The sequence below is a fragment of the Lactuca sativa genome, chromosome 8 (assembly GCF_002870075.4).
Source record: "Lactuca sativa cultivar Salinas chromosome 8, Lsat_Salinas_v11, whole genome shotgun sequence".
Classification (NCBI taxonomy): domain Eukaryota; kingdom Viridiplantae; phylum Streptophyta; class Magnoliopsida; order Asterales; family Asteraceae; genus Lactuca; species Lactuca sativa.
Genome location: NC_056630.2, coordinates 273,970,471 through 274,042,559, shown reverse-complemented (window position 1 = coordinate 274,042,559; position 72,089 = coordinate 273,970,471). Strand labels below are relative to the sequence as shown.

Genomic DNA, 72,089 nt, shown 5'->3' with positions numbered 1-72,089 from the left:
CTTCAGTAGTACGGGCCCAATACTACCTTCCACACCGTAAAAACTAAAACAATTTTTTGCATTTTCAAACACATTTTTACAAACTCATTCATTCATAAAATGTCATAGTATCATGTCTTTGTTTCACAAAATATCTCCCAAGATCAAAATACATAAAATCCCATGTGTGTGTACGAATCAAGTCGGCGCCTTCCCGCAGTCATCACTGGTACCTGAAACACATAACACATAACACTGTAAGCATAAGCTTAGTGAGTTCCCCAAAATACCACTCTAACACATAATAGCCACTCGAGGCTGTAACTCTATCGACCCTCTGGTCAATGTGTCTCAGTGGGGCCCTCCAGCCCCAACTCTCTGTGGGCCTTCTAGCCCTAACTTTAGGGACCCGAAAGTCCCAACTCTGTAACTCTGAATCATGCATATCACAAATCACAACAAATCACAACACATAAATAACATGCAAATACACTGGCATATAACTCAATAGTACTCTTTCACATAACTCTATTACCACACTAGGTAAAGTATAGTGAGAAGACTCACCTCAGGCGTCTTGGTAAATCTCTGACTTGATGGAAAATATTGCCTAGCCTCCGCCTATTCACATAAATAAATACTCTTATAAATATAACTCTCGAGAATAGACTCAACCTACCATTAGCACCCTCAGAAGGGTAAAAGACTATTTTACCCCCCCCCCCCTCTTGTCACAAGGACTCCATTGATGACCAAACCCTAAAAGTCAACAGAAGTCAACGGTCACACTCTGACCCTACTCGCCGAGTGCACCCTGGTGACTCAACGAGTTCATACATGTCCTCTAACTCTTGGTCCCGCTTGACACGCCGAGTCCCTCCCTATGCTCGACGAGTCATACCAGCCATGAATCGCGGGGCCACCCCGACTCAACTCGCCGAGTCTCAAGAACAACTCGGCGAGTACCGCCCTGAACTCCAGTCCTCTATCCCCCTCCTGACTTACTGAGTCATCCTCCAACTCGGCAAGTCTACTCACAGAGCAATTTATGTGAAACCCTAACCCTACTCGCCGAGTCTCAAGAACAACTCGGCGAGTTCATGCCATGCACAAACTCTATTGACCTCCTGAGGCCATATCTGTTTCCCCAAACCATAGATCTGGCCTTCCCAAGCATGAATGTCACGTCAAGTTCGAAACTTGATGCTTGTATAACCACAACAAGGCATCAAAAGGAGATTTAGTCCCAAAAATGGCAACCTAAGTCCAACAACCCCAAACTGGTCCATAAAGCTCCAAGGGTTAAGGTCTCTGGACCTCTTTGAGTCCAGATCCAAGGCACAAACTCAAAGAGGGACCATTTGCTCCACATAATCACTCTCCAAAGGGGTTAGAAAACCCTAACTCTAATGATCAACACCAAAACTGATGGAGGTTCGAACTATTACCTCAAAATAAAGTCTCTGAACTCTGGAACTGCTTGAATCGCACCTCCTCTTTGCTCTTGTCACCTTCTTCTTGCTAAACCAAAGGAACAAGGATCAAAAAGTGACTTCTTCTCCCTCACAACGATTTGGCTCACTTAGGGTTCTCTTAAGGGACTGGTAGCCGCAATGGGAGGCTATAAGTGCCCTTAAATAGGCTCTAAACCTGGGGTATTAGGGTTTCATTAAACAACATGGACTCGCCGAGTCCACTAATTGACTCGCCGAGTCCACTACTCGCCGAGTCCGGACGTGAACCCAGATGAACATCCACGACCCTACTCGACGAGTCTTGGCTCCAACTCGCCGAGTTCCTCCACAAACTCCAAAACAATTAAATAGAATAATATACCTGGGAAATCAGGACGTTACAATTCTCCCCCACTAGAATCAGACTTCGCCCTCGATGTCTCACTCTGGAAACAACTCCAGATGTTGCTCACGCATCTCGCGCTCTGGCTCCATAGTAAGCTCTGACCCTTTCCGGTGTTGCCACTGGACCTGCACCAGAGGCACCTCTTTGTTCCTCAGAACCTTGAACTTTCGATCCCGAATAGCCACCAGTTTCTCAACGTAGTTCAGGCCTACATCCACCTGAATATCCTCTAATGGCACTACTGCCGACTCATCGGCTATACACTTTCACAACTGTGACACATGGAAAGTGTCATGAATCTGACCTAGCTCTGCGGGTAGCTCCAACCGGTAGGCTACCCTGCCTACCCTCGCGATCACCCGAAAAGGACCGATATATCGGGGCCCCAACTTGCCCCTCTTCCTGAATCGGATCAATCCTTTCCAAGGAGAGACCTTCAGGAGTACAAAGTCGCTGACCTGGAACTCGAGCTCAGACCGGCGCCTGTCCGCATAACTCTTCTGACGACTTAGAGCGGTCAATAACCTCTGCCTGACCTGCTGTATCTGCTCAGTCGTCTGAAGCACGATCTCGGTACTACCCATAACACGTTGCCCGACCTCTCCCCAGCAAATGGGGGTCCGACACCTTCTCCCATACAACAGCTCAAAGGGTGGCATACCAATGCTCGAATCATGGCTGTTGTTGTAGGAAAACTCTGCCAAGGGCAAATACGTGTCCCAACTCCCACCGAAATCCAACACACATGCCCGCAGCATATCCTCAAGCATCTGAATCGTCCGCTCGCTCTGTCCGTCAGTCGGGGGGTGGTATGCGGTACTAAAGTGCAGCCTAGTACCCAATTCCTCATGAAATTTCTTCTAGAGTCTGGAAGTGAAACGCACATCTCGGTCTGAGACAATCGAGATCGGCACTCCATGCCGTGATACCATTTCCCTCACGTACATCTCTGCCAACTTCTCTGCGGAAGAGCTCTCACTAATAGCAAGGAAGTGGGCGCTCTTTGTCAACCTGTCCACAATCACCCAAATTGCATCGACTCCCCTAGCAGTCCTTGGCAATTTGGTGATAAAATCCATGGTAATTTGTTCCCACTTCCACTCGGGAACCTCCAACGGCTGCAACTTACCATGCGGTCTCTGGTGCTCGGCCTTAACCCTACGACAGGTTAAGCACCTCTCAACAAACCACGCGACATCCCTCTTCATACATGGCCACCAATACTCCCTCTTCAGATCTAAATACATCTTAGTGGCCCCAGGATGGATCGAGAACCTCGACCGATGAGCCTCTTCCATCAAAATGGTACGCGTCCCGCCCACAAACGGTACCTAGATATGACCCTGAAATGTCATAAGCCCCCGACTATCAGTAACGAACTCCAATACCAACCCGGAAACTCACTCTCTCTTCTGGTTTTCTGATCTCACGGCCTCAGCCTGGGCCCCGCGAATGGTGTCCAACACCGGAGCCATCACGGTCAATCTCAAACAAACATCTCGCATCGGGGCGCTCTCCGCCCTTCGGCTCAGTGCATCGGCTACAACATTAGCCTTACCTGGGTGGTATAGGTTATCGCAGTCGTAATCTTTTACCACATCCAACCATCTCCTCTGGCGCATATTCATGTTGGGCTGATCCATCAAGTACTTCCATCTCTTGTGGTCTGTGTATATGGTACACTGAACCCCATATAGGTAGTGATGCCAGATATTGAGGGCGAACACCACTGCCCCCAACTCTAGATCGTGGGTGGGATACCTTGTCTCATGAGGCTTCAGCTGCCTCGATGCGTATGCTATCACATGCCCTCTCTGCATCAGCACCGCTCCCAATCCCAAGATCGACGCATCACAATACACCACAAAGTCCTCCATTCCCTCTGGGAGGGCTAACACCGGGGCTTCGCATAGCCTCTGGCGAAGTGTCTCGAAGGAGGCCTACTGCTCGGGGCCCCATGAAAAAGCGACACCCTTCCGGGTCAACCTGGTGAGTGGCACGGCGATCTTGGAGAAATCCCTGATAAATCTCCGGTAATAGCCTGCCAGCCCTAAGAAACTTCTGATCTCGGTGGGTGACCTCGACACCTCCCAACTCATCACTGCCTCAACTTTGGCCGGGTCGACCAATATCCCTTTCTGGTTAACGAGGTGCCCTAGGAACTGGACCTCTCGCAACCAGAAATCACACTTGGAGAATTTGGCATAAAGCCTCTCCGATCTCAGAACTCTGAGGATCTCCCTCAAATGCTCCTCATGCTACTCTCTAGATCTCGAATACACCAAAATGTCATCGATGAATACGATCACCGAGCGATCCAACATCGGTCTGCACACTCTGTTCATGAGATCCATGAACACTGTCAGGGCATTGGTGAGTCCGAAGGGCATCACCACAAACTCGTAATGCCCATAATGAGTCCTGAACACTGTCTTCTGGATGTCCTCATCTCGCACCCTTACCTGATGATACCCAGACCTCAAATCGATCTTGGAGAACCAAGATGCTCCTTGCAACTGATCGAACAAATCGTCGATCCTCGGCAACGGGTAACGGTTCTTAACCGTCAGCTTGTTCAACTCCCGGTAATCAATGCACATCCGGTGTGAACCATCATTCTTCTTGACAAAAAGGATTGGAGCTCCCATCGGTGAGCTGCTTGGCCGAATAAACCCCTTTCCCAGCAGCTCCTGAAGCTGCAAAAATAACTCCTGCATCTCTGGAGGTGCAAGGCGATAGGGCACCTTGACGATAGGTGCGGCCCCCGGAACCAAATCGATACTGAACTCCACTTGCCTCACGGGAGGCACGCCCGGCAACTCCTATGGAAATACGTCCGGGAACTCACGCACTATCAGAACCTCATCAACTGACCTCGGTCTCTCTGAATCAACCCGCGTATCCATCACATACGCTACAAAACCCCTACAGCCCCACTGTAGACACTGCCTTGCCCTAACGGCCGAACAAAATGCTAACCCAGAACGTGTACCCTCGCTGTACACCGCAAGAACTCCCCCACTAGGGTCTTGTATGGTCACCAGCTGTCGCTCGCAGTCGATAACCGCTCCGAATCTGCTCAACCAGTACATGCCCACGATGACACAGACATCTCCCATCGCAAAAGGAACTAAATAAATTGGGAACCCAACACCGAAAATCTTGAGTACACACCCTCGGATCACCTCTGTGGCATATACCGCCCTCTCGTCAGCTATGGAAACTCTCAGAGGTCGACTCAATGCCTCACGACTAACACTGATGTGCTGACTAAAAGCCAAAGATACAAAAGACCGACTCGCACCCAAGTCAAATAACACCAAGGTAGGTGTAGAATTCACAAGAAAAGTACCTACGCACAACATAATATAAGCACAATATCTCAATATCAAAATAAATACATGAAAGAATACACACCAGCCACGACATCGGGCGCTGCGCGGACCTCCTCCGCGGTCAACTAAAAGGCTCTCCCTCACGCCTTTGGTGCCTCGGCCTTTACTGGTCGGCTCTTAGTAGCTCTGATGGCAGCAGGGGCAGATCCCTGAGATGCTCCCTGTGCTGATCCCCACAGCTGCGGACACTCTGCCTTCAAGTGTCTGGTCTCGTTGTAGTGACAACATACTGGAAACCCCTTGGGGCAATCCTTGGCCATATGCCCTTCCTTGCCACATTTGTAACAACACCATGCTCTGCACACCCCATCGTGGCTCTTGCCGCACTAGCCACAAGTGCGGCCTCTCTGGTTCCCTGATCTCGAATCAGTGGGCTTGGCCCGCTTGGCTACCGGTTGAGACTGTACCTATCGCCGATCCCTCCCCTAAGACTCAACCTCCTCCCTAGCCTGGGTCTCCAGCTCTATCTCCCTCTTTCGGGCATTTGCCTGAAGCTCGGCAAATATCCGGTACGTCGAGTTCGCCACGAACTCTCGTATATCCCTCCTCAAAATGCTCAGATATCGGCTCATACGTGCCTGCTCGGAGGACACGTGCTCTAGGCAGAACATTGCCCGCTCATGAAACATCCTCATAATCACCGTAACAAACTCAGTACCCTGCTTGAGGGTCAGAAACTCCTAGGCCAAACGCTCCCTCTCCACCTGGGGAACGTACTCATCTCGGAACATAGGAGTGAACCTCTCCCAGGTCACTGCAGCAAGCTCAGCAGGCATATAGTGAGCCGTCACAAACTTCCACCAATCCTTCGCTCCCAAGCGAAGCTGGTTCAGCGCGAACCGAACTCTCAAATGCTCTAGAGATGAGCAAGTAAAGAAACACCCCTCTATGTATGAAATCCACCACATCGCCGCAATCGGATCCTGGTTCCCGTCAAACTCCGGTGGTTTTGTGTTGCTGAACTCTCGGAACAGCAACGCATCACCACCCTGCGGCCTAGTCGCAGCTATAGCTGCAGTGGCTGCAGCAACAACAGCCTCAGAAAGAGCAACGTACTTCTCATCAAATGTATCTATGAGTGTGGTCTTGATAGACACGAACATCTCTGGTATCTCTGCCCTGATGGCCGCAGCCACCTCCTCCTAGATGATCCTATGGATCTCCTCATCACTCGTACCGCTGGTCCCTGGTGTGTGGCCCGTCCTAACCATGATCTCCCTCTCTCTGAAATACAACACAAGAATAAATATCAGGGACTCGCTCGAGTATGCTCACACTCGAACACTCCACCTTACTTGTCTCTTGGTACTCCAAGGATTCTTACTTGGAATGTGCACTGACCCGGTGTCTTCAGTAGTACGGGCCCAATACTACCTTCCACACCGTAAAAATTAAAACAATTTTTTGCATTTTCAAACACATTTTTACAAACTCATTCATTCATAAAATGTCATAGTATCATGTCTTTGTTTCACAAAATATCTCCTAAGATCAAAATACATAAAATCCCATGTGTGTGTACGAATCAAGCCGACGCCTTCCCGCAGTCATCACTGGTACCTGAAACACATAACACATAACACTGTAAGCATAAGCTTAGTGAGTTCCCCAAAATACCACTCTAACACATAATAGCCACTCGAGGCTGTAACTCTATCGACCCTCTGGTCAATGTGTCTCAGTGGGGCCCTCCAGCCCCAACTCTCTGTGGGCCTTCTAGCCCTAACTTTAGGGACTCGAAAGTCCCAACTCTGTAACTCTGAATCATGCATATCACAAATCACAACAAATCACAACACATAAATAACATGCAAATACATTGGCATATAACTCAATAGTACTCTTTCACATAACTCTATTACCACACTAGGTAAAGTATAGTGAGAAGACTCACCTCAGGCGTCTTGGTAAATCTCTGACTTGATGGAAAATATTGCCTAGCCTCCGCCTATTCACATAAATAAATACTCTTATAAATATAACTCTCGAGAATAGACTCAACCTGCCATTAGCACCCTCAGAAGGGTAAAAGACTATTTTACCCCCCCCCCCCCTCTTGTCACAAGGACTCCATTGATGACCAAACCCTAAAAGTCAACAGAAGTCAACGGTCACACTCTGACCCTACTCGCCGAGTGCACCCTGGTGACTCAACGAGTTCATACATGTCCTCTAACTCTTGGTCCCGCTTGACACGCCGAGTCCCTCCCTATGCTCGACGAGTCATACCAGCCATGAATCGCGGGGCCACCCCGACTCAACTCGCCGAGTCTCAAGAACAACTCGGCGAGTACCGCCCTGAACTCCAGTCCTCTATCCCCCTCCTGACTTACTGAGTCATCCTCCAACTCGGCAAGTCTACTCACAGAGCAATTTATGTGAAACCCTAACCCTACTCGCCGAGTCTCAAGAACAACTCGGCGAGTTCATGCCATGCACAAACTCTATTGAACTCCTGAGGCCATATCTGTTTCCCCAAACCATAGATCTGGCCTTCCCAAGCATGAATGTCACGTCAAGTTCGAAACTTGATGCTTGTATAACCACAACAAGGCATCAAAAGGAGATTTAGTCCCAAAAATGGCAACCTAAGTCCAACAACCCCAAACTGGTCCATAAAGCTCCAAGGGTTAAGGTCTCTGGACCTCTTTGAGTCCAGATCCAAGGCACAAACTCAAAGAGGGACCATTTGCTCCACATAATCACTCTCCAAAGGGGTTAGAAAACCCTAACTCTAATGATCAACACCAAAACTGATGGAGGTTCGAACTATTACCTCAAAATAAAGTCTCTGAACTCTGGAACTGCTTGAGTCGCACCTCCTCTTTGCTCTTGTCACCTTCTTCTTGCTAAACCAAAGGAACAAGGATCAAAAAGTGACTTCTTCTCCCTCACAACGATTTGGCTCACTTAGGGTTCTCTTAAGGGACTGGTAGCCGCAATGGGAGGCTATAAGTGCCCTTAAATAGGCTCTAAACCTGGGGGATTAGGGTTTCATTAAACAACATGGACTCGCCGAGTCCACTAATGGACTCGCCGAGTCCGGACGTGAACCCAGATGAACATCCGCGACCATATTCGGCGAGTCTTGGCTCTAACTCACCGAGTTCCTCCACAAACTCCAAAACAATTAAATATAATAATATACCTGGGAAATCACGATGTTACATTTTTGGAAAGGACCATATTGACATATTCTGAAAGGAAGCAACTCTTGTTCAGAAGTGATAGTCAAAATGGGAGTGTGGAAATGTTTCCATAGGTGGAAGTTATCCATTAAATATGTGTAAGATTAGAAAACTTAATACAAGAAGGATGTTCAAAGGATTGTACTTTGAATTTGAGAAATGGTTTCCATGGAATTGATCTCCATTGGACACTACTAGAAAACAGCCCTCTAATGACGCGCAAACAATGACACTCGCTGATAGACGACGCTCATTTGTGCAGGCCCTAAAAAATAATGTCAGTTTTGCAAAATTTGAAGGATAGAGGGCACGTATTTGTGCGCGCCCTAAAATTAGCGTCCAACAAAAAAAAATTAAAAACACGGAGGGCACCTATCCTAAATAGCGTGTCGTGTTACCCTGTCGCTTTATAATTTTAGTATATGAACGCGCGTTTTGGTTTTTTAATAGCAGGGGGAAATGAAATCGAAAAAATTAAAAACCCCGCCTGTTGCGTCTCCTCCTTCCACAGGAACGCTTATCTCGATCAGACTCACAACCATCTCTCTCTCTCTCTCTCTCTCTCTCTCTCTCTCTCTCTCTCTCCCCTTCATGGTACAGACCACCACTATCTTGTATATGGATTGTAATACACCGGGCCAATAAGAAAAGGAAAGGGTGATTTCTTGGCTGACAAGCCTTCGCAAAGTGATTCCTATCGATCTTCATCCTCTCCATAATGTTTCTCCCCATTATTTCTTCTATTGAATCAAATATCGCCAAATAATAATGTAACGTGTCCAGAAATCACCCGAGAAAAAACGGCCCTTTGTGGTTCGCGTCTTGCTCCGCCACCGTTAGCAGCGTTGGCCCTAACTTCTTGATCTCCTGAAGTATCGTTTTCAGGTAACCTCTTCTCTCCTTCACATACGTATTCAAATGGAGTATGTTGTTTACAAACAACGATTGACCTTCTTTTATTCCTAGTCTTTCTCTCGTTAGCATCACCGGAGTGGCTAGCCCTAGAATCAGTCGGAACTGTACTTCAATTCCGACGGAGTGGCCCGGTTTATTATATTCCATATACATTTCCTTTCCTTCGATTCTAACCCTAGTTCGTTCTCCTTCCCTTTTCCTTCACAAACACACATGGATTATGAGTTCTTTATCTGTTCCTATGGGGTTCACGAAGCGTGGTTTATACATCTAGGGTTTCTGAATTTCGAGTATTATGCACACAAATGTTAGAAGAAATATGGTCAACCAGCTCAAATATGGTCCGATTCCAGTTCTCAAAGACCTCATAGATGTATATATTGCAAGATCAAATTACAGATGAAACCCTAATAGCATTGTGCGACAACAGAAGAAGATGATGATGCTGGAGAAAAAACGTTCTTGCTTGTTCTCTTTCTCATGCTTTGCATTCTTTTTCTTCAGGGATTTTAATCCATTCTTTAAAACTATGTGGTCTGCAATTTATTTGGGGCTTAATTTCTTTAAAACCATGTCTTTTCAAATTTGTATCCACGTTAATGATACTCACTAGGTGGAGTTATAAAAAAATATCCTTTTTTACTAAATTTTCCTATGGTTCTATAAAGTCTTATAGAGTAGATAGGTGTTTGATGTTAAATTATTGTCCATCCCATCTATCATGTATTTAACAATTTCATTATGTTTTGGTTCCTTTCCATGTATTGTTATCTTCAACCAATTTTCTTGCAAGAGAACTAGCAAAAACACGATCTGTTTTAGAAGTTGCACTGAGCTTCATAACTTTGGGTTCCGGTGTGCTGACTGGCTTCTCAAATACATCTTCTTTGGGTGGGGTAGGTGCAGGGGGCTTCTGGGGCTGCATCATCTGATGTTTGGGGTTTTTAATCTTTAAATTTATGTTCATATATCTGTATCAAATAATTAAAATATGACTTTGTTTCATGTTGGGTCAAATCTTATGCTTACTTTATTTGTCCTGTAACAGATTGAAAATGTCTTATTGGTCAGAGATTCAGTAATGCCTCTGTATAGAGTGACATCAAGTTATGGCCTTCTACTTATTGGGAATGGATCCACCAAGTATAATATGACTTCATTCTCTTCCCTTTACTTGATACGATGAATTAATTTTCTCAACAGTTTGGTAAATATTTGTTTTTTTTTTGTACAGGATTCAGCTTGTGTATGTTGCTGATGTGGCATCTGCAGTTGTTGTTGTTGTAGCCTTGAAAGATGATGCTAACAGCATAGGAAAAGTATATGAACTTGGTGGGCCAGATGTGTATACATTACATCAATTGGTGATTGATTCTCATGATTTCTTTTGTCCTGTTCAAAACTCAAACTAAGATTGAGTCATCATAATTTGATCTTTATTATTTTTATAGGCTGGGCTTATGTACAAAGTGATTCGAGAATGGCCTCATCATGCTAATTTGATCTATGACTAAACTGACCTTCCTTAGTTGGTGGCTGATTTTGGCTCTCTTGAGGATCTATGACTAAACTGTTGCAACAAGTAAGTAATATTTCTCTCACTTTTACTTATATATATATATATATATATATATATATAGATATATATATATATATATATATATATATATATATATATATATTCTATTGAAGATCTTCATACTCAGGTACCTTACACAATTTTTTTGTTATTATTTTTATTTTATGATTTTCACATTAAGAATTTTAGTTTTACTAAGTGTATTAAGATATTGTAGGATGCAGCAGCGTGGCTTGAATACTTTGAGTCCAAAGCCCTTGAATAGCAAGAAGCTGCACGCAATAGTACCCGAAAGCCTGATGCAAAATTAATTATGCTTGAAAACTGTTCTTATGCTTGCTGATCAAATGGTATGCCTTTCTTTCCTAATTGACCTATTTTCACACAAATAGATTGAAAATATCCTTGCATTTTTATGTATTTGATTACTGATTTATCATATCATAATGACAGACTTAAACATCTATCTCCCTTTTCTTTGATTTGATTTATTCTTTCATGATTTCTGCCATTCGATTATTGATTTATTTGCCATATGAATTGGTGCTTTTTATAGAAGTAACAAACAATCCATCACCTTTTCATTTTCTTTTCTTTTCTTTTTGTCCATGAAAACCAGGTGATGTTTGTTGCTACATTATGTTATACAAGTGGTTTCTCTTTCTTATTCACTTATGTTTTTTTTTTGTTTTTAGTTCTTTTCAAGGCTACGAAAGTTGAACCTTTTCTTACTTTAAGTGGAAATTATTCCTTTTCATATACCAAAGATCATGGAAACCTGATTGCAAATGTTTGTGGTGGAAGTCTTGGAATTAAGTTATATCAATCGGATGTATAAGTAAATGCCAATTGTTTCATCATTATTTTGTTGTATTACTCCCCATGCTTATTTCCATTATAACCAATCTTGAACTTGAATATCAGGTTGAATAATGAACAAAGAGGAGCTATTGTTGACTATTTTCGTGTCTACATGGTTGGATTTAAACATCTAGTTATTCATATGTAATTTTTTAAGGGTTAGATTCAATTCTTCATAATCTATCTTGTTTGTTAGTGTTCAGGGTAACAACAATAGTAAATCAATGGTTTCTCTTGTGGGTTCTCAACTTCATCTTTTTTCTTGTGTAAGTATGAAAAACTTTTATTAATATTAAATATTAAGTTAAATTTCTCTGATCCTTGTACTAATATCTGCAGGACATCATTTTCTGATGTTTTGAGAAGAAATTACTTTGTAGCCAGCAGTTACTTTCAGATGCAAGATATGAGAAAATACTTAAAATGATTCCTGATGAATGTATGCAATATTAAAATTGCAATCTGGATTAAATAATGAAATTAAGAATTAAAATTTATTTATCTTGCAGCATCAACCTCAGGGCTTAGAGGAAAATAGGTGCTCTTCTAGTGGAAAAGATGTTAATGTTGTGAGATGGGAACAATTAAAACAACTTCTCCAGTCTGGTAAACAAAAGGTATAAATTACACCTTTTATTAATTTTAATTTTAATCTAATAAGTAATATGTAGTAATTATATTAAAATGTTGTTTTTCTCTTACATGTTAGGCAACTGGGATGCATAGGTGTGTTGAGGAGATTGTCTTTTCTTTCAATTATCATAGGCTTGATATGGAGGTCAATTACTATGAATTTTTTTTATTTACAATATCACTACTTTACGATGTTTTTTTTTCTTTTATTATTATTATACTCATTGAAAGTCATTATCTCACGTTTCCAAACACATTAATCATTTATTGAAGGCTCCATTTTGCATACACCCCAAAGGGGGTCAGTTTCTCTGAATACTTGTTTTTTTAATTAAAAATTTTCATGTTTACAAAACGAAATGTTGTCGCATTTCCATGTTTATTGTGAAGAAGGACTATGGTGAGAAGGTGCTTATTCAGGTTAGTTGATAAGTTGATTAATGAGTAGTCATATTTAAATTTCTCACTAATTAATGTCTTTGATCTTCTTTCAAAATACAGTGCCACCCAAACTGTTTTCAATGATGATGTAGTTTTAACCTTATCAAGGAGAATTTATAGGGATTACAACCGTATTCTACTCTCGAGACCAATTTGGGTAATATACTCTATTTTTTACATGTATGAACAAAAATTTATCATTCTTACATGTTTGTGTTGCTTAGAACAAAGCCGAAGAGAAGATTTGGAATCACTTAGATATGTACTCATGTACTTCTTAAGAGGAAGGTGGAACACCCTTTGTCAGTTTCATCTTATTTGCGATTAATAGCAATGTACTTCCCCTTCAATTCTAATTTGGTTCACATATAAACTACTACTCGGTCGCTGCAGCTGTTGTTCCTGCTCTATTACTTCCTCCTGCAACAACAGCCATGGATGAGCATCTTGTTGCAAGGCTTCCTGCTTTAGAGCCTTATGCAAGGCTCTTCCATAAGTACTATGCTATTGCTAGTCCAAGTGCTACTCAAAGACTTCTTCTTGGATTATTAGAAGCACCACCTTCGTGGAGATTAGACTTTGAACATCTCCCATTTGAGGGTATATTTTTTTATATTTCTTGTATCTAATTACTTTGTAAATTTTTGTTACAACTATTGATTTGTTTTATCTATCCATGGAACGATTATTTGGATGACATTAAATTTTATACAATGGATTGTATTTTTTGTATATGATATTTTATATTTTATTATGAGACATTAAATACAAATTTAATTTGAAAATTAGTAAATCTATAAATAATATATTTTTTTAAATTTAAAATTATGATACGCAAAAATGTGTGTCATCTTCATTTATGACATGGCCTTTCTTGACAGGGGCTTTGTTGATACGCATTGCGTGTCATTAGCACGCGTGTCGTAAGGGTACGACACGCGAATGCATGTCGTCTTCCTTTATGACAGGGCCTTCCTTGATACGCAATGCGTGTCGAAAACGAGCGTCGTAATTACGCGTCGTAAAAGAGCGTCGTAAATGCGCGTCGTCTATAGACGACGCGCAAAAGCGCGTCGTCTCTCTTTATGACAGGGCCTTCGTTGACGCGCATTTGCGCGTCATCTGAGCCTTTTACGACGCGCAATGAGCGTCGTAAAAGGCTGTTTTTCTAGTAGTGGGAATACTCTTTAATGTCTGTTGACAAGTCTTTGTGACTTTGTGCATAGTCATTACAAGAGGATAAATGCATATAATTTAGAATCTAACAGATTTCAGTAAATGACAAAGAATCTTGTATTCTTACATTTGCGGTAAGGATTTGGGATTGTGAAATGAGAATCATTGGAATTATGTTCAATTGGTCTATTTTACAAAGTAAGGATCATAGACAAACATAGTGTGCATACTTGGAGTATGGCATAACTATTGTTTGGACAAACATAGTGTGCATGCTTGGAGCATGACATGACTATTGTTTTTTGATTCAAGTATAAAGTTGATTATTTGAAACATTATACAATGAATAATGAGTAATCAATATGGTGTTTAAATAAAAGGTGTTTTATTTAGACTCAAAGCTGCTTGGGGCCATATAGGATTAGTATTATTCTTGTGTTTCACTTTGCATTTTTTGACTTCCTGAACAATTAGGGTATTCAAACTCTCCACAGTTAATCATACTTTAGAAGTAGGTATGAGGCAAGACTGTCATGAATGGGTCTGTAGTTTGTCTAGGGGGCCTAGACATAGCTGCAATATTCATGAGTGCTCCTGGAATAAGATTTGAGCATTGGATTAAACCCACACTCATTTGAATCACTTCATGGATTTTATCATGAGTGATAATGAGACGATAATATCTTATATTCTTTAAACGGAGACGTGTGAGTTGTAGTTGCGCGTCGGTCGCACATTGACATATGTAAACGCAACCACTAACTTGGTTGTTCTAAAACATATCGTTTTGTGTAATTTGATGAGTAAGTAAAAGAGAACATTCGGGTCAAAGTTTATCCATTCCTTTTACCCTTGGAGGGATAAAAGCGATATCCGTGGGCCCCTCGATGATTTGGTGATGACAAAATAAGTGCTCGGCCGGCCCTGGACTGATTTGATTTGTTGAATTAGTTGGTCCTCATAAATCGAAAATCGGGAAACAGCAGATGGACAAAGAGAATGATTAAAATCCATGTATCGGTCCATATGATATCTAGAATGGTGGAATATATGATCCCTTATCTAATGGACATGTCATTGACTAGGTCAGAGTTTGACAGCAGCATTTAAGAGCTATGATTGCTAGTCGGGATCTTGGAGTCGTATTTGCAATAATAGTTTTAGACTTATCCAAGTGGGAGACTGTTGGATTAGATTTCCAAGCCCGTAACTATTATTGGTATGTACTCGACCCGAGAGTAGCATGGTCCATTTGGGTTGCATATCATCAGGACAATTTGTCAGGATGGACTTTTGAGAGAAGAGGTTATTTATGATTTATTAATATACTATAAGTTAAAATATATTAATATGAAATCATATGTTTTAATTAGTATTGATCAAAAATTAATTTGGAATTAGTTTAGTGACCAAAAGAGACTAATTAAATCTATGGGGACTAATTATGGTAATTAGTTATATTTATATGTGTTGGGCTTATGATCAATGTTGGACCAAGTTTATGTACGGACATATAAAGAGTTGGGCCACATGAACCATGGATCATAATACTCATGGGTATGGATTTGGGTTATACCCATGACTCTTGGAATCCTACATATAAATAGGTCACTCCATAGCCAAAATCGTACTTCTAGTTCTAGGAACTCATGGAGTTGATTTTGTTGTGGAAGGAATTCTCTCTCAAATTCTACCTTTGTCCATAATGTGTTGTGATTCCATTTGAGGTGCAACACTTGGGGCACTAAGTTCTTAAAGGCCAAAGTCTTTCTAGCAACACCAAATACATCAAGACTTCAAGCCACATAAAAGGTATGTTACTCTAACTAGTATCTTGTATTTTTATGTCAAATTGCATGCTAGTCTTAGGTTTGATGCCTTGGAAACCATTTGCATGTATAATTAGTGAAAACATAGATCCATGGTATTTAGGGTTGTATATGCACCATAGGATGTTGTAGTATACTAAAACCCATCAGTATTTTCATCGGCTACCCGCACAAGTCCTTTGGATATCTCTTCTATAGATCGAGTGATAATGTTGTCTTCGTTCCGAGGAAAGGAGTCTTTTAAGAGAGAGAACTCATATGCCAAGAGGACAGTGGGAGGAAAATTGACCTTGGAGAGCTTCAAGAGTTAAGCGATGAAGGAACCTAAAACACTAGCACTCAAACCAAGGAGGAAACTCCGGTTGAACCAATTGACAAGTTCGTAGCTCCGAGGCGTTCTAGTAGAGTTAGTGTTCCACCTATGTTAAATGGTTTTCATATAACAGCTGAAGGTGATACATTTATCAGTGATAGCACACTGATAAATTTGGATGAACCTAACAACTACAAGGAATTCATGGTAGGCCCCGAGTCTACTAAGTGGAAAGCGGCTATGGACAACGAGATACAGTCCATGTACCGGGCTGTAAGACAGTCGGGTGCAAATAGATCTTCAAGAAGAAGACAAACATGGATGGGAATGTACACACATATAAGGCGTAACTGGTTACGAAGGGCTTTACTCAAACTCCAGGAGTTGACTATGATGAGACCTTCTAAACAGTAGCAAGGATTAAATCTATAAGGGTTATGCTAGCCATAGCTGCATTTGATGACTATGAAATATAGCAAATGGATGTCAAAACTGCTTTCCTTAATGGAAAGTTGGCTGAGGATGTTTACATGAGGCAGCCACAGGGTTTTGTCAGTGTAGAGTACCCTAATAGAGTGTGTAAGCTTGAGAAATCAATATATGGATTGAAACAAGCATCTCGCAGTTTGGTGAGAAATTCAAAGAGTTTGGATTTTCGAGAAGCGAGGATAAGTCCTATGTATATGTCAAAGCTAGTGTGAGTATAGTTAGATTTCTGGTGTTGTATGTGGATGACATACTACTCATAGGAAATAACATCCCAACTTTGCAGGATGTAAAGTCCTGGCTTGGGAAGTGTTTCGCTATGAAGGACCTCAGAGAAGCTGCCTATATCCTGGTGATATGGATATTGAGAAACAGAAGTAAAAGACTAATATGACTTAGTCAAAGTACCTACTTAGACAAGGTGCTGAAACATTTCAGCATAGAGAACTCCAAGAAAGGTGACTTACCTATCCAAGGCAATACCAAACTGAGTAAGACTCAGAGTCCGAGTACAGAGGCTGAGATAGCATAAATAAGCCATATACCATATGCTTATGCATTTGGTTCGATCATGAAAGTTATGACTTGTACACGCCCTAATGTGGATTTTGCTTTGAGCATGGTTAGCAGATATCAAGGGAACCCTGGTAAAGCTCATTGAACTGCGGTTAAGAACATTCTTAAGTACCTGCGGAGGACTAAGGATTGGGTCCTTACACTCGGTGGGAGCGATGACTTGAGAGTAACAGGGTACAACGATGCGAGCTTTCAGACCGACAGAGATAATTTCCGCTCTCAGTCTGGCTGGGTGTTTACCCTGAATGGAGGAGCAGTGACATGGAAAAGTTCCAAAAAGGATACTGTAATTGATTCAACGTGTGAATCAGAGTACATATCAGCAAGCGAAGCAGCAAAGGAGGCGATATGGTTAAAAAACTTCATCGGAGACCTTGGAGTTATTCCATCCATAAAGGAGCCTGTAGAAATTTTCTGCGATAATCAAGGGGCGGTTGCCTTAACCAAGGAACCAAGAGATCATCGAAGATCCAGACATATCAACAGAAAGTACCACTTCATAAGACATCAAGTAGAAGAAGGGCACCTCATAGTGAAGAGGATATCGTTAGAAGACAACCCAGCAGATCCCCTCACAAAAGGACTGACTAGGGTTAAGCACTTGCAGCATGCGAGGGGCATTGGGCTAAAAGACAATATTAGTTTTAGTGATTAGATAAATCAAAACTTGTAATAGCTATATTATAATTGACATTTGATGATGAATAAAAGGAGTTTTATTGATAAGTAAAGTTACTGTCTTGTGTCATTTAATTACCATTGTTTCACTTTGAATGTTTTGACTTCCAGAATAAATAAGATTTATTCTAACTTTCCACAGTCATTCATACTTTGGAAGTAGGTATGAAAGAAGAATATCATGAGTTGGCTTGTAGGATTGTCTAAGGAGTTAGGCATTGCAACAGGTTTGCTACATAATTCATGAGTACTTTTGAAATAAGATTTGAGTATTGGATCAAACCGCACTCACTTATATCCCTTCATGGAATTTATCACAAGTGATCGTGAGATTATAATATCATATATATGTCTTCAAACCTAGATATATGAGTTGTTGACTATGATTTAGTCATGCATTGATGGTGTAACGCCCGTGTTTCTAGGCTAGGCATTAATATTGACATAATGGTCTAGGTTAACCTTTGTAACTCATTTAGAAGAAATGAAAAGGAATTATGTGAATTTTATGTGAATTATGTGTTATGCTTAATTATTAGGGTTTAATTAATTAAAAATAAAAATAAGCGTCAAAATTAAAGTGTGAGATAAGCCTGATATCTTTACATAAAGTTGTAGTGGTCGAAACAAGGATTTCAGGGATATAAAAAATGTCGAAATCCGAGTTATAACGAAGAAGTTATGACCTATCGAAGTTTCGCGACAAAACCGGCACGGTGCTGAATGTCGTAAAAAGTGAGTTTTTGATAAACTAATTTTTAGCCTTAGTAATCTATACGAAGGTCGTAATATTCGTTAAACCGAGAAGTTCGATAAAAAGAACGCCCAAATCTGACTTCGTATGAGGAAGTTATGATTTTTCGAAGTTTCAGCTTAGCAGTAGATAGCTAGAAAACTCGAATTTTAGATCGAGTGATTTTTAGCTGACACAACCTAAACGAGAATTGAAGGTCTCGTCATTAGGAGCACAACGGTAAAAAGTCTGACGAAAGTGGACGTCGGATGAAAAAGTTATGAATTTTTAACGGATTTCCTATCCCGGTCTGTTAAAAATAATAATATAAAATTTAAAGTCCAAATTAGCAGACGAAGTCTAAACTGAAGTTGTAGAGCATAATTTTAGCTACGCGTGCATATAAAGAACATCAAAAACGGAGTTCGTATGCGAAAGTTATAGATTTTAGAAGTTTTTGCACAAAAATCGAGAAAATTCGCATAGTTACGCTTTTGCCACGTGTCCTCGCCTCGCATATGCCACGTGGAGAAATCTGCTGAGTCACCCTCGCATGAACAGTAGCCACGTGATCCTCGCATGCAACCCACGTGATCCGACCGGCGTGTCGCTTGCTGATTGGACCGAGGGTGCGGTCCAATGATCTTCCGACGCCTCGCTTCTGACTCATTATCCGAGCCTCGCTGGCCCAATTCGAAGGCGCCGCGTGCCCTTCGCGTGTCCGAAGCTCGCACCCGCCACCTTTCCTCGCTCCGCGGATGCCACCTGCCCTCGCTGACTCTTCCTTCTCGCCCGAACCCTCGCAGCTTCCCCCTATAAATAGTGGCCTTGCGAGACTTCCCGGGTAATTTTGGGAAATTGCCCATTTTTACCCCTTTTTCAATATATTGGTTATTTTGACCTCCCCCGATGCCCCGAGATCATTTCCAACACCCGGAACACGTCCCGGAGTGCCCGAAGGCCCGGAAAATTTATCTTTTCGGTTTTGAAGCCCGACCTTTCGCAGAGCCCGGTTTCTTAATAAAACTCCCGGTTTTATTAAAAACGATCGTTTTAGGAAACGAATTGTTGCCCGATTATCATCAAATCAAGTGAGTGTATATTCACTTCCTATTTACACGTAGATATGAAGTATTTACCTTAAAATACGTGTTACGTGTAAATGTATTAATTGTTTATTTGAGGTGACTGTTGTGTTGATATTCTATACAAGTTTTAAACTGTATATATATTTTTTTATCTACAAATATGTTAGGTAGAACATGGATAGATAGTTGGTGTGTGATAAAATAAAGTGATGAGAGGTATCGATGTTTAAGATGATTTAGTCATCTAACAGAGTATAGACAACGGCCACAGACTATTTAGATAGTCCAGTGGAACCTTAGTAGACTCGTAATCGGTACGTATGTTTGAACTATATGTTCATAAAGTGTTCTTGAACTATATGTTCCTTAGGTGTTTTTGAACTATGTGCTCATCCGTTAATTCTTCTTTTTGACACTATTACGTGTCGGGGTACGGGAGCGTACGAGAGTACTTTATTAGTATTTTCCCTATGCTTTTATTTTGAAGAGATTTGGAGTCTTTGTTTCTTTTGAGAAGTGATCAGACGAGCTTCATGAGTCAGTGTTTTCCATTCCGATGCCGGATAGGGGTGAGACTGGGGGTTCAGACCACAACCTAAGCATTAGTTAGTGTTTCCATTGCCGGATAGGGTGCGTCTGGGGGTTATATACCTCACAATATTCAGACCACAGCCAAGGCATTAGTCCGCGTTTCCATTGTCGGATAGGGTGCGTCTGGGGGTTATATACTGATGGGTTTTGGTCATAAGACATCATATGTGCTTATACAAACCCTAATGCTTGGATCTAGTTTTCTCTATTATACATGCTTTGAATCCAAAACTATAAACCCTAATTCTAGCATATGGAAATCGATATTAACATATAATTAGGTTTAAGATATTACCTTGATTGTTATGTAGCAATAACAATCCCAATTCCTCCTTGAATTGACTTTGGAAGGCTTAGAGTCACAAGTGTCACTTCGCTAATGGCTTACAAACACAAAGAGCAAATGGAGAAGGTATAAAGAGAGAGGAGAGGTGTTAGAATTCGTCTCTAGGACTTCTTGGGAAGGGTTAGACGAATTCATGAGCCTTAGGGGGCTTATATAGGTGTAAAGATTAGGGTTTTAGTCTTTATCCTTATCTAGTTGCTTGCCCACCAAGCAACCATAAGATAAGTCTTAGAAACCCTTATCCTAGTCGAATTCTAAGGCATTATCACCTTAAATTTGTTCACCCTATATTTAAGATAATCCTTACGTTATTTTGTAACTATCACATAATTACAATTCAGCCCCTTTAGTTTAATTAATTACACTTGATCACAAAATTAATTCTTAATTAATTATTGACCAATATTAATTAAACAAATATGATTTCTCCTTTAATATATTATTCTTATAGCATATTAATAAATCATAATAACCTCTCTCTCTATTTATTTCTCCAATCAAGTTGCTTTGGTGAAGGCAACCCAAAAGGACCATGCATCATCGGGTCAAGTACATACCAAAATAGTTATGGACTTAGACACTAATCCAACAGTCTCCCACTTGGATAAGTCTAATAACTATTATGCGTATGACTTCAGATCCTGATCTGCAATCGTAGCTTTCCAAAGCCGCTGTCAACTCTGATCATATCAGATACGCGTGTCCTTAGATAAGGGATCATATATTCCTCCATTCTAGATATCATATGAGACATGATTTCAAATCATTCTCTTTGTACTACTTCTCGATTTTAGATTTATGACGACTGACTAATTAAACAAATCAAATTAGCCCTAGCCCGGCCGAGCATTTACGTTTGTCATCACTAAATCATCGAGGGGCCCAAAGATATCGCCTTTATCCTACATTGAATAAAAGGAACGGATAAACTTTGATATAATGCTTGCTTGCACTCACTAACCAAATCACACACAACAATATGTTTTATAACACCAAGTTACTAGTGCGTTTACATATTATCAATGTGCAACCGATTCGCAAGATACAACTCACACATCTCGGTTTCAAGAATATAAGATGTTATCGTCTCACTAATCACTCGTAATACAATTTCATGGAGTGATCCAAGTGAGCGTGGGTTTAATCCAATGCTCAAATCATATTCATAAGCACTCATGAATGTTGTAGCAAACATTTGCTTATGTCTAATGCTCTTTAGACAATCCACACACCAATTCACGACAGTCTTCATTCATATCTACTTCCAACATATGAACAGCTGTGGCCCGTTCGAATAATTCGATTATTCTTAATAAACTCAATTATTCTGGAAGTGAAAACATGCAAATGTGAAACACAAGAATAATACTAATCCCATATGGCCTCAAACCTGTAAGTATAAATAAAACTCCTTTTATTTATCACCATATCGATTACTCATTATTTGTCGTTTCGGGTAATCAACTTCTTACTTGAATTCCAACACTTGTCCCATGCTCCAAGCATGCACACAATGTTTACCTATGGTTCTTACTTTGTGAAATAGATCACATTGAACACATTTCCAATCCTTCTCATTTGACAACTCCAAATCCGTTTTTCATAAGTTAAAGAATATCAAATTCTTGTTACTTATAGAATATGCTAGATTCTAACATTCTATGCAACTATCCTTTCGTAATGTCACTGCACCAAAGTCACAAAGACTATTGCCAATGATATTACAAAGTCCTCTATCAGAGATTGTTACAAGACAATTCCTCAGATATGATGTCTCTCACTCAAAGTACATTCCTTTGAACATCCTTTTTGCATAAAAGTTTCTAATCTAGACATAGATTTTCAATATTCAATTCCCAATATGGACACGCTTCCATATTTTCCATATGACAACTCATTCTTAATAGAATCTTATCTATTCGTAATGATGTCAATATGGTCCATCCGGTATGGAAACATTTCCATAATTTCCATATGACAACTCATTCTTAATAGAATCTTTTCTATTCATAATAATGTCGATATGGTCCATCCAATACCATGCTTCCAACTACTCACAAGCGACCAATCCTCGTCGAACTTTGGATTGTCCTTTGATAGTTGTTTAATTATTTTAGTCAAAACCGATTCTAGTCCTTTTTCCCTCTAAATGCACTAGACATTTGGAAAATTTTAGAATGGTCAAACATTAAACCATTTGCAATCGATCCTATACCCGAAGCGTATAGGACATGATGCATAATGTTTTATTTGCTATGTTCTCAAAATTCAAATTGTGAAGAGGAATGCCGTAATCATAATTGAAATTTTAAGAACACACTTTGTACCCTTGACTAAATTTTATTAACATTCCACAACCTAAGCCTTTAGATTTGAAATGAATCATAATATTCTCTCCCTTAATTATAGCAAAACAACTTTATAACCCTTACTACTTTGCAAGGTTTAACTCTTGTTTTCTATAATTAATATTGCCAACTTTGCAATACGTGCCTTAATAATCATACAATCATAACATTTATGCTCCCACTATCATGATGATTATTGTAAAACATAACACTTATGCTCCCACTAGCTTCGACATGTATTCATAAACATCTTAACTTTCAGAAAAACAATGCTTATTGAATTTCTTAAGTTCATGTTTCCAATACTTAGTGCTTTGATAATCTTTTATCAAGGCTTCTTGAACTTATACACCTTTGCCTTCGATAGTTCATATGTGTGTCTAAACACTTAAGACTAATTGCCAAACATCACAATTCAATTTATGGAAAGGGATACCGTAACCATAATCAAATTCGAGAATGCAATTTTACAATCACTATCTTCTTAAAATCTTTCTTAGTGAAAGCATTTCGTCACAATCGTTTTCATGAAGGAGGAAATCTTATGACACGTAGATTTAAATGGTGTATGTGTTCCTATCCATGTGAATTTGTTAAAACCAAAGTTTTTCGACAAATTCAAACTTATATGGACCGAACTTTCTTAATCTTGATTTCTTGCCTTATGGTAGCACAGCTGCCCACCATGTCTTCCAAATAGTTAAGCAGCTCACCCTTTCCTATCAATGTACTTTCCATTGATCAAGGTCCTTTCCTTTTATGCATTCAAATGAGAACTCATAGGACTCACATGCAAAATTAACTCAATTGGAATAACACAGAAACAAAATAATGTCATCACGATAGGTTGTAAACCTCAACTCGTGTGCTAGTGATGATTGATAAGGTTTATTTGATTTGTTCTTGAAACTTTTCAAGACTATTAAGACTCTCACTGACTCCTTGACATATACGATTCTCTTGTCAAAACATTTCTTGACAAACAAATATTCAAGAGTTAGTGTAGCTTTTATCACAACAAAACACTTCATAATTTTGGTCTTAGTTGGTCTTTGTCTTATCCAAGACATCACAACTTTCCACAATTGATGAATGTTATAAACCTTCTTAATACTTTTCACTCATTGTCACAATCTTAACTCTAAGACTTGTTTTGGAACGAAGTATGATTGACTTCTTGATTTGACCATTTCTTCAATCTTTGATTCCTCTTCTTGGACATACAACTGTACCAAGACTCACTTAGAGGATCAATTGAGATATGGTTCTTAATCATTAAGACCTATCATAAAGCATAAAAGGTACTCTCCCTTCTTCTTAGAATGGAGAAACTTTTATCTTTCTGTCTACTTGGTTCTTCTTATTCGTTCTACTATTGATTTAAACTTTTTCAATCAATTCAGAATTACACTTAATCTTATAAGTATAATCATATTTACTAAACTTTTAGTAAAGCATGACGAATATATTGTTACTCTTATGGTGGACTTTGACCAACACACGACTTTGTGTATTCGGTCTCCAAGTCCTTCACTTGACACTTTATCAATGAATTAGTCTAATTTCCAAATATGGAATTTCTCATTCATCGTGCAACCAAGTTGCATGATTCCAAATTTCTGTCCAATTGAAACTTGGGCGATGAGAAACTCTCCCTATTTGGTAAATTCTCGACTTTCCATAACATAATAAGAACCAAATCCATTATTGCTAATAATAGAAACATTTTAACATCAATTTTTCATACACGCCATTGTAAGGATAAATAAATAAAATTTAAAATCAAAATTTATTTTATTGTGGAAAAATTTGTCCTTACAATGCAACTCATTGAAAAACTTATGCTAATACATCTTTCTTAGCAATCTAATTCTAACTGTAAGTAGTAGCTCAAGAATCTAATCTTCGAGAAATGCGATCTAAATCCATTCCTTCATGGTTAGATTCTGCTCACTTCTTCCCTTAGGCTTCCTTTCTTTTCTTCGATTCTACAAAACATCAGTTGCAATCTTATCACATTATGTATTTAGAATCTAAAATGAAGCTTAAAAGAGTTAGTCAATGGATTTTACCTAAATTAGAGCCATACGTTTCAACTCTCCCATCTCTTAGATCTCTTAGGTAAATGGGCAGCTTCGTCTCCAATGCCCCTTCTCTTGGCAATAAAAGCAAATTGACTCTTTTGGAACATGACATGGAACTACTTCAGACATTGTCTTTCTCTTGTGATCAAATTTTTCGATAATTGCATGTCTTTCGTTGCTATTGTCTATATCCATAGAGGTCTCGAAGGCAGATTCACCAATCAACTTTGCTTTTCTATTGCGCCAAATCATTGCTGATTCAGCAGCAATAAGCATATAGGTGAGATCTATAAGGGTCACGTCGTAGTTCATCATATAGTACTCTCTTACGAACTCACTATATGAGTTGGGAAGTGACTGAAGAACCCAATCAACAGCCATTTCCTCACAGACAATAGATCCCAACATTCTTAACCTATCAATGTGTGACTTCATCCCTAGGACGTGTGCACACACGGACTTTCCTTCTTTATGTTTACTTGCCAAAAGGGCTTGAGTGATCTTGAACTTTTCAAGCCTTTAAACTTGTGGGTTAGGGAGAATAATTGGAGGAGGTAGAGGAAGTGAAGCATGATTTCTCGTTCCTCGATTAAATCGTGGAATATCATCTTCATGTGGAATGCTTGTTCCACGAGATTTGAGAAGACCATAGTTGTCGAACTTTGACATCTACAAAACGGGAGAAAAACGAATTCAAGTTAGTTGATTGATTGAGTCCCTAGTAAATCACCCAAATGAGATACTAAGGCTAGGACCCAACACAATATTCTACCACTCGGGAGAGGGATGCCATAACCCTAATTGCAGAACATTTGAAGGTAAGTGAATGAAGATTCACTAATTTCCACCATGAAAAACGAAAAAGAAATTTAAGTTTTAAATCTATGAAAACTCCTAGATCCTTTGAGATTCATTGAACTTTCAATGGCATGTTTAAATCTCGATATGCCCCTCTTGTTTGTGACTGGGATGCCGAGGATCACAAAGCGGGTGTGAATAACCATGCAAACTTACATGGTGCCCTCACATGTTACAGTCACCTATTCGATGTGCCGGTAAACCACACATGCTCCACCGAACTATGACAAACATTGAGTCACCCTTTGCAACCTTTGCTTAGAACCATTTAGTGTGCCGGTAAACCACACACGCTCCACTAACGTCTTCGCAAGGGCACAAAGTGTAATTTCATGGAATTGCATCAATTCACTTTTGCCTAAGTAACTAAGATTGGGAATTTTATGAAAACATTTAGTTACTTTTATAATTCATTATACTTATAATGGAAGGTTTTGTCCTATCCTACCCGTTCGGCTAACGACCCTCCACTAGTCAAGAGTGCGGTGGGTAAGAGTGGATACTCATTCAATCGCCATTTTATAGGCAATTTCCTTAAACACCCCTTATAGACCAGCTTCGTGAATGAGGCCTACTAACGGTAAGACTGACTTTTACTCATACATATATATAATGTTATACCTTTAATGTTATATATATAGTATAGGGTGTATTTTATACTTTTAAAATACTAGGTGGTCTAATTTAACAATAATACTTTTAATTCCATTAAATTGTAAACCTAAACTTTTATGGATTTATTAAACTTCTTTTAATTATACACCTTAATTAATTAATAAAACCATAAGGATGTGATTTGAACTTTTTCAAAACAATACTAGAGTTTTAGAATATAACATTCCTAATTAAACTTTTAATCAATTTTTAAATTCCAAAACTTGAGGGCAAGTTTTGAAACATTTCAACACATTAGGGTTTAGAATTTAAATATACATCAAAATTAAACTATTTAATCAAAACCATAAGGATGTGATTTGAACTTTTTCAAAACAATACTAGAGTTTTAGAATATAACATTCCTAATTAAACTTTTAATCAATTTTTAAATTCCAAAACTTGAGGGCAAGTTTTGAAACATTTCAACACATTAGGGTTTAGAATTTAAATATACATCAAAATTAAACTATTTAATCAAAATTTAAATTCCAAAACTTGAGGGCAAGTTTTGAAACCTTTTTCATAACATTAGGGTTTTAACCATTTAAATTTCAAAACAACAAAACTTTTGGGGTTCAAATTTAAACTATAAAACCTAAAGGGCAAAATATGAAACTTTTCATAACAACAAGGATCAAATAACAAATAATTCAAATTAACATTTAATCACATAATTATCCATATTTGATTTAATGATTTCTTGCAAAACAATTTATCAATTTACTCAAAATAATTAATCAATTATCTTATAAGGAAACAATTATCTTATTAATTGATAACTATCTTCTATTAGATCAAAAATATTGTCAAAGATATCATATAATTGGATTAATATTGATCTAACATGATAAGGTAACTATCCATAAGCAAAAACAGCAAGAAATCCCGGAATACCCTCCATCTGACGAGCCGACTCGTCGAGTCAGGCATGGACTCGTCGAGTCACCTTGGACTCAGTGAGTCCAGCCTCTAGAAACACAAAATTCGAAATTTTCAAACATATCAAGTATCAATACAATACAAACCAATCAAGTCTCTGATACCACTGATGGGTTTTGGTCATAAGACATCCTATGTGCTCATACAAACCCTAATGCTTGGATCTAGGTTTCTCTATTGTACATGCTTTGAATCCAAGACTATAAACCCTAATTCTAGCATATGGAAATCGATATTAACATATAATTAGGTTTAAGATATTACCTTGATTGTTATGTAGCAATAACAATCCCAATTCCTCCTTGAATTGACTTCGGAAGGCTTAGAGTCACAAGTGTCACTCCTCTAATGGCTTACAAACACCAAGAGCAAATGGAAAAGGTATAAAGAGAGAGGAGAGGTGTTACAATTCGTCTCTAGGACTTCTTGGGAAGGGTTAGACGAATTCATGAGCCTTAGGGGGTTTATATAGGTGTAAAGATTAGGGTTTTAGTCCTTATCCTTATCTAGTTGCTTGCCCACCAAGCAACCATAAGATAAGTCTTAGAAACCCTTATCCTAGTCGAATTCTAAGGCATTATCACCTTAAATTCGTTCACCCTATATTTAAGATAATCCTTACATTATTTTGTAACTATCACATAATTACAATTCAGCCCCTCTAGTTTAATTAATTACACTTGTTCACAAAATTAATTCTTAATTAATTATTGACAAATATGAATTAAACAAATATGATTTCTCCTTTAATATATTATTCTTATAGCATATTAATAAATCATAATTACCTCTCTCTCTATTTATTTCTCCAATCAAGTTGCTTTGGTGAAGGCAACCCAAAAGGACCATGCACCATCGGGTCAAGTACATACCAAAATAGTTATGGACTTAGACACTAATCCAACATATACCTCACGATATTCAGACCACAGCCTAGGCAAAGTTCGATGTTAGATAGGGTGCGTCTGGAGGTTATATACCTCACGATATTCAGACCGCAACCTAGGCATTGATAACTACCCCTGACTTAATTGTCTTGTGGTTCTCTCTTTTACAAACAAAGGTTCATGGTTAAACTTATTCCAGTCATTCAATATCTTTATCGATCCTTGTTTGCTGCTAGAGGATTTCTGAAGCAGTTTAGTTAGTTAGTTGTTCATATCGATCCTTTAGGCTAGATCTAGTAAGATCACTGTATAAAGTTAGTATGTGGGGATCGATGTTGTTAGTTCCTGTTGAGTAAATCTTGGTGACGATGTGACGTCGTGCCAATTAGATAAATCTTGGCGACGATGTGACTTCGTGCCTATTTGGCAGAAATTGTTGAAGGAAAACAATGTTGTCACCCCGGTGTTTGTTTTATTTGACAAAAATTGCTGAGAAAGCAATGTTGTCACCCTTTGACATAAATCGCTGAGAAAGCAATGTTGTCACCCTTTGACATAAATTGTTGAGAAAGCAATGTTGTCACCCTTTGACATAAATTGTTGAGGAAAGCAATGTTGTCACCTTATTGGTTTTTTTATGTTAGGATGTCTGGTTGGACATAAATTGCTGAGGAAAGCAATGTTGTCACCCTGTTGGTTGTCTTATTCGACATAAATTGCTAAGGAACCCCCGAAGCAATGTTGTCACCCTTAATGAAAATCCTTAGGCTAGGTCCCTTGTGATAGTTGTTTTAGGGACGTAAGGTGAGGATAACGGGATTGGGTAATTGGGATAATTTGGTTGACTGATTGATGTTTAAACATAATAAATTTATGTATTATGGGTTGAAAAACCTATATGCTCACCAGGCTTCCAAGCCTGACCCACTCAGCTTTTTATGATTACAGGTAGTGGACCCCGCGCATAGTCGGATGATGATGATGAGTGATTTTGGATTATAACCAATTAGTTATAAATAACTGTTGTAAGGCTTATAATGTCTTGTTTATGCTTTTGATCTGTATCGGAACATGACATCCCGAGGTTTTGTTATGAAATAAAAATATATATTTCTTAAAGCAAGGTTTTGATAAATTTTTATCATGTTTGACTTTGGGAACAAATTCCGCAACACTTTTATTGAAATGATTACTCTGATTTTATTTTAAAAAGCATAAATGAAATCGGTCTTTTCTGGCCGTGAAATTGTGGAGTCACAAATGGCACGAAAACGTATCAGTAACTTGAGGTTATAAAACGTGTTGTTGTGCCTGATTTAATGAGTAGTTAGTAGAAGCATATAATGTCGAATTTTATCTGTTCCTTTTATCCTTAGAGGATTAAAAGCGATATCTTGGGCCCCTCGATGATTCTATTTTGACATATGTTTCGGGATCGGTCAGAACTAAATTGATGTGTTCAGTTATATTCTATGTCAGACAAATCGGAAATCGGGAAACAAACTGCTGGACAATAAGTATGACATTGTTCCATGTATTTGTCCAGCTGATATCTTGAGAACAGAGGAGTATATTATCCCTTATCTAAAGGATGTGTCACTGACTGGGTCAGAGTTGACAACAGCTTTTGGAAGCTTACGATTGCTAAGTCGGATACTGAAGTCACATACACAACTATAGTTATTAGACTTATCCAAGTGGGAGACTGTTGGATTTGGTGTCTAAGCCTATAACTATAATTGTTATGTACTTGACCCGATAGTATCATGGTCCTTTTCGGTTTCCTTCACCAGTGCAATTTGATAGGATGGTTTTATGAGAATAAGGTTATTTACGATTTATTAATATATTATAAGTATAATATTTTAATATGGTTATTTAATTATTATTGTCCAAGAATTAATTTGGAATTAATTTTGTGGTCAAAAGAGACTTATTAAATATGGAGGGATTGATTATGTAAATCAATGATACTTATAGTATGGGCTAAGTGATCCATGATTATGTAGGTGGGCTAAACCAATAATATAACCCATGGATAGTCCATGGAAGTTAAACCCATGGATCATAGGAAGGTGGAAAGTCGTGGATCATTATGGTTCACAAAGTGTTACCCTAACACTTGCCACAACTATAAAAAGCCCCCTTCATGCACCAAAATCGGTTGCACCTTCAAAAGAGTTAAGTAACTTATTATCTTAGAACCTCATTTGCATATTGATGTTTGTGAACCATTAGAGGCATCACACTTGAGGTGCTCAAGTTTCCAAAGGTCAAGAACTCTACCCTACTCAAGAGGTGTGTATTCTAACTATGTTTTGATTATATATAGCTTCAATTGTATGCTAGCTAGGGTGAATGCTTTGAAAAAAGAAAATGCATGTATAATTAGAGAAAACATAGATCCAAAGCATTTAGGGTTGCATATGCACTTAGGAAGTGTTATAGTGCTCAAAGCTCAACAATGGTGTCATAACCACCTGAAGTTTTAGGCAACTTCGTTATGAAATCCATAGAAATTTTTTCCTATTTCCACTCGGGTATTTCTAGCTGTTGGAGCAGTCACACGGGTTTCTAATATTCAACCATGACTTTAGCATAATTCAGGTATTTGTTTACATAGGTGGTAATTTCTACTTTCATATTTGGCCACAAATATAATCTTTTCATATCCAGATACATCTTGTCTATACCAAGATAGATGGATTATCTTGATCTGTAAGCTTCATCCATGAATAAATTACTTATATCACCAACCTTCGACATCCAAATTCAATTCAATAAGTATTGGGTCTCATTATCCCTAAGCTCATACTACTTGTCCATACCTCATAAAAGTTCGTTTGCAACGTTCCCTTATATCAAAGCTTCGAGTTGTGCATCTCAAACTTGTATGGTAAGGTTTGAATGAATCATTATTGTTCGATCTCGAACCCTTCTAGGATTGGTTCTTTCCTTCCGACTCAAAGCATCTGCACCTATATTTTCTTTGTCAGCTTGATAGTGAATTTCACATTCATAGTCATTCAACAACTCTATCAATCTCCATTGTCTCATGTTAAGTTCCTTCTAGTCGAAGATATGCTGAAGACTCTTTTGATATGTGAATATTATGCACTTCGTACCATAAATATAGTGTCTCCATATCTTTAATGCGAAGACTATAGCTCCCAACTTGAGATCGTGACTAGTGTAGTTATTTTTTGTCACTTTGAGCTGTTTATATGTATAAGCAATGACTTTGTTCCTTCGCATTAACACATATCCTAATCCTTCATGTGTGTCACACCCCAAAACCAAGAACGGCGGAAACGTTCTGGGGCGGAGGACGTCATGTAAAGTATCACAACACAGTAAAAGTAAATAAGCAAACAACATCATCCATTGCATTAAATATATAATTTTAATACAAGCATGTTCTGTACAGTTATAGACACCAAAAATAATGTAAATCAAAATAATAAGATGAGTCTTGGATGCGCTCCATCTTCTCAAAAGTTGGCCTCGGTACCTGTCTACTGATGACCTGAGAATACAAGTTATTTTGAAAGAGTTTATCAGCATTAAGCTGGTGAGTTCATAAGTATTTTAGTGTCGATGTTTGTTATCAAAAACGTTTGAACCTGTCTCAAGTGTACGTTTGTAAAATGTAAGTAAATGTTTGTAAGTGTTTGTAAAAGTTTGAATTTCTCAGAAAAACCTATATTTTCTATTAAAGTAGCCTTCTACCAAGGCTTAACTGTTTTGTATGCTCGTTTGTTGTAAAAGTTGTGTAATTTCCCAAATGTAACTATCATTTAACAAAATATAGTTTGTACATTAATGTTTAAGTAAAAAAAATCACTAAAAATATGTAATGGGTAAATCATTGTAGTACTGTAGTGTTGTATTATAGGAACTACTGCTGTACTAACTACCTTAAACAGGATTTATATTAAGGTATTATGTGATTAATTGTACCATACTATTGACTGGTAACAACGACATACGAATGGTCGTAAAACGGAATGACGTTTGGCACCCGCAGACCTGCAGGTCCGGCTGTAGCTAGCAACAAGGTGTAGGATAGTCAATCCAGTATAGATCTATACGCAAACTCACGCTCTCCCTCCAAGAGAATTCTGGCTACAACTCGGGCCATGACATTTAAGGCATGCTCCGATACAGTGGATCACAATTGTTAACGTATTCATGTATATGTAATGTAATGTTACTTGTTCTAGTATCGTTGTATATGTTCTCTTCCTAGTATAGTTGTATATGTTCTTTCTCTAGTATAGTTGTATGTGTTCTTTCTCTAGTATAGTTGTATGTGTTCTTTCTCTAGTATAGTAGTATATGTTCTCATTCTAGTATAGTTTTATATGTTCTCATAGTAATAAGTATTGACTCATGAATAAACTGACTCAATGAACTAGCTATAGTATAAGTATGATCCTGTGTTACCCCGATGGTAACTCACTAATGATGTAACTAGTATGTGTAAGCATGGAAGAACTTTTATGACTATATATGTACACATGATATATAATCAATATTGAAGCGACCTTCGGACGACTACCCGGTAATCCACCAGACCACATCCAAATCGAGGAAAAGGAAATAGGGCGGACGGTCTTCCTAAGCCTTTTAAACATTGCTTATATAACTATACATATATAGGCATGCAATTTATAATAAGTAAAACAAGATTAAGTAGAAGCATTTGATAAGTAAAAGAGTTTGTAAAGCAATTTGAAGTAAAACAGTTTGATAAATAGTTTGAATAGTAATAAATCAGTGGTTTTGTAGTTATTAATCACATGTGATTGATGTAATAACTATAAGTATTCAACTTGTATTCCCCCCCCCCCCTATTAAAGCATTTAAAACATTAAAAATTATTTCAAAGGTTAGCTGAAGGGGTATGAACTCACTTGTGGTGAGTGGATTGGATTGAAGTGTCGGTTACGGTGCTAGGTGACAATTGAAGACTTGTACACATGCACGAGCCTAGTTATCATATAATGAACATATGAATAACTAATTAGCCTTATTATAACTAATAATGTGAGTTGGGGCACTCTAGAACCTGAAAAAACTTTGTTTCAAGTGTTAAAGTTCACAAGGATTGCATCCGAGTGTTAGTAGTGTAAAGCTAGGGTGTTTGGGGTCCAAGGGTAAACTCCTTGGGAGTTTACGGTCTAAATGACCTTTACCCTAGGAGTTTACGGCAGTAAACTCAAGGGTTTACGATCTAAACTCCATTTCTTGCAACCATGAGTTGTTTGGAGGTTCAACAAGTCCTTTGAAGCAACCTTGCTAAGTGGTTTAGCCTTTGGAATGGACTAGGGCCACAAAACACCCTCCTTGAGGTGTTTACGGCCTAAGGGTATTTTCCCTTGGTTTTACTAACGTAAACCCTTATGGGAAGGGATATTGCCTTGATTTCAAGTCCTTGTCACAACTAGGTAAACATCTAAGTTAGTTTTTAGGGCTAGGAAAGGAATATGGCTCATTTAAACACCTTTTTGGGTGTTTACGGTTTTGGGATATCCTTAGACCGTAAACACCTATAAATGGTGATGTTTGGTGTTTTTCAAACCTTAAACATATCAACGGAAGGTTTAAATATGTTAAGGTAAGTCTTGAACTTCAAACTAGGGCTAAACAGGGGACTTAAGTCAATTTTGGGGGTCTTTATGGTGTTTACGGCCCAAGCATCATCTTGGACCGTGAACACCTCAATCATGGTGTTCTTGGCCGATTTTCTTGGTGATTATTTGATATACTAGCTTACAAGCACTCAAGGAAGGAAGTACTTACTATAATGATGCTTGATTTGAGCTAAAAGGCCAAGAACACTTAGTGTGTGTTCTTGGTGTTTTGGAAAATCTAAACAAAATACATAAATGAATGGATGAATAGATTCAAAAACACTAGATTAAGTGTTTTACTAACTTGAAATGGTTAGAACACTTACAAGATTGGAGTTTTGGAATTATATGTTGGATTATAGTTGAGAGAGTTTTTGGAGTTTACTCTTTTGACTATTTGGGGAGTAAACACAATGACTAGTTTCGTGGGGAGTAAACTCATACATAGGCATGAGTTTACAGTTTTTGGGTGATTCCTAAACCCAAAACATAAAAGTTTTGTCGGTTGTTTCTATTACGCGAAGTGTTTGCGGTTTTTGAAATTCAAAACCCGAGACGACACTTTCTATCACCCGTTCGTTTAAAAATAATAATAATAATAAAATCAAACAAACTTTATATCTCTTAAAAAAATAAGAAATAATTACATTTACTTATGACATGAAGTGGTTGACTTTAGTGTTTGACCGAATGGAAAATTTTGGATTGTCACAATGTGAAGCTTCATAGTACACCACAAAATCCTCTATTCCTTCTAGGAGGGACATGATCTGTGCAATACAAAGCATTTTCTTCAGTTTTTGACATGCAGACTCTTGTTTGCCTTCCTAGTAAAATTTGGTATCTTTCTAGATTAACGATGTGAGAGGCTTGGATATTTTTGAGAAATTTTCTATGAATCTTCGATAATAACCTATGAGGCCTAAGAATTGACACACCTTCGTTGGAGTCTTTGGTGGTCCCAAATCCTTAATTGCATCTATCTTAGATGTATCTACATGAATTCCGTTGTTACTAGCCTAATACCCTAGTAAATGTACCTCTATAAGAAATAGCACTTAGAGAATTTACCTTACAAATTTTCCTTACTTAGAATCTCTAAGATCAAGTGTAGATATTGACCATGTTCTTCCTTTGATTGTGAGGATATTAGTATGTCATCCATGAATACTATCTAAAATTTATCCAAGTAAGGTTTGAAGGGTTTTGAGCATTTTAACACTCCTATGGTGTACATGCATCCCTAGAAACCTTGGACCTATGTTTTATCTATGATACATGCAAATTTGTTTTTCCAAGGTTCATAACCTATCTAGCATACATGGGGAACTTTTAAACATAAAAGATAGTAAGCAATACATTCCTTTAGTTGCATGAATTCCTTGAGAACCTTGTGAGCCTAGCACCTCAAGTGTGATGCCTCAAATGTCTCACACATCACCAAATACACTTGGAATAACCTTGAGAGAAATATAACACTTCTAAAATCGGCTATGCCCTCTTGTTCTCACTAGTGCCGATTTTGGTCTACAACATGTTTCTTATATAGTGTGTCATAATTATGGTTACACCATGTAAACCCTAATTGACATGACTCTTCATTTCTTGGATCCACGGGTTCAAAAACACCATGGAGCATCCTATATTTAATTAGTCTTCTTTTGATCACTTAATTAATTCCAAATTAATTCTTGATCAATACTAATTAGAGTAAATTACACGAATGGCCCCTATGGTTTGGGGTAATTTGCGCGTTTGGTCCCTAACTTAATTTTTTAACTCGGAAGGTCCCTACTGTTTGTTTCTGTTACGCACTTGGTCCCTGTCTTAACTAAAAAGACTATTTTGCCCTTGATTTTTTAATCTATTTGAATAAACACACCCGCAACCCCACCTCCCTCATCTTACCTTACCTATCCCACCATTTTCCATATTTAAATAATAGTCTTTTTAGGTAAGACAGGGACCAAACGCGTAACAAAAGTGAATAGTAGGGACCAAACACATAACAAAAAAATAGTGGGGACCTTCCGAGTTAAAAAAAAAGAGTAAATTACACGAATGGTCCCTATGGTTTGAGGTAGCTTGCACATTTGGTCCTTAACTTATTTTTTTAACTCGGAAGGTCCTTACTATTTGTTTTTGTTACACGCTTGGTACCTATAACTTGTTTTTGTTACGTGTTTGGTCCCTATCTTACCTAAAATAACTATTATTTAAATAGGAAAAAATGATGAGGTAGGTAAGGTAAGGTGAAGAGGGTAAGGTTGGGGTGTGCTTATTTAAATAAATTAAAAAATAAAGGGCAAAATAGTCTTTTTAGGTAAGACAGGGACCAAACGCGTAACAAAAACATATAGTAGGGACCTTCCGAGTTAAAAAATTAAGTTAGGGACCAAACGTACAAATTACCCTAAACCATAGGGACCGTTCGTGTAATTTACTCTTAAAAAAATAAGTTAGGGACCAAGCATGCAAATTACCCCAAACCATAGGGACCATACGTGTAATTCACTCTACTAATTAAATAATATTATTAATATATTAGAAATTATAATATATTAATAAACCTTAAGTGTTATTTTTCTCAATTTAGTCTATCCAAATGCATGATGCCATGCAACCCAAATGGACCATGCTAATCGGGTCAAGTACATTCTAGAAATAGTTATGAACTTAGACACCTAATCCACCAGTCTCCTACTTGGATAAGTCTAATAACTATAACTGCAAGAATGGCTTCAGGAACCGATCAGCAATCGTAGCTCTTTCAAGGTCTTGCGGAACTGAGATGATGATGATATGCCATTTAAGATAAGTGATCATATAATCCTATGTTCTAGATATCAGCCGGACAAATATATGGAGCAATGTCTTACTTATTGTCCAACAATTTGTTTCCCGATTTCCAATTTGTTTGAAATAGAATTTAATTGAACACATCAACTTAGTTCTGACCGGGCCCGGTACATGGGTCAACACAAAATCATCGAGGGGCCCAGATATCGCTTCTAATCCAAGAAGGAACATATAAACTTTGACTCATATGCTTGTTCTACTACTTGTTGAATCATACACAAAGGCACGTTTTATAACATCGAGTTACCAATGTGTTTTCGTACAATCAATGTATAACCAACCTATAGGAAACAAGTCATATCTCTCGGTGCTAAGACTTATATGATATTATCATCTCATGATCACTCGAGATAAATCCCATGAAGTGATACCAGTGAGCGTGGGTTGAATCCAATACTTAGAACTTATGAGCACTCATAAGTGTTGTAGCACCACTTATTTCCAACATCTTAGACCTCTACAAGCCAACCCATGACAGTCATGATTCATACCTACTTCCAACATATGACCGACTGTGGAGAATTTGAATAATATGAAATAACATAACATAATTATTCTTGAAGTCAAAACATGCAAAATGAAATGATAGTAAACGATTGAAAGAGGATAGCAACACTTTACTCATAAATAAATACAACTTTTATTCATCGTCAAATGTCAATTACACTTTACACATTTCGAAGCTATCTAACTACTAAAACTAATATCATCCTTCAGCCCTATGCGCCTTGCATGCTGGAGATGCTTAACCTCGCACAATCCCCTAGTGAGGGGGTCTGTCAGGTTCTCATCTGATGATACCATCTTTGACACAAGGAGTCATTCTATTTGATGTCTGATGAAATGGTATTTTTTGTCGATGTGTCTGGATCTCCCGTGATCCCTTGGTTCCTTTGCTAAGGCAACTGCGCTTTCACTATCACAGAAAATCTATAGAGGCTCCTTTATAACTTGTACAACTCCAAGGTCTTCAATGAAGTTCTTTATCTATATAGCCTCCTTCGCTGCCTCGCTTGCCGCTATATACTCTGATTCGCAAGTTGAATTAGCTATTGTCTCCTGCTTAGAACTTTTCCAAGAAATTTCTCCTCTGTTTAAGGTAAAGACCCAGCCTGACTGAGAGGGAAAATTATCCCTATCATTCTGAAATCTAGCATCACTATACCCCAATACTCTCAAGTCATCACTCCTACTGAGGGTACAGACCCAGTCCTTAGTCCTCCACATGTACTTGAAAATGTTCTTTACCGCAGTCCAGTGAGCCTTGCCAGGGTTCCCCTAATATATGTTAACCATGCTCAATGCAAAGGCCACATTAGGACGAGTGCAAGCCATAACATACATGATCGAGCCTATAGCGGAAGCATATGATACTCAACTCATCTCTGCTATCTCAGCCTCTGTACTCAGACTCTGAGTCTTACTCGGTCCGACGTTACTCTGGATCGGTAACTCTCCTTTCTTGGAATTCAGCATGCTGAATCTATTCAACACCTTCTCCAAGTAGGTACTATGACTAAGTCCAATTAGTCTTTTACTCTTGTCTCTCAAAATTCTTATCCCTAGGATATAAGCAGCTTCTCCAAGGTCCTTCGTAGCGAAACACATCCCAAGCAAGGACTTAACTTCCAGCAAAGTTGGGATTTCATTTCCTAAGAGTAGTATGTCATCCACATACGGTACCAAAAAGCTGACTATACTCCCACTAGCCTTGAAATATACACAAGATTCATCTTCATTCCTCGAAAAGCCAAACTCTTTGACTTTCTCATCGAAGCAAAGATTCCATCTGCGAGGTGCTTGCTTTAATCCATAAGTGGATTTATCAAGCTTACACACTCTATTAGGGTACTCTGTACTGACAAAACCCTCTAGCTGACTCATGTAAACATCCTCAGCCAACTTTCCATTAAGGAAAGCGGTTTTGACATCCATTTGCCATATTTCATAATCATGAAATGCAGCAATGGCTAACATAACCCTAATAGACTTAATCGTCGCTACTGGTGAAAAGGTCTCATCATAATCAACTCCCGGAGCTTGTGAAAAGCCCTTTGCAACCAATCGCGCCTTATAATTGTGTACATTACCATCCATGTTGGTCTTCTTCTTGAATTTCCATTTGCACCTGACTGTCTTGTGACATGGTAGATTGTCAACCAAGTTCCAAACTTGATTGTTATACATAGACTGTATCTCGTTGTCCATAGCCTCTTTCCATTTAGCAGCCTCAGGGCCTGCCATGGCTTCCGTGTAGCTGTTAGGTTCATCCAGACTTATCAGTGTGCTATAACTGATAAGTGTATCACCTTCCGCAGTAATATGGAAACCATAGTAATGCTCTGGTGCATTCCTAACTCTCATGGAACGCCTCAGAGGTACAGACTCTTCTGTCAGATCAACAGGAGTTTCCTCCTCAGGTTGATTGCTAGGGTTTGAGGTTCCTTCACCACTTGACTCTTGAATTTATTTAAGGTCAATTTGCCTACCACAGTTTCCTTGGCTCATGAATTCTCTCTCGCGAAAGACTACTCTTTTTGCTACAAATACCACATTATCACTAGGTCTGTAGAAGAGGTAACCAAAGGATCTCTGTGGGTAGCCGATTAAAATACACCTCTCACTTTGAGGTTCGAGCTTATCATGAGACTAATGCCTCATAAAAGCCTCGCAACCCCAAATCTTGATGTGGTCCAGATTGAGAAATTTTTTGGTCCACATCTCATGAGGTGTTTTGGCAACCTTCTTTATAGGGACTAGATTAAGAATATGGGCGGCAGTCTCTAAGGCATACCCCCAAAATAAGATTGGTAGCAAAGGTCGACTTATCATGGTACAAACTATATCTAACAAGGTTCGATTGCGCCTCTCAGCCACACCATTTAGCTGTGGTGTCCTTGGAGGTGTCAATTGTGAGATAGTCTCACATTCCTTAAGATAGTCAAGGAACTCTGTACTAAGATACTTACCACCTCGATCGGATAGTAGCATCTTAATGTTCCTGCCCAGCTGATTCTCCACTTCCTGCTTGAACTCTTTGAATCTATCAAAGGTCTCTGACTTATGCTTGATTAGTTACACATATCCATATCTACTAAAATCATCTGTAAAAGTCACATAAAAGTGGTTAGCATCTCTTGTGCCGGTTTTGAAGGGTCCACACACATCAGTGTGTATGAGGTCCAATAAACCCTCACCCCTAGCACAAGTACCAGTGAAGGGTGACTTTGTCATTTTCCCAAGCAAACAAGATTCACAACTATCATCTAAATTTAGGTCAAACGACTCCAATACTCCATCCTTTTGGAGTTGGCCTATGCATTTCTTGCTTACTTGTCTAACGACAATGCCATAAAGATGCTTTATTAGTGGAAGAATCGATACACAATACATTATTTTCTAGGTTATCAACAACCGACACAGTTTCATATACACCATCACAAGGTAATGCTTTAAAATAAAATAAAAAAACTATTAAAGAAAGCGTTAATACCACCACTATCATTATCAAATGAAAAGGTAAAACCTTGTTTATACAACCCATGAAAGGAAATAATATTTCTCGCCATTTCAGACGAGTAACAACATTTACTCAAATCTAATACTAATCCACTACTTAGCAATACAGAATAAACTCGAATTTTGGTGACATGTGAAGCTTTCTTATTCCCCATGATCAAGTTTATCTTACCATGCTCCACATTCTCACTTCTTCTTAGTCCCTACAAATCAGTACATATGTGAATACCACACCTTGTATCAAGGACACGAGAATTAGAAAAGGGTGAATTGTTAGACAAAATAGTGTATGTACCTGCATGGTTGGGTTTAACTTTCCCATCCTTCACATCTTGCTGGTACTTTGGGCAGTTTCGCTTACAGTGCGACTTTTCATGGCAATAAAAGGATTCTGCCTCTTTAGGGTTAGCAGAAGGAGTGAAGAAACCTTTCTTAGTTCCACTTGAAGAGGAGCTATCAAGGTCCTTCCCCTTGGTGCCCTTCGAAGGGCTCTTCCTCTTCTTTCCTTTGCCTTGTCCAATTGCCAAGACAGAGGCCGCGGTAGGAGTAGAAGTGGTAACAACCGACATACCTTTAAGACCACTTTCCGCGGTCTTTAAAAGTCCTTGAAGTTTGTTGAGTGTAACTTCCTCCTTGTTCATGTGGTGTATCATACGGAATTGATCATAACATGAAGGTAAGGAGTGCAAAATGATGTCTATTGCCAACTCCTTGGGGAAGTTCACATTTAGTTTCAGCAAACGGTCCACATAACTTTGCATTTTCTGCATGTGGCCCGTTATGGGTTCACCATCCTTCATCCGATTTGTTATCATGGAGGAGATGATTTCATATCGCTCTTCACAAGCACTTTGATGGTAATGGTCCATCAAATCCTGGTGCATCTCAAAAGGATAGTAGTCCTCATAGGACTTTTCGAGCTCAACTGTCAAAATGGCCAACATGATACATGCTACTTTGGTAGCATCTCTTTCATGTGCCTGATATTCAGCGATCTCCTTAGGAGTAGCAGTCGGCTCAAGTTCTTTAAGCTCCTTGTCGATGACATATTCTTTGTCCTAGTACCGAGTGACCATCCTGATGTTCCTGATCCAATCCATAAAGTTGGATCCATCAAAGATGACTCTCCTACAAAGGTTCATGAGAGAGAAGGAGCCAGTAGGTTTTGAGCCAGAAGCAGCATTGTTGGAAGACATCTGAAAAGAAGAAAGACAAGTTTTGATTAGATATAAAGATAGTCCTTAATAAAACACCCAAATGTAATATTAAGGCTAGGACCCAACACAATATTTTATAACTTAGAAGAGGGATGCCTTAATCTAAGCTATAAAATATTTGAAGGTAGGTGAATGACGATTCACCAATTTCCACCGTGAAAAACAAAATAAATTATTAGGTTTTAATTGGTTTTGAAACTCCTAGATTCTTTGAGATTCATTGAACTTTTCAATGGCATGTTTCAATCTCGAGTGTGCCCTTCAGGTTTTGTGACTGGGATGTCGAGGATCACAAAACAAGGCGTGAAGTAACCATGAAAATTATTTAGTACTCTTAATATTTACCCCTCAATCGATGTGCCGATTAACCACACACGCTCCACCGATACTATGATAAATATTAAGTTACCCTTTGCCTACCTTATTAAGTTCAGGTTAGTGTGTCGGTTAACCACACACACTGTAAGTCCCTAATTTGCCTGTGTATCAATCAGATCCGTTTGATGGTGCGGAATTCCAATCAAACGGATGATGTCAGATCAAATAGAAGAGAAGAAGAAGAAGAATATGATGAATCTATGTATGGGATGATTAGAATGAAGATCCGAATACAAAAGATTCACACACATAAAACTTCTCTCTAGTTTCTCTCTTGGCCGTACACTCCTTGTGTTTCATCAATCTCTACTCCTCAACCCTAACACCTATATATACTAGGGAATATGTGATTGGTGAACATGGGCCGTAAATGGGTTTACGGCCGTAAACACAGCCGTAAACACGTATACGGCCGTAAACACAGCCGTAAACACGTATACGGCAGTAAACACCAAGTTGTTTACGGTCCAAGAGACAAAAATACATTTTTCTAGAAAGTAAAGTATAAACCACATTTTTGACCCAACAATCTCCCCCTTGGTTTATAACTTTCTTTTCTAAATGACCCAACAAGCTCCCCCTAAAAAGTAGCTGCCTTTTCTTGTTAATCTTCATTGGGAGATTGGCTTCTGCATTTATCTTCAAATTCTTCACATCTTCAAGATGTACTTGATGAATCTTCAATGAATGACTTCATCTTGAGCACTTGAGCTTTTCTTCAAGATTTGGCTCTAAACGCTCATTGGGTGAGGAGGCTTCTTGTACTGATTCTTGAAAGATGGCGCTTTCAGCTTAAGAATCTTCAGAGAGAACATATCTTCTAGATCAATCCGTCACATAGTCTTCAATTTCTGCTTCACCTTGCTTCTGGGGTTGAAGGATTGAATGTTGAAAGAATAATATTCATTTCTTGCTCCTTCGAATGAGAATTCTTCGATGCTCACGGACGAGGCTTTGGCTCAGAAATCTTCAACACAAACTCCATGAGTTTCATCTTCACCTGAAATCACTTTTCAAGACAAAACAAAACTAAAAGAAAACTTAGAACAAAAAGTAAAATAGAAATAACACTATTTTTTGATTTTGAATTTTTTTGATTTTTGTTTGTTTTTTTTAATCCCCCCCTCCCCCCCCCCCCCTTTTATTTAAATTAGAAGAACACTATGAACAAACTTAACAAAAACAAAAATAATAGCTAACTTTAAGAGTGATTTGGGATCAAAGTTTTTAGACAACCTTTATTCGTTTATCAGTACCTCTCCCTTCATGAATAGATCTGGTCAATCGCTGGTATTGTGGTCCACTTAAACACGAGAGATTGTGACAAAATTAGGACATACTATAAGTGACAAGACAATGTGATCCTAAGTTCCTAGATAATATTCCTTAAGGACCATTTAGTTGTCGACGACCAAAGATATTGTTGTCCACCTAAATTGAGCAGCGAGATCTACAGACAATCTGTATGTCTTCATTTTCAATTTTACTAGAACGTGTTTCCCGCTTCCTGATATGCCCTAGCCATCAAGGACTTCCAGAATACTCCTTACACTGGGTGAGCAGACAATTATTAAGAGAGAAGATAGATTTAGAATGCATATGTTGTACATCCAGGTCGGATTTCTTACAATCACGCAAAGGATGAAACATATGACTAACTAAAGTTTTAGATGGATTGAGAAGAGAATGGTGCATGTATTGTGTACCACGTTGGATTTTGAGTCATGTAGAGGAGACAGTATATGGCTAACAGATAGAAAGAATTGCATAGAGAGAAAATGCAGAGAGATAGAGTTGCATATGTTACAGTCCAGGTCAGATCTCTCAATCACGGAAAGGAGGCAACATATGACTAACACACAGAAACAAAGAATATAACCTTCTACAGACCTAGTTTATCGGAATTCCCCAGTCACCCCATCCAACCGGAATTAAGGACAGAGTCCGTACATCGAGGATTAGTGAATCCACAGTTCTAGATACGGGTTATATAATGTGACCGGTAGATTCCCATGTATATCTCCCTGCTCAACCTATCCGAGCGTCGTGATGTCAGGCTAAACGGATCTAACTAGGTCAAAGTTTGTCAGGTCCTTAAATTCATTTGGTTCAACTCTCCCTAGTCAAGTCCATTTAAAAAAATTATTCCTACCAACGCATCGAGCATAGAGCCTAGACAATTCAGATTCAGTCCCTTACACAGATTCAGATTGCATGTTATCACATGATTATATCACTTCCCAAAACATCTCCTGCAAGCACATTCCATTAACACCATATTTTTGATTTTATGATTTTCTAATGTTTTTGGATTTTTTTTTAAAATTAAAATTTTATAATTTTTGTTTTGTTTTTATTTCTCCCCCTAAATTTGTGCGTAGGAGAGAAACGAAAGTAAATCTGCAAATTTAAACTATCCTAAAACATAAATTAGTCTTTAAAGCAAATCAGCTTAAGAAAAACTCAGGAGTATAGAGAAGAAAATTCATACCGTAAGTCACCGATTGAATTTGCATCCAGAAGGTCTGAGAATAGCACGCGTAATCTCAGAACATATCCAAAAATTCTTCACATCATTAAGTACTAACCCCATGAGTGATCCCTTCCTTTTTTCCCTTCTCGCAAAAGACACATACTCTCAAATAATGTTCTGAGTGTTGTACAGTTAAGAGATGCCTCCTATCATGTGCCAGGAACAGCCACTACCAACAAACCGAAGTCTGATGATATGCCTCCATAGCTGCTCCGACACAGAATGGGATCAGTTGGTCTTTGGAACCCAGCCCATTTTGAAACTGGGTCGATCTTTTTCATCCTTGCACGATACTCTCTCCCATGACATATCCTGCTTATCACAAACAGAAGATGTAGAAACGTTCTAAGCATTAGGAGATTTTGGAGATTGAACCATTGGTACCCATTTGTAGTCGGGTTTAACCCATTTCTTGTTGGATCAGATGGGTTCCGTGACACTTGATTTTGAACTTGAAGTCGGTTGCTGAGATGACTTTGACCTAACCGGTCTTGGCTTCACGAAACTAAAAACCCATTTCTTGGCCGACATTTCCTTCTTGTTCTTGGGAGTTGGATGCTTGGCCTTGGGAGTTGGATGCTTGATCTTGGGAGTTGAATTCTTGGCCATCATGACATTCTAGTCGGCATTGTCTGAACGTGACCTTGATGGGTTTCTTTTGAAAAGTCTCCCTGTTGGCGCGTTCTGCCAGCCTTGTGCATAGTAGGGAACGTATGCGCGATTAGGAAAATTTCTGGCAATGTGTCCAGGTGTTCCATAGTGAAAACATGTCTTTTTCTTCACTGGGGATTTGTCTCTTCCTTCCCCTGGTGGCGTATCCTTGCCTTTTCTCTTATTGTTCCCACAGGCACAATTGCAACAGGCACTCTGTTTCACTGGAATTGGTGGCCATTATTTCACAACGGCAGGTTGATCAGAAGCAGTTGAGTTTGAAGCAACAGATTCATAGCTCAAGGAGATGTTGGTTTGTTTAATGGTTTTCTCCTTGTTTTCATCTTCTGCTACTTTGCTATCAGACACACTCTCTTCAGCTGTTTGCTTGGATTGATTTAAGGATTGATTTGCAGGGGAAGTAGAAACGTTAGTATTTTCAACATTAATAAATCCTCTTGAAACAAAACCAGATGGATTTCCATAAACCATGAATGGTTCGTTGGCAATCTCCTTTTTAGACAACGGTTGATACTGATATGTATGATTAAAAGGAGGAGGTACATTATCGTATCCTAAACCCTTTGATTGATTATGTTTAAATTGCATGCAATGGTCAATCATATTGGCAACTACCTCACTCGATACATCATATTTTCTAAAATCAAAATCCGCGGTTTTAGATTTGCCCTTTAAAGATTCAATTTCAGCCACTAGTTTAGCGTTCTGTTTCATTATATAATCATAGTTCTCGCATTTATTACTGTAGTCCTCTTGAAGTCTCCTAAAGTCCTTTATTTTAGATGCTAACTGGGCCTTAAGAGGTTTTTATCCTTTCCTGAGTTGATATCCTTCATATCTCAGGTCCTCAACTTCTCTTTTTAATAAATCAATTTGTTCCCGAAGAAATTTAATCGTAGTTTCACAAGCTGGAGTACATGTAACTTCAGTGATCGGAATGTTTTCAGAACTCGTTGTTTTTCTACACTTCAAAGCATCAAGTTCTTCAATTACTTTAGCAAGACTAAGATGATTGAGATCTTTTGTCTTCTTGATGATAGCCAAGTTCATATCCCACGATTTCGGAAGTGAATTCAGTAGCTTTTTGTTTATCTCAAACTTAGACAAGAAGATCCCAGCTATATTCATCTTAGTAGTAAGTGTAGTAAATCGCTGCAACTGAGTTTCGAGGGTTTATCCAGGGATATAATCGAAAATGTTAAAATTTTGTCTTAACATATCCTGACGACTCTCTTTCATGTTTTCAACTCCCTCGTAGACCTTAAAATCAATTAAAAAGCACAACTATAAGCCAAAATCAAACTTAAAAGTCAAACCCTTTGACTATAAACCTCAAAAGTCAACCTTAAAAGTCAAATTTAAAAAGTTAAACTCAAAAGTCAAACTTGAAAAGTCAAACTTAAAAGTCAAACCAAAAAGCTAAATTTTAAATTTTAAAAGTTAAACAAAAAAGTCAAAGTTTAATGTCAAAAGTCAAACTTGGAAGTCAAAGTCAAAATTTAAGGTCAAAAGTTAAAAAATAAAAGTCAAAAATTAAAATATAATTTTATTTATTAATTTCAATTTAATTATTTATTTATTTATTTATTATTATTATTTTTAATTTATTTAATTTTTTTTTTAATTTTGGATGAACGGGTTATAGTTTAAATTTCGAAAGATTGTAACAAGTGATCAGGTAGCCGAGTTGGTAAGGCGCGAGTATTCTTGATCTGGAGGTTGCGGTTTCGAAACCCGGCACCTCCAAATGCGCTTCTAATTTTTTTATATGTGCGAAGCGAGGCGAGGAACTAGCTGCTGCGAGGACCTAGTGCGAGGTGCGAGGCCGTAAACCACCGAGGCCGAGGCCACAAACTCCGAGCCGCAAACCTCGGGTCGTAAACCTCGGGCCGCAAACTCCGAACCGTGAACCTCGGACCGTAAACTCTGAAACCCTAGCCGCCAGCCGCAAACTCCGCCACACCCTCGCAGGTTTTGACCAAAAACAACGATTTTTCGACTTTGAAGCTCCATAACTCGATCAAAAACCCTTTTATGAAAAACACGAAGAACAAAACCCCACTTATTTTTCAGAGATCTATCCAAAAACGCAAAAATCTTTCGAAAATAAGATCAAATAATGCTCCAAATCTGACAAAATTGACTGATACAACCAAGCTTTGATACCAATTATAAGTCCCTAATTTGCCTGTGTATCAATCAGATCCGTTTGATGGTGCGGAATTCCTATCAAACGGATGACGTCATATCAAATAGAACAGAAGAAGAAGAAGAATATGATGAATCTATGTATGAATTGATTAGAATGAAGATCTGGATACAAAAGATTCACACACATAAAACTTCTCTCTAGTTTCTCTCTTGGGCGTACACTCCTTGTGTTTCATCAATCTCTACTCCTCAACCCTAACACCTATATATATACTAGGGAATATGGGCTTGGTGAACATGGGCCGTAAATGGGTTTATGGCCGTAAACACGTATACGGCCGTGAACACCAAGTTGTTTACAGTCCAAGACACAAAAATACATTTTTCTAGAAAAGTAAAGTATAAACCATATTTTTGACCCAACACACGCTCCACTAACGACTTAATCAAAGTTCAAAGTGTAATTTCATGGGTTAGCACCTTATTCATATTTTCCTAAAGTAACTAAGATTGGGAATTTATAAAAAACATTTGGTTAATTTATATTCATCATACTTTTAATGAAGATTTAAATTCCTTGTCTTACCCATTCGACTAACGACCCTCCACCGATCAATGAAGCGGTGGGTGAGAATGGACTCCCATTAAGCTGCCATTTTATAGGCAGCAACCTTATACCCCCCCCCCCCCTTATAGACCGGCTTCGTGAATGAGGCCTACTAATGGTAAAACGACTTTTTCGTATACATATATAATTATTATTAAACTTATAATATTATAAAGTATAAGGGTTGAATTTTAACTTTTAAAATTCTAGGGGTTGGAAATAAAGGTTTTAAAGTGACGTTACATGTTCCAAAACTTTAGGGCAAGTTTTATTAACTTTCAAAACTTTTTCATCTTTCATAACTTATGAGTTAATGGTTTAATAAAATGAGTGACTTTTCATTTTATGTAACCTATGTGTTTCTTTAATGGTTTTTAAAAGTGCGACTTTTGGTAATCCATAATTTGAGGAGAAATTATGGATTCCATTAAAACACATAATTGATCAATAATTAATCATTAAACAATTTCGCAAGTAATTCCTATGATCTAACAATAACTCTTAAGAACATGAATATCATATCAAATTTTCAAGAATCATATGAACACATATAAAACATTGAATTTTGATATTAGCCATTACACAATCTAAAACAAGTTTTAAAAACACCAAAACAGTTTAGGGTAATGTTTCTAGTCCATTTCCAACAACAGAATTCGAAAAACTGCATTTTGGGGCTCCTACTCGTTGAGTTCATGAACCTACTCGACAAGTAGGATGAGTTTACTCATGGACTCGTCGAGTCCCCCCATGGAGTCAGCGAGTTCATGCTGCAGAGTGCAAAAAAAAACTGAGTTTTTTTCACAATTTTGCATCAAGTATCAAACAAACAAGCCTAGGCTCTGATACCACTAAAGGGTTTTGAGCATTCTAACACTCCTATGGTGTACATGCAACCCTAGAAACCTTGGATCTATGTTTTATGTATGATACATGTAAATTTGTTTTTCCAAGGTTCATAATCTATCTAGCATACATGGGGAACTTTTAAACATAAAAGATAGTAAGAAATACATAGCTTTAGTTGCTTGAATTCCTTGAGAACCTTGTGAGCCTAGCACCTCAAGTGTGATGCCTTAAATGTCTCACACAACACCAAATACACTTGGAATAACCTTGACAGAAATATAACACTTCTAAAATCGGCTAAGCCCTCTTGTTCTCAATAGTGCCGATTTTGGTCTACAACATGTTGCTTATATAGTGTGTCATAATTAGGGTTACACCATGTAAACCCTAATTGACATGACTTTTCATTTCATGGATCCATGGGTTCAAAAACACCATGGAGCCTCCATGGAGCATCCTATGGGTTTTAGCCTAACTTGATAATCCATGGAGCATTAGCCCACTATACAAGTATGGGTGATTTACACAATCAACGCATATATTTAATTAATCTTCTTTTGATCACTTAATTAATTTGAAATTAATTCTTTATCAATAATAATTAAATAATATTATTAATATATTAGAGCTTATAATATATTATTAAACCTTAAGTGTTATTTCTCTCAATTTAGTCTATCCAAATGCATGATGCCATGCAACCCAAATGGACCAGGCTAATCGGGTCAAGTACATTCCAAAAATAGTTATGAACTTAGACACCTAATCCAACAAGGTTTTCAAACACAGTTCATAAGATCTATGTTTGGAATATCTTAGGAACTCGTAGTGACCATAGTGAGTCTTAAATGTAGTATTTGGAATATCTTACTCAAGCACTTTGATTTGATGGTATCATCATCTTAGATCAATTTTGTAATAATAGTTGCATCCTTAGAGTTGGTCAAACAGATCATCAATCCTTTGGAGTGAATATCAATTATTGATGGTTAGTTTATTTAACACACTAAAATCGATACACATCTTGAATGAGCCATCCTTCGTCTTGATGAATAACACATGGTATCTTATTGATCTCCTTACTCTTATTATGCTTATCTACAATGAGGGCTAGAAAAACATGACATTTCCAATACAGATATTTCCATGCCTTCATACATGATATGATTTTAAGGATTTTCCTTGAATTGTCTCCGTAGATGATTAGGGTTTCACCATTTGGTAAGGGTAGTCGTACAAGTTTCTCATAACCTAATATCTCAACTCTTCGGAGGCATAACTAGTCTATGCTGATAATTATATTAAAGCTTCCAATTGTTATCGGCATTAATTTAACATGAAAGGCATGGTTATTTAGAGTTACTTTACAATTCTCTAATATTTCTTAGGTCCTTTGATGTTTACCATTATCCATCTCTACCACATAAGTTTTATTAAGTATATTGGATTTATGACTCAATAATTCTCAAAACATAGGGATTATAAAGCTCTTATCATCACTGAAATCAAAAAGAATTGATGCATATACGTTATTAATAGGAAACGTATCACTCACCACATTTGGGTCATTGATTGCATCCCTAGTGCCTATCACGAATGCCCTTCCTCTGCCATTTCCTCCTTGGTCCTTCAACTTTGCACATTCTTTTTTGAAATGGCCTACCTCTCCACATTCATAGCAACCATGACTTCCACCAGCATTGTTTCGAGGTTTGACTACCATAGTCAAATTCCTGCAGTACTTAGCAGTGTGACCCTTCCGGATGAAATTGTTGCACTGCATCTCTCGACATGAACCCATATGGTGAAAATTTCATTTTTTATACTTTGGTTCATTTCCAGGGCATTGCCTTTGTGGAGTGGGTGTTGTTGCAACTACTACGTTCACCTTACCGATTTTTTGCCTTTTCCTTAAGGATTGTGATCCTCCTGAGTTTCCATCAGACCTTTTCTTATCATCTCAAGCTCTAGGTATGTCTGTCTTCTTCATTAGTGTGCCTTGATGAATACACTTGTTAGTCAAGTTTAAAGCTCGACGCTTTCTCTATCAAAGGTAGTTGGCCTTGAAGAAATGACATGCCCTTGAATTTGATGAATTAAACCCTAAATATACCTCTTGATCATTTTATGTTTAGGAGCTATAAATATCGGTCACGAGGTGGCCACATCATCAAATCAAGTGCTATAGGTTGTAATCTCTACACCATTCATGGTGAGATTCTAGAGTTCTTGTTCTAGCTTCTGCATTTCTTCTTTGGGAAGTATTCTTATATGAGCATTTTTTCAAATCATTTCATGGAAGAGAATATGTTGCATCCATAGTCATAATCTTGGAATTATCATTCCACCAAGACAGTGCATCATCCATGAACGTGTAAGTGGCGAATTCCACCTTACAGTCCTGGGCACAAGAGTTGGTATAGAATACAGACTCCATTCTTTCTATCCAATGGGTCATTCCAGCTACCCCTTAATTTTCATAGAAGAAGCAAGGTTTGCATTTCAAAATATCTTTATAAGTAGAAGTCCTTGGATTTCCTCTATTGTCACCATGTAAACTGCTACCACCTCCACCTCCATTTCTACCATTGCTACCCCCCCCCCCCACCACCACCACCACCACCACCTCCATCCGTTGTAGTACTCCTTATAATTACATGCGTTTCCAGAGCTTCAGTGACTTGTTGCGTGATTAGCTGATGAACTACTAGAGAACTTACAGTAAATGTTGGTTCAGATTCTACTGGTGTGGTTGGTTCTTTGGTAGGTCTACCTTTGGTTTGTGGTCTGGTCCTTATTTATGGTGTCCTGGGTCTTGTTCCTGGATTTGCTCGTGTGAATCTAGTTCCTAAAGGCATGATTCAATCCTAATATAGTTGATTTGAGAGTGTATAAGTCGTATGAATCATTGAATGAGTCACTACTAGAGAACTTACAGTATATGTTGGTTCAGATTCTACTGGTGTGGTTGGTTCTCTGGTAGGTCTACCTTTGGTTTGTGGTCTGGTCCTTATTTATGGTGTCCTGGGTCTTGTTCCTGGATTTGCTCGTGTGAATCTAGTTCCTAAAGGCATGATTCAATCCTAATATAGTTGATTCGAGAGTGTATAAGTCGTATGAATCATTGAATGAGTCAATATATAGGTGTACTAATGATAAAGTTGTTATAGCAATTGCTGTGAACTTCTCTGAAGTTTTTCAAAATAAAAATCTTTATTTTTATAATGGGAGAGATTTCTCTAATATTTCAAATACTTAGAGTTGTTTGTTATTTATTGTCTTCTAAATCCCAACATAATTGCTCTGAGTAATATGCTTACTCAATAAAAAATCCAAGTATAATGTCGTGAGTAATATGACCTACTCATTAAGATCCAAAATAAAACAATTTGTAAGCATGTAAATCTCAAATAGAAATGATTTTTCAAACATATTATCATGTATATATATATATATATATATATATATATATATATATATATATATATATCATTCATTTCGAATTACATTTCATACTGACCTATTACAAAAGACTTTCCAAAAATATATGGGGGGTTTAGGGATGGAAAATTTTATAACTACAAATTTACTATTGACTATGCCTAAAAGAAGTCGACAAGGATCTATACACTTGTCTTCTTTTCCAAAAAAAAATATCCCTAACCCGTCACGCACAGGCAACCCTACTGTAACGCCTGCAGATCCGGGCTAGTCAATTTAGAGGCAATAAGTGTCGAAAACGACTTTTCAGAAAAAGATTATTTATAATAAATAGTCTTAACCAAGTTTTAGAATATGTCACAAGGTTTCTGTACATATAAAGAACGCCGAAATCCGAGTTATAACGAACAAGTTATGGATCGTCGAAGTTTCGCGAAGGAACCGGCACGGCACCGGGAAGCATAAACAGTGAATTTACGATAGAGCGAGATTTAGCCTTAGTGATCTAAACGAGAATTGAAGATCTCGTTAAGATTAGCATAATGAGAAAAAGATGGGCGAAAACGGACGTCAGATGAAGAAGTTATGAGAATTTAACGGACCAATCCTGTCACGGCCTGTTAATAAGTTTTTTTTTTAAAACTCTAAAGGAAATCACTTTGGTGTATATAGTAATAAATTCAATACATATCGATTGAAGGCAAACGGGCAACAAGCTGCACCGCTAACCCTTTTTGGATGGCAAAACCTATTCTTTTGAAAACAACATTTGTGGATATAGGAGATATGACATTAGAATGCATGACCCGTTCGACTCTGTTAAGGAGCTCCACCGCCTCTGATGCGAGAAAACCAAATGTATCGAATGCAAAAGGGACAAACACATGTTGATTTTCTCTACATGCATTGGTGTGCTTTACCACTTTGCACGCAGCGGCTTTCAAAGCGGCATGCCCAGCTGCGAAACCTCCGCTCCCCAAACCAACGAGAGGAGATACACCAGTAAGATCCACGCACGCATGCTTCCCTCCTATCCATCCAAAGACCAAAATGTCAGCCGGTCTAAGTGTGGACCTGCCATCCTGCGGGTCCGTCAAAAAGTTCACTGGCGCTTCTTTCTTCACAGATATACCAGCACGCCGACAAGCATCAAAGAGAACATACCGAACCACATCATGTCTATACTTGAAACCAGGGAGCTCTCTACAATGAACCGCGTGTTCCCCAAAGGTATCCAAACATGCCTTGCGACAAACTGGGCATATCTCATCAATTGGGAATATGGGAATCAACAGGCGGTAACGAATGATAGTTTGGTACTCCACAGGAGACATATGCTGGCCAAGACCATCAATAGGGATAGTTAGCAGAAAATCTTGAGCATGAGGCACCCGCAGACACTCAAAGACTGCTTTCTGTCTGACAGTCATCTCGAAGTTGACTTCCATATCTTGGACGATTTTGCTAAAAAGGGCACACGCCAAAACTTTTTGGGATTTAGGGGGGGCGGTGTCCTTATTAGTGAAACCACTACAGTCAAATCCCGGAATCATATCACGGAGACGAGTCATAGCACATAGATAATCCGAGTCCATACCAGCTATGCCACTGTCACGCAAGATGTGGTCTTGTAATGCCCAAGATTGGGCCCTCGAGGCTACAAATGCGTAGGAGGAAACCTCGTAGGCCGAGTACAAACCCAAACCACCAAAACGAATAGGTAAGGAAGCCAAGCGCCACTGAATGTCTCCAAAGAAGGGGCCTCCACATACCACCATATCCTCGATAGACCTGCGCAATCCCTTGTCAAAGAATAACGCTGCCTCTTCTATGTGTACCGGATGGAGTCTAAACGAAAGTTGTAGAGTACGTTCCCACCTTCGCGTGGATATAAAGAATGTCGAAAACAGAGTTCGTATGAGAAAGTTACGAATTTTTAAAGATTTTAGTCGAATTTGCGAAGCCTGGTGAGCAGTTGGTGACGTGGCAGCATCTGGGCCACCCATCGCTGATGAAGAAACGCGCTTCGGATCATGCCACGTAGCCCTCGCAGTACGCCCCGCGTCCGAAGAAGTTACGCTCCGCGTAGCTCCGATCTAATCCATCCGACGGTGCGAGACAGCTGGCTTCGGATGGCAACCTTATTCGAGGTGTACACCCAGCGTAACCTCGGTACGCCCAGCGTAACCGAGGCTGTTGGCGCCTATAAAAGGGGTCCGAACTCCTCCGAATTTCTCACACCTTTCTCATATTTTACTCTCTCTCTCTAAACTTTCTCTCTCTAAGGGTTTTAACCCTCCCCTAAGCCTAGGTGATCCCCTAGCACCCTAAGGAAGCCCCGAGGCTCCCGGAGTCCCGAGAAAAAGGGGTCTTTCGGTTTCGGAAACGCTGCTCCGAGTAAAGCCCGGTTTTCTTTAAAATCCGCTATAAGTGAGCTACGCTTACACAATTTTTAATATGGCTTTCAAATAATTATAGGAATATTATTAGGTCCTTAAAATAATTATTTGGGCTATTATTATGAGTTATATTGAGTGTTATTTAACGCTTATATAATAATAATAATAGTCAGGCTATTAATTAGTCGCGGTTGACGTTAGACTAAACCCTAGTGGTATTGATACTAGGTTTTATCGAAGGAGAATTGTTTTGAGAGTATCGAAGCGCTGTCCAAGTGCTGAGTCACCACCTTTCAAGTGAGTGCGTGGTCCCTTTCATCTTACACATAGATATGAAGTATTTTACATAAATTACGTGTTATGTGTGCATATTATCTTACTACTTGTTGTCTATGCTGGATGAATGATTTTATACATGTTTTAAATGATTTAAACTGTATAATTATTTTATATCTACAAATATGTTGGGGTAAAACATGGGTAGATGAAATAGTTTCTGTGTGACAAAAATAAAATGATGAAGAGGTAATATAAACCATGAGGTAAGGGTGAGAGGTGAACCATGAGAGAAGCCTTTTACCCAAATGATGGCCCCGTCATCCAGCAGAGTATGGATGACAACCACGGACTATTCTAGATAGTCCAGTGGAACACTAGCAGGCTCGCAACCTGTAGGTGTTGTGAACGACGTGTTCACCGGTGTACTCTAAAAACTCATTGATATGTATTGCGAGTGGACTCTCGAAAACGATACTGTCAATAAAACCCGGCAGATGCGCCTAAAGGACTCTACCGGCAGAAGCGCCTAATAGAGAACCTCATAACCCCGACAGATACGCCTAAAGGACTATTCCGGCAGATGCGCCCCATAGAGAATTTCACAATTTTGGCAGTCGCGCCTAAGTGACAGAACTAGCAGTTGTGCTTGACATATGTGTCATTTACAATGGTGGATCTAGAACTTGTTCAACAAACTAAAAACACTCCAGATTGTCTTCTGATAAGTTTTTCAAATGATTTTTAGACTTCTTTCTTTTTCCGATCTTCATTTCCTTTCCAGAAATCTGCTTATTGAATTTTTTTAGATTCTTTTCTTTTTCATATTTATCTCTAATCCTTCCTTCACAGAAATTGGTTTCTCTTCTAGTACCTTCTCAACTGAAATGACCATTTTCTCCTTTTCTTTTTCCAAAAGTTTGTTTCTTATCAGATTTTTATCTGATTCTTTCTCAACAGCTTTCAGCTCCTCCTCTTCCCCAAGCTTATTTCTGTTCAGCTTCTTATCAACGAGGATGCATACTCGGGGGGAAAAAAAGGCTCTCTATGTGAACATATTGGTGATTTCCATCACCATTTAAGTTGTTTGCTTGAGCGACAAAAACTCCTGAGCTAGTCACTCCTTTCCACTAGGGCTCTCAACACTAAGGTGAAATGATAAGACTTTAACCGAAAGATTGCAACTTTGAAGTACTTTAAGAATTTTCTTTTCTAAATTGTTTTTCGTTTATTTTGAGTTGCTTGGAAATTGATTAAAATATCTTGAGGATATGGCCTAACATTTTCTTGAGGGTCAAAAAAAAAATAAGTGTAGCTATTTTGATATGGCCTAAATTGGTCATATATTTAGAGACATTTATCTTAATATATTGCTCTAGAGTGTTGTATTTAGAGATAACTGACATTTAATAAGCTTAATATTGGATAAATATAGATTAATTTGAAGCTAAGATGATTAAGGAGAAGATTTTGATAAAGATGGAGTTAATATGGATTAAATTTAAAGCTACCATAAAACATGGGCTTAGCGTCGCAACAAATGAGGTTAGCGTCGCAAATAGGCTTAAAGATACAACAACCATCACGACAGATAATGCGGCGCTGTGAAGATGAAAGCGTAATAGAGTGACATTTTATTTCTATCAATATGAGATTTTGCAATGCAATTCGGTGTGCAGAAAAGTAAAGTTCTCTACTATGAAAAATAAACCCTATGAATCATTTTCAAGGTCAAAGAACAAGAAGAATACATTTTTGTGAAGATTAAAGCAAGGAAATTGACGAAATCGTTAGGTTTGCATTAAAAAATTAGCATTATTCTATCTATTATATTATGTTTTTCTATAGAGATGATGGGATAAAACTCTCTTTTTCTGTTTAAATGTAGATGAACCTAATTACTATGTGTGAATTAATGATTTAGATTTATAAGGTTGATTATTTATTTTTTGGATTGATCTATCAATGCATCTTTGTTAAAGTTTGGACTTTTATTGCTTGCATCTAAGTTTTATATGTTTTAGACTATCAATTTGGTTATATGAATTTGTATTTTAATTGGTTTGTGATAACAAATTTTCATAAATAATGATTAAACAAATCTTAGGGCTAGGTAACATTAATAGTTAACTTTAAGCATTTAAAAGAGCATTAGTTTATTAGTTTTAAGGGTGTTCGTTTGGATGGGTCGGTTCGATCCGATCCAATTAAGTAAATCCAAATTGATTTCGGTTTTCAAAATATGGATCCAAATAGTCCAAACTAAATTCAAATCCGATCCGATCCAATTACAATTCGGTTGGATCGGTTTTTATAATTCGGTTTTCAAAAACCATAACATTTTAAAAGGACATTTATAATATCATCTAATTTTACAGAAGAAGCAAAAACAAATTATTTACTTGTGATTTAAAATTTATAAACAACCACTAAGAAGGCATATTATAGTTTATTATTTAATAGATAAAAAAAACTTTTGACATAAAGTACATATTAATGTCTTTTATTAGGTAAAACCTTTTGAACTTATTTAAAAAAAATTATAAAATTAATAAATAATTATAGATATATTGAAATTAAATACATAACAAATTGTTATTCGGTTTTTTTGGACTATTCGGTTCTTATTTTATAAACCAAAACCAATCCGAAATCCAAAATAATAATTCGGTTTTTTTGAAAACCAATCCAAAAATCTGAATATCCGAACCAAATAGTCCAATCCAAATTGTCCAATTGGACAATTCGATTTTATCCAAATAGTGAACAACCCTAATTAGTTTATTGTATTATGTTTGGTTTAATCCTTAGGAACATTAAGATTAGCCTTTATATTGATTCATTAATAATTCGATCATTAGTATTAATTAATCTGAACAAGATTGTTAACTATCTTACAAATTGGTACTTACTATATTAAATCCATTCCACTTACAATAATTATTCCACTTACAATAATTTAACCTTAGGAAAAAGGAAATTTGAATCCTAAACATTGTACTTCCAAATTAATCGTCTTGTTTCATTTTCATTTAGCTTTGCTTGATTGTTTGAATCCAACTTTTTTTATTAAATAACAACCCCCTTCCCCTCTTACTTTATGTTCTAAAGTTAAATCAAATCATAGACACCTATATTTATCCTCGCTATACTACTCAGGTACAATTAATGCTAGTATGTTTTAAAGTTTAATCATAAACACCAATATTTATACTTGCTATACGATCAATTACAATAATTGTTGGTGATTTTATATTATTAATATTATTTAAGTGTAATGGAGTTAATTTGTTGATCAATATCATTTTGACAATTATCGAACAAATTAGTATGGTGCGGAGTGTACATTTGTTTGATTTTGTCATTGTTGAAAGTATACTGCTATTGAGGGACGAAGCCCCTGAACTGATGAGAGTTCGGTGGCAACGCCCCTGGGAGCGGGGTCCAAGGGGCGGCAGCCCCTAACGGGGTCCAAGGGGTAGAGCCCCTAGCTGGGGTCGAGCTGGATTTAAGTGACTGAGAATGTTATGTTACTAGATTAAAAATGCATCAGAAATCCGAATTTTTTGTAAACGTATCCGGTTTTGGGATCCATCTTCTAGACCTGGATTTAAGTAGGTTTTTGACGTTTTGACAGTTTTAGAACATAAAACTAACATGTAGCAGTTTTAAGACAAGAAGTTTTATGGTTATATGACCATGTTCGAAATTTGTGGTTGGTATACTTCATCTTCATAACATCTTGAACATTCTCTCTTCTGTTTTCCCAATTTTCTAAGTCTTTTCCGATTAGATTGAGAGTATCACCAAAATACTTTAATCTTAAAGTGTTTAACACGATTCTTGGAATTTCCAAGTCTTTCTATACCCAAGATTTCTAACATTAATATTAGTATGTTACTCTGTAGCTGAAATAATTGAGACATTATAAATTTAAATTCTATACACATTTGATACTAAGTTGTAACGTACTAAATTTTTAACATCTAATTTTTATTTTAAAAAAACAGAAATAAAACATCAATTTTCCATAAAGATAGAATAACAAGTGTCAATAAAAGAAAACCAGTCACAAAACAATGTATTAGAAATAGTAGATATCAAACCATAATGATCAGCAAATGCATGTGCAGTACAATCAATACTCGGTGGATTTTTGTTACGTATTGTAACACTAGATATTTTGGTTAGCCGATTCTCAACTCCAAAGTGCTTTAACTAAGTAGGAGAAATTCAATATGCACATACACAACTAAGAAATATCATTGAACATGCTAATGGTGTTGCGAAATCAAAATTCTGATTTTAAAGCAAATGGATCCTTATCCGTTTACACTACAAAGAAATGTGAAATGTGGTATTTGCTTGTTTGCACTACATAATTTCATAAGCAAAAGTAATATTCACGACCGACGGCGATGAAGATAGTATATTTAACAATGCACAAGATGTTTTAGAATGTGGAGTAGAATCGTGTGGAACACAAAACACAGAATATACATCTAATGTGCACGATGAGATTGCTAATCTATTATAAGGAATAATTGGATTTATTTTCATATTGAAAATTATTATAATATTCTCAGTCACTTAAAGTTAATTATTTTGTTATTTAAAATTTTCTAATTATTGTGATATTTTACAATTATATTTTATAACAATTATTAAATAAATAATAATTTTTAATTTTTAAACAGTAAAATAATCATTTATTCAGATTCAATTATTACAATCGATTAAAAAAATTATATCGCAGTCTATCAATTCTCAGTCGACTTTATAAACAATTCTCAGTCGACTTTAAACATTTATCTTTATCAAAGTCCATATCTAACAAAAAAACAAAATTAGCAACGAAGAAGCAATATTTATTAATCTATTAATAAACATAAAAATTTTATTTTAAAATTAAAATTAGACATGTCTTAAAATTAAAAGCAAATGGTAAATGGTATAATGATTTGGGGAAAGAAGAAAGAAAAACATTTAAAATGATAAATAAAAAACTAATGAAAGCAAAAAACGACTGACTCGTGTTAGTCAACCTAGCAAAACCAAGCACCATCGTTCCCGCCGGTGATGTTACTGGCCGGTGGTATCTCGAAATGCCACAATCGTCCGACAGCATGCTTTAGGTACTTCTTACACAAGAACTCATTCGCATAAGCTTTCTCCACCTTCCGATTAACATCGTGTAAAAACACGTGCGTCACGCCGGATTTTTTCCTGTTCCTCGCCATCACAGTGGCGGAGTAAATCGCAGCCATCCTCCCCGGCGCCTCCGCAAAGTAACCCCTCGGCGCATCTATCATTATCATGTCCCACTCCTTATTGTAGACCTCATCAGGTAAACTTGTGAGTGCTAACCTGCATCGGGTGTTTCCCTGGATGTAAGATTTGGATGGAGCACATTCCGGTTCCGATCGATACGTATTCATAAGCTCGTCGGCCTCGGAGAGCTTTGTCCGGTACTTAACGACAGCGGCGTTGAGATCTGGAGCGTCTTTCAGAACAGTCTGAACCCACGTCGGATCTTCTTCAAGGAAAAGAGTTTTTCCACCGGTGTTAAACGACGCCCACATCAATGAATCATGACCGAGCCCAAAAACGAGGAAATTACAAGGGGAAATCGATCGGAGAACGTCGAAGGAGACGGTGATTTCGGAGAAGGATTGTTGAGGGACGATTCGAGAAGTGGCGTAGTGGAGGATGGCTTTGAGTTGCATCGGAGCCGTCATGGGATGGAAGTTATCGGAGGTGGGCTGGTTGCAGAAGAACCGAGTGTTATCGGGGCCGATGAAGGTGAATAGAAGGAGGCCAGCGCCGATGAGTGCGATGGCAGATATTGCGAGGAAGAGCCTCCGTTCAGGGAGGACTGGTAGATTGCTTTTCATGGTTTCCTTTTTGAAGTTTTCCGACCAGTGAGAAAGAGATTTGAAGATCCAAGATTTGGGTTTATAGACGATTGGTGAGACTCGAGAGACGCGTTCAACAAAAGATAACGGCGTCAGACAGAACACTATTGGTCATTTCATCTCAACTCTTAAATTTTAGATTTTTTTTTAGTTTGAAAGTTAATACTATTTGTAATTTGATTTTTGTATAGATTGTTATCATAAATATCTACAAAGACATCATCATGTTCAACCATAGGTTTAACCACATGTGGTGTGGGTATAGATTATCGTTGACTAAACTTTTTGCGATCTATATTCTTCAGATGTCATCGAAATTAACATATTTAAGACGTTAACCTACCAAATTCACATAGGTGTTGATAATGGCACGGGCACGGATGTTTCGTGTAAAATCCTATTTATTCCGCACAATCAATTAAGAATATATAACATTTTAATTTGTTGTTTTCCGATTTATATAAAATTTAATATGGTAATACGTAGTAATGTTATTATTCAAAGATCTATGTATGTGATTATGAAAAAACTAGGTGTGAGACTCATATATTACATAAGTTTATTTAAGAAAAAAATTATAAAAATTAAAGTGTTTTTACTACTAAGGACACCTCCCCCCCCCCCCCCCCCCCCCTAAATCCCAGAATACACTGGCGAGTACCCTTTTTAGTAAAATTATCCAAGATATGCAAGTGAATTTTAATATGACGGCTCGACAGAAAGCCGTTTTTCAGTGTTTACGTGCACCACATGCTCAAGATTTTCTTCTAGCTACCCCTATATATGGGCTTAGCCAACATATGTCTCCGGTGGAGTATTGTACCATCCTAAGATATCGACTCATGATTCCAATATTCCCAACCGATGGGATATGTCCGGTGTGCCGCAAGGCATGTTTGGACTCTTTCGATGATCATGCAGTTCATTGCAAAGAACTCCCGGGGTTCAACTACAGGCACGATATGGTTAGGGATGTTTTGGTCGACATATATAAGTGTGTCGGGGTTTCCGCTAAGAAAGAGGCTCCAGTGAATTTCCTGACTGACCCGACAGGAGGAAGGTCAACCCTTAGACCAGCTGATGTTTTGATTTTTGGATGAGTTGTAGGGAAACACGCATGTGTGGACCTTACAGGGGTATCCCCTCTCGTAAGTTTGAGGGTCGGGGGTTTCACGGCGGGACAAGCTGCATTAAAAGCTGCTACATGCAAGGTCACCAAATATGAGAAACCATGCATGGAAAATCAACACGCGTTCATACCATTTGCATTTGATATGTTTGGTTTCTTTGTGCCGGATGCGATGGAGCTTCTTAGTAGACTACAACAGATCATGCGTAGCAATGTTATATCCCCTAGATCTATAGATGTAGTCTTCAAAAGAATTGGTTTTACCATACAAAAGGACTTATCGGCGTAATTTGTTGTCCGTTTGTCTTCTCATTCGTTGTATGATGATAACTAAAATGTTTATGAATATTTATTCAACTCCTATTCAATAAAAAAAATTAAACAAATAATTTAGATAAATAAATAAAGAAAATTAATGAATCTTTAATTTAGTAATTTTGAAATTAGAATGAAAGTTAATTTTGAAATTAAATACTATCTAGAATTTAATAAAATGAAAAAAAATCATAAAATGACATGTAGAATAAAAATTAATTTAAAATAACCACAAAATTACATGTGGCAAAATAAATGAGAATGTGACATGTGACAAAAAGATTTTTATTTATCAGGGAGGACTAGCTCAACTATCAAGAAAACATTCATATTTGTTTACCCGTTATGTTTATATAAACTGTTATCATGTTGAAATAAATAAAGATGTTTGATGGTATAAATTACATCCCTTTAAAATTATTATGGCTGTAAAATGTCTAAATAGCACCAAATTAATATATATACACAAATGAAATCATCTTTGTGTTTCAGAAAAGAATTGTTGGTCTTCATCAAATTACATCTATTGGATACAATTGGGGAGAAGGGCTGGGAAAACCTTTTTTAATGATTAGCATTCTTAAATCATTTTATCTAGAATTTAATAAAATGAAAAAAAAATCATAAAATGACATGTAGAATAAAAATTAATTTAAAATAACCACAAAATTACATGTGGCAAAATAAATGAGAATGTGACATGTGACAAAAAGATTTTTATTTATCAGGGAGGACTAGCTCAACTATCAAGAAAACATTCATATTTGTTTACCCGTTATGTTTATATAAACTGTTATCATGTTGAAATAAATAAAGATGTTTGATGGTATAAATTACATCCCTTTAAAATTATTATGGTTGTAAAATGTCTAAATAGCACCAAATTAATATATATACACAAATGAAATCATCTTTGTGTTTCAGAAAAGAATTGTTGGTCTTCATCAAATTACATCTATTGGATACAATTGGGGAGAAGGGCTGGGAAAACCTTTTTTAATGATTAGCATTCTTAAATCGTTAGAATTGAGGAATGTTGATGTTAATTTTACTTTATGCTAACTAAAAACATTTTTTTTAATGAGAATGCTGGTGAACACCAAAAATTTGAATGTAGATATGATCCTGAACTAACAAAGACATTTGTGCATTGTGGAGACAGTATTAGGGAAAATGATTTATTATTTGTTCCATGTTAAATGTTTACGAAAGCTATTGAAGTTGCCATTTTAGTAGCTCCACGAGATGCTAATGAACTTGAAATGTGAAGTCTATTGATTGCAACTTGAAGCATAACTATTTTTTCTGTTAATTTCTTACTAAAATTATTGAAGTTCTAAACACATTCTTTTTTGTCATCAGAGTTGGAAAGGTATTTGTATGCCTTATTCTCTCAATATGGGAGGATTTTGGATGTTGTTGCTTTGAAGACAACAAAACTTTGTCGGCGGACATGGGTTGCTTTCAGTGAAGTCACTGCTACCAACAATACAGTTGGCCAGATGCAAAACTTTTCATTTTATGAAAATCCTATGGTGAGTTTCATACCTTGTATAAAATTTTATTAAGAACAAGAGAATCATGATCAATTTATTGATACTATAAATCTAACATGCAAGAATTTTCCATGAAGAAGAGAGATGCTCCACAAGATACTTTTAATGGTGCAAGAAGGGAAACCATTTTTCTGTTACTATAGTTTTGGCAAAAAATCATCAGTAAACATAATTTCATAATACATCTTATATAACATAGATTTTATGGTGATTAATTATTTTAACCATTTGGTGTATAACATGCAACAGCCACAATACAATGGTATGACGAAAGACATCAGTTCTAAAATGCCCCATCTTACTGCAACAAAATTACCCAGCAGACTTAGGTATACACACTAACGGTCTGTAGATTTTATGTGTTACTGTGTGTGCCATGAAGTATGGTCATATTTACCATTTTATCACTTCTTGCAAAGAATATTTATGAAGTGGTGAAGTTGATCAGCATTGTCCATGACCAGAAGAAGAAAACGGAGGCCATGATCGACAATTTGAAAAAAGAAATGAAAAACCTTCCAGATGACGATCTACCATGCATGTAGCTGGTTCGAAGGTGAAGACGACCGTTTTTTCCCTCACATAAACATCTATGCGTTCTTTTTGGTATTATGTATATGTAATCACAGGTCACCACCTTTCTTCTGGTTTCCCTAATTTACCTACATGTTTATGGGTAACTTCTATCTAATATATGCTTATTTCAGTTATGCTTTCTTCCTTACTTCATTCAGTCAGCTTTCACTCCCCTATGATTCTTATTCAAATCGACAATGTGACAAGAAAATATAACACAAAACACATAACCCACGATGGACCAAACTATCAAAGCTAACCATAAACGAACAAAAAAATCATCAACAACCCCTTATTTTCTATACTATTAATAAATTCATACCCCGCAAAGAGGGGTTCCTCTTCTAGTTTGTTCTTAAATAATCAAATAGGACCTAAAACTTCATGTTTTGGTGGAAAAACGTGTAGTCATTTTCTAGAGTTATAAAATGCTTCGTTCTTAAAATGATCCAAACTACCGTGTTTACTGATGATTTTTTGCCATTTTTTTGTTACTTTAGTTTTGATAAGAATCCACACTATTTCTTGAATATTTGTTTTTCAAGGAATGGGTCTTGGCAAGAGAGTCTTATATGTCAAGAGGACAGTGGGAGTCTAAAAGATCCTGAAAGAGTTTCAAGATCTAATAAAGAATAAACCTGTAGTTTATCACTAGAATACGACTTGAGGTTTATAACCTATCGTGTTGACATATTCCTACTTTTGTGCCCATTCCAGTTAAACTTGGCTTTGCATATGAGTTCTGAGAGTTCTTAATTGGTTTCATAACAACTTGGAAACAATGGCAGGCCCTTGTGCTGCCAGGTGGCAAGAAGTTAAGACTGCACAAGTTTAGTCCATATGAGTTTGGATTTGTCACTAACTTTGTCTTGTGATTATGGTTATGACAAATTTACATGGATAGGAACATATACACCATAGAAATCTAAGTCTCATAAGGTTTCTCTCCAATTCACGAAAATGATGGTGAGGAAACGCTTTCACTAAGTAGATTTTAAGTAGATAGCAATTGTGATATTTGCATTCTCAAAGTCGTTAGTGGAGCGTGTGTGGTTAACCGGCACACTATGTAACACCGTAAAAATTTAAACAATTTTTCGCATTTTAAAAACCATATAATTTCATTCACATCCACACTTTAAAACGTTATATCATCATTGTCTTAATACAAAACCCCAAGATCAAAACATATGAATTCCAGTGTGCGTGTGTACGAGTCATGCCGTCGCCTTCCCGCGATCATCGCTGGTACCTGAAACACCACACATAACACTGTAAGCATAATTGCTTAGTGAGTTCCCCAAAATACCACATAAACACATATCAGCCACTCAAGGTTGTAACTCTATTGACCCTCTGGTCGAATACCTCTATGGGACCCTCTGGGTACCATAACTCAGTGGACCCACTGGTCCTAACTCTGTAAACTCTGAATCATGCACATCTCATATCACAATAAATTACAACACATAATAACATGCAAATACACTGGCATATAACTCTAAAATACTCTGTCACATAACTGTGTTACCACACTAGGTAAAGTATAGTGAGAAGACTCACCTCAGATGTCTCGGTAAATCTCTGACTCGGTAGAAGTATGATCTAGCCTCTGCCTAATCACATAAAGTAAATATTCTCATAAATATAACTTTCGAGACTAGACTCAACCCTCTCTAGGCACCCTCGGCAGGCAAAAGACCATTTTACCCCTCTTTTAGCTCAAAGGCCACATTGTAGACCAAACCCTAAAAGTCAACAAAAGTCAATGGTCAAACTTTGACCCGACTCGTCGAGTGCACTTGGGCGACTCGGCGAGTCTACACATGTCCACTAACTCTTTAGTCCCGCTTGGCACGTCGAGTTCCTCCCCTTGCTCAATGAGTCACACCTGGCATGAATCGCGGGGCCACCCCGACTCAACTCGCCGAGTCTCAAGAACAACTCGATAAGTTCCGCCTTGAACTCCAGTCCCCTAATCCACCTCTGAATCACTGAGTTATTTCCCCAACTCGGCAAGTCTACTCACTGAGTGTTTTACGGGAAACCCTAACCCTACTCGCCGAGTCTGATCTTTGGACTCGGCGAGTTCATGCCATGCACAAGCTCCATAGACCTCTTGAGGTCAGATCTGTTCCTTTAATCCATAGATCTGACCTTCCCAAGCATGATAATCACGTAAAGTTCAGACCTTGACACTCATATAACATCTAGATGGTCTCACTTGGTGATTTAGCCCCAAAAATAACCTCCTAAGTTCCTGGCTCCTAAAATAACTCATAAAGCTCCAAGGGTTAAGGTCTCTGAACCTCTTTGAGTCCAGATCCAAAGCATAAACTCGATAAGGGACCAATTGCTCCACATATTTATCCTCTAAAGGGGTTAGAAAACCCTAACTCTAAGAATCAACACCAAATATGAAGAAGGTCCGAATAAATACCTCAAGATGAAGTCTCTGAACTCTGAAATCACCAGAATCGCACCTCCTTCAGCCTCCTCTTGCCTTGGTCACCTCCTTCTTGCTATTACACCAACAAAATGATCAAGAATGGCCTCTCCTTCCTCACAAACGCTCTATATCTCTTAAGGTTTCTCTCTGGGGTTTGGTAGCCGCAAATGACGACCCTAAGGGCCTTTAAATAGGTCCCAAACCCAGGAAATTAGGGTTTCATTAAACAGCGTGGACTCGCCGAGTCCACTCATGAACTCGTCGAGTCCAGCAGTGAACCCGGATACGATTCCGCGACCATACTCGGCGAGTCTGAACACTAACTCGCCGAGTCCCCTCCCAACCTCCAAAAATAAAGGAATAATTAATATACCTAGGAATCCGGGTGTTACAATTCTCCCCAACTAGAATTAGACTTCGCCCGTGAAGTCTCACTCTGCAAACAACTCTGGATGCTGCTCCCGCATCTCACGCTCCGGCTCCCAAGTTAACTCTGACCCTTTCCGATGCTGCCACTGGACCTGCACCAGAGGCACCTCCTTGTTCCTCAAAACCTTGATCTTACGATCCCTAATCGCCACCAGTCTCTCAATATATTTTAGGCTCACATCCACCTGAATATCCTCTAATGACACCACTGCCGACTCGTCGGCTATACACTTTCTTGGCTGCGACACGTGGAAAGTGTCATGAATCTGACCCAACTCGGCAGGTAACTCCAAACGGTAGGCTACCTTGCCTACCCTCGCGATCACTCTGAAAGGACCAATATATCGGGGCCCCAACTTGCCCCTCTTCCTGAATCGAATCACTCTTTTCCAAGGAGAGACCTTCAGGAGCACGAAGTCACCGACCTGAAACTCGAGCTCGGACCGGCGCCTGTCCGCATAACTCTTCTGACGACTCTGAGCGGTCAACAACCTCTGTCTGACCTGCTGAATCTGCTCTGTCTTCTGAAGCACGATCTCGGTACTACCCATCACACGATACCCTACCTCTCCCCAGCAAATGGGGGTCTAACACCTCCTCCCATACAACAACTCAAAGGGTGGCATACCAATGCTCGAATGATGGATGTTGTTGTAGGAAAACTCTGCCAAGGGCAAGTACGTGTCCCAACTTCCGCCGAAATCCAACACACATGCTCAGAGCATGTCCTCAAGCATCTGAATCGTCCGCTTACTCTGCCCGTCAGTCTGTGGGTGGTATGCGGTACTAAAATGTAGTCTCGTACCCAATTCCTCATGAAACTTCTTCCAGAATCTGGAAGTGAAATGTACATCTCGATCTGAGATAATCGAGATCGGCACTCCATGCCGTGATACCACCTCTCTCACGTACATATCTGCCAACCTCTCCGCGGAAGAGCTCTCACTGATAGCAAGGAAATGAGCGCTCTTCGTCAACCTGTCCACAATCACCCAAATTGTATCGACACCTCTCGTAGTCCTTGGCAATTTGGTGATGAAGTCCATGGTAATTTGTTTCCATTTCCACTCGGGAATCTCTAACGGCTGTAGTTTACCATGTGGACGCTGGTGCTCGGCCTTAACCCGGCGACAGGTCAAGCATCTTTCTACAAACCATACGACATCCCTCTTCATTCTAGGTCACCAATACTCCCTCTTCAGGTCCAAATACATCTTAGTGGTTCCGGGATGGATCGAGAACTTCGATCGATGAGCCTCTTCCATCAAAATGGTACGTGTCCCGCCCACAAACGGTACCCATATCCGACCCTGAAATGTCATATGTCCCCGGCTATCGGTAACGAATTTCGATACTGGCCCGACAACTCGCTCTCTCTTCTGGCTTTCTGGCCTCACGGCCTCAGCCTGGGCCCCACGAATAGTGTCCAACACCGGAGTCATCACTGTCAATCTCAAACAAACATCTCGCATCAAGGCGCCCTCCGCCCTACGGCTCAGTGCACCGGCTATAACATTAGCCTTGCCCGAGTGGTATAGGATCTCACAATCGAAATCCTTCACCACATCCAACCATCTCCTCTGGTGCATATTCAGGTTGGGCTGATCCATTAGGTACTTCAGGCTCTTGTGGTACGTGTATATGGTACACCGAACCCCATACAGATAGTGACGCCAGATCTTGAGGGCGAACACCACCGCCCCCAACTCCAGATCGTGGGTGGGATACCTAGCCTCATGAGGCTTCAGCTGCCTCGATGTGTATGCTATCACATGACCCCTTTACATAAGCACCGCTCCCAGCCCAGATATCGACACGTCACAATACACTACGAAGTCCTCCATCCCCTCCGGAAGGGCTAACACCGAAGCTTCGCATAATCTCTGGCGAAGTGTCTTGAAGGAGGCATGCTGCTCTGGACCCCATGAAAAAGCAACACCATTCCGGGTCAACTTGGTGAGTGGAACGACGATCTTGGAGAAATCCCTGATAAATCTCCGATAATAACCAACCAACCCTAGGAAACTCCTGATCTCGGTAGGTGTCCTCGGCACCTCCCAACTCATCACTGCCTCAATCTTGGCTAGGTCGACCAATATCCCTTTCTGGTTAATGAGGTGCCCTATGAACTGGACCTCTCGCAACCAAAAATCACACTTGGAGAATTTGGCATAAAGCCTCTCGGATCTCAGGACTCCGAGGATCTCCCTCAAATGCTCCTCATGCTTCTCTCCGGATCTCGAATACACCAATATGTCGTCGATGAACACGATCACCGAGCGATCCCACATCGGCCTGCACACTCTTTTCATGAGATCCATGAACACCGTCGGTGCATTGGTGAGTACGAAAGGCATCACCACAAACTTGTAATGTCCATAACGATTCCTGAATGTTGTCTTCTGGATGTCCTCGTCTCGCACTCTCACCTGGTGATATCCAGACCAAATCGATCTTGGAGAACCAAGATGCTCCCTGCAACTGATCGAACAGATCGTCGATCCTCGGCAATGGGTAACGGTTCTTAACCGTTAGCTTGTTCAACTCCCGGTAATCAATGCACATCCGGTATGAACCATCCTTCTTCTTGACAAAAAGGATAGGCGCTCCCCAAGGTGAGCGGCTTCGCCGAATAAACCCTTTCCCCAGCAGCTCCTGAAGCTGTGAGGACAACTCCTGCATCTCTGGAGGCGCGAGGTGATAAGGCGCCTTGGCGATAGGCGCAGCCCCCGGAACCAAATCAATACTGAACTCAACCTGCCTCTCGGGAGGCACACTAGGCAACTCTTCCGGAAATACATCTGAAAACTCGAGCACTATCGGAACCTCATCAGTTGACATTGGTCTCTCTGAATCAACCCTCGCATCCATCGCATATGCTACAAATCCCCTACAACCCTGCTGTAGACTCTGTCTCACTCTGGCGGCCGAACGGAATGCTGACCCAGCACGTGTACCCTCGCCATACACCGTAAGAACTCCCCCACTGGGGTCTTGTATAGCCACCAGTTGTCTCTCGCAGTCGATGACCGCTCCAACTTTGCTCAACCAGTCCATGCCCACGATGACACAGACATCTCCCATCGCAATGGGAACTAAATCAATCGGGAACTCAACGCCGAAAATCTCGAGTACACATCCTCGAATCACCACGGCGGTATACACCGTCCTCTCTTCAGCTATGGAAACTCTCAGAGGCCGACTCAACACCTCTCGGACAATACTGATGTGCTGACTAAAAACCAAAGATACAAAAGACCGACTCGCACCCGAGTCAAATAACACCAAGGCAGGTACAAAATTCACAAGAAAAGTACCTACGCATAACACGAAATAAACACAATATCCCAACATCGAAATAAATACAAGAAAGGTTACATACCAGCCACGACATCGGGCGCAGCACGGACCTCCTCCGCAGTCAACTGAAAGGCTCTCCCTCGTGCCTTCGGTACCTCGGCCTTCACCGGCCGGCTCTCAGCAGCTCAGATAGCAGCAGGGGAAGATCCTTGAGGTGCTCCCTGGGCTATCCCTCGCAACTGTGGACACTCTGCCTTGCGGTGTCCGGTCTGGTTGCAGTGGAAACATACTGCAAACCCCTTGGGGCAATCCTTGGCCATATGCCCCTCCTTGCCACATTTGTAGCAAGATCCTGCTCTGCACACCCCATCGTGGTTCTTGCCGCACTTACCACAAGTACGGCCATTCTGACTCCCAGATCTCGAATAAGCGGGCTTGGCCCGCTTGGCTGCCGGTTGAGACTGCGCCGGTCGCCGATCCCTCCCCTGAGACTCAGCCTCCTCCCTAGCCTGAGTCTCCAGCTCTATCTCCCTCTTCCGAGCATTTTCCTAAAGCTCAGCAAATGTCCGGTACGTTGAGTTCACCACGAACTCCCGTATATCCCTCCTCAAAATGCTCAGATATCGGCTCATACGTGCCTACTCGGAGGACACGTGCTCTGGGCAGAACATCGCCCTCTCATGGAACATCTGAGTAATCGCCGTAACAGACTCGGTACCCTACTTGACGATCAGAGACTCCTGTGCCAATCACTCCCTTTCCACCTGGGGAACGTACTAGTCTCAAAACATAGCAGTGAACCTCTCCCAGGTTACTGCAGCCAGCTCAGCAGGCGTGTAGTGCCTCGTCACAAACTTCCACCAGTCCTTCACTCCCAAGCGAAGTTGTTTCAGCGTGAACCGGACTCTCAAATGCTCAGGAGATGAGCAAGTAAAGAAACACCCCTCCATGTCTGAAGTCCACCTCATCACTGCAATCGGGTCCTGGGTCCCACCAAACTCCGGTGGTTTTGTGTTGCTGAACTCCCGGAACAGCAACGCATCACCACCTTGCGGTCTAGCTGCAGCTACAGCTGCGGTGGCCGCAACAACAGCCGCATCAGAAAGAGCAGTGTATCTCTCGTCAAATGTCTCTATCAGGGTGGTCTTGATAGACCCGAACATCTCTGGGATCTCAACGCGGATGGCAGCAGCCACCTCATCATGAATCATCTGGCGGAGCTCCTCGTCACTCACACCCCCTCCACTGGTCCCTGGTCTGTGGCGCGTTCCCACCATGATACCTCTCTGAAATACAACACAAGATATCAAAGACTCGCTCGAGCATGCACACACTCGATACCCCCAATCCTACTTGGTTCCTGGTACCCTAAGGATTCTTACTTGGGTTGCGCACTGACCCGGTGCCTTCGGTAGTACGAGCCCAATACTACCGATTACACCG

General features: G+C 38.8%; 1 protein-coding gene across 1 annotated transcript; it reads right to left on the bottom strand.

Moving 5' to 3' along the window:
• Window positions 1-59,824: 59,824 nt before the first annotated feature.
• On the bottom strand, window positions 59,825-61,027 carry LOC111890282 (probable methyltransferase At1g27930). Its single transcript, XM_023886429.3, has one exon. It carries the CDS (start codon window positions 60,869-60,871, stop codon window positions 60,023-60,025), a length of 849 nt encoding a protein of 282 aa, XP_023742197.1. The 5' UTR covers window positions 60,872-61,027; the 3' UTR covers window positions 59,825-60,022.
• Window positions 61,028-72,089: the final 11,062 nt, after the last annotated feature.

Excerpts from the sequence above, each read along its gene's own strand:
- LOC111890282 (XM_023886429.3), bottom strand. The coding sequence starts at position 60,871 with ATGAAAAGCAATCTACCAGTCCTCCCTGAACGGAGGCTCTTCCTCGCA.